The sequence below is a fragment of the Ostrinia furnacalis genome, unplaced genomic scaffold, assembly GCF_004193835.3.
Source record: "Ostrinia furnacalis isolate ACB-3 unplaced genomic scaffold, ASM419383v2 OfSCF3056, whole genome shotgun sequence".
In the NCBI taxonomy this organism is placed as follows: Eukaryota; Metazoa; Arthropoda; class Insecta; order Lepidoptera; family Crambidae; genus Ostrinia; species Ostrinia furnacalis.
In genome coordinates, this window is record NW_021133295.1 from 4017 (window position 1) to 76105 (window position 72089).

At 36.7% G+C, this 72089-nt stretch overlaps 3 protein-coding genes across 3 annotated transcripts; all 3 read right to left on the reverse strand.

The window, feature by feature from the left end:
* Positions 1 to 10154: 10154 nt before the first annotated feature.
* Positions 10155 to 14992, reverse strand: LOC114357157 (neither inactivation nor afterpotential protein G-like). The gene is made up of 10 exons (XM_028310656.1): positions 14786 to 14992; positions 14109 to 14333; positions 13569 to 13781; positions 13132 to 13295; positions 12709 to 12869; positions 12393 to 12514; positions 12086 to 12269; positions 11542 to 11689; positions 11147 to 11302; positions 10155 to 10284 (listed from the first exon to the last, which is right to left on the reverse strand). The coding sequence occupies exons 1-10, from the start codon at positions 14897 to 14899 to the stop codon at positions 10155 to 10157; spliced, it is 1617 nt and encodes a 538-aa protein (XP_028166457.1). The 5' UTR covers positions 14900 to 14992.
* A 1247-nt stretch (positions 14993 to 16239) lies between these two features.
* ninaG (neither inactivation nor afterpotential protein G) lies at positions 16240 to 23743 on the reverse strand. The gene is made up of 11 exons (XM_028310657.1): positions 23496 to 23743; positions 20508 to 20710; positions 19943 to 20167; positions 19414 to 19626; positions 19150 to 19313; positions 18754 to 18914; positions 18435 to 18556; positions 18134 to 18317; positions 17614 to 17761; positions 17161 to 17316; positions 16240 to 16369 (listed from the first exon to the last, which is right to left on the reverse strand). Exons 1-11 carry the CDS (start codon positions 23620 to 23622, stop codon positions 16240 to 16242), a joined length of 1833 nt encoding a protein of 610 aa, XP_028166458.1. The 5' UTR covers positions 23623 to 23743.
* Positions 23744 to 24482: 739 nt separating this feature from the next.
* On the reverse strand, positions 24483 to 25804 carry RpL24-like (ribosomal protein L24-like). Its single transcript, XM_028310669.1, has 3 exons — positions 25657 to 25804; positions 25254 to 25576; positions 24483 to 24820 (listed from the first exon to the last, which is right to left on the reverse strand). Exons 1-3 carry the CDS (start codon positions 25735 to 25737, stop codon positions 24646 to 24648), a joined length of 579 nt encoding a protein of 192 aa, XP_028166470.1. The 5' UTR covers positions 25738 to 25804; the 3' UTR covers positions 24483 to 24645.
* Between the last annotated feature and the right edge of the window lie 46285 nt (positions 25805 to 72089).

Genomic DNA, 72089 nt, shown 5'->3' on the forward strand with positions numbered 1-72089 from the left:
CCCCATACCCAAGGGGGTCCTCAGGGTCGACGGAACTTATTACATGACTGAAACCAAAGAACTGATACTAGTAATAACTATGACAGTGTATAACACCTAAATTATCTACATTAAAAAGTTTTAAAATTTACGGAGTTTTTATTATTTCAACTAGCGACCCGCCCCGAGTTCGCACGGGTGCTAAGGTATAAAACCTTCCTCTTGAGTCAATCCTTATTTATTAAGAAAACCGTATTAAAATCCGTTGCGTAGTTTTAAAGATCTAAGCATACATATGGACAGACAGCGGAAATCGACTTTGTTTTATTTATACTATGTAGTGATTGCGTATTTAAGTGCACTTAAAAAGTGTTTTTATTGATGACTAGCTGACCCGGCGAACTTCGTACCGCCTTAGCGTAGAGATTTTCTTAATATTTTTTTCCGTAAGAACCATCCTTGGACTTCCACAAACATTAAAAAAAAAGAATTATCGAAATCGGTTCAGCCGTTCACACGTGATGCCGTGACAACGCGAAACGGGTTTCATTTTTATATATATAGACTACGTTTTTTTAAGCAGAACAGGTATAGGTATTTGGAATATCGTTTTGAAACTTATTTTTACGCAGAAAAAGTACTAGCCTTGTATTATGAAACTACACCCGAAAATTGTATTAAATATGTGATTGGAATAACTACTAATCTCGTTAACCCCTTGTGTACTTTTGTGTTAGAATTAGAATCGAGTAATTTCGTAATGCAGAGCTTAAAAGCTCGAGATCCAATGAATCAAGATAGAAATTAAACAAGAGCAATCATTTATTTAGAATGGAAAAAAATGGTTACATAAAATGTGTAGACAACAACAAAACATAGGTAAACACTTTTTAATGTTTTAATGTTCGTGCTCTTGACAAACAACTATTTTAATTTACTTTTAATTTAATTTCATGCGGATTCATAAAAATGTATTGAAACGTCAGTAATTTAATACTATCAGATTGGAATATGCAAGGTTGGCTATTTCTATTGTTTGTATGGTGGTGGTGGGTGCGGACGCTCCACTAGTGGATAACATGAGTAGTCAGTTCCATGTCTTGTTTGTCGTGGTCATCGCAGGAGTTAGATGCTTGGCTGTAAGTTTCTTATATAATTTTGTATTAGGTACTATTCCCGACGACTTTTTGGCATGTCAGTGGATATTGTGCATTGGAAACTTGAGATCCTTTATATTCCATGTTTCCAATTACATCAACAACTCCATTTTGATTTTTTGTTAATGTTGGGGTTTTGGAAATATAGATTTTTAAAAGCTTCCGTAAATTTAAGTTTATTTATTGTACCCTACTCAAGTAATTGAAATATCCAAATATCCCTGAAGAAACTACAAATTCCCTTTTCTTGAAAAACTTTCTAAGACTTCTTTTCGGACTACGTTTTCTTACTCGGCGAATATGCACGGATAAAAAGCTTTTGCTTTGGGAACCTATCAAATATAATTAATTGGATATCGAGATGTTATTCCCACGATTGCAGAACAAATACGTCCAGGAAAGAGCTCAGATAAAGTACTACAATCCTAAGTACGTGACCAATGCCTGGGCCCTCACCGGCCGGCCTGGGAGAGGGGAATCCTACAAGACCAACATTTCAGCCACCATTTTGGATCCTTGGGCGAACAATGTTACGGTATGTAGGTATAACATTTATTTATTGTAGTCACTCTATTTTTGTAAATAGGCTAACGTTTATTTACAAAAAACTCAATTTAAAAGTTGAACCCAAGTAGTTGATATCCTCTACTTGTCTCTGGTATTAGAGAGGGTTGAGCTCTTGCAGTGGGTACCTGAATGACCTAAATACCTGACAATTATACAGGGTGTTAATTTCAATCCTCGCCATACCTATTCATTTAGGTGATCTATTATGACTTATAAAACGCATTATCCACCAAAAAAAAATATAAATGAAAGTGGAATTTTTAGCGAATATTTTCCGTGCGACATCAAGTGTACAGTGGCTCGCAATACGTTTACACTGCGGCACCATCGGGCTACGTGGATCGCTCGCTTATCATGTCGGATAGCCTACTGAAAGAAGCCACGTAAAGTAGGTAGTGTAAGTAAATAAGTATTTTTCTTTGCCTACCTAACTGAAGTTCAAGTTTGTTTTAAAAATTTTTCAAAGTCGCTTTTTACTGATTCGTGATCAGAATAAGCTACTTAATCAACTCCCTAAATATGGCGAGGATTGAAATCAACACCATGTATAAGAGTATTATGCCCGTTTTAACCATCAATCCCTAATTTTTAAGTGACCCCTATGGTAACAGATAATAGGATTTTTGTTTTCATAGGGGTCACTTAAAATAAAATAAATAAATAAATATCCTTGGACATTTTACACTGCGCCGCTAGCCCCAAACTAAGCAAAGCTTGTACTATGGGTACTAGACAACGGATATAAACATACTTAAATACTTTTTTTTTTGTAAATACATACATATTATACATAGAAAACACCCAGTCTAATACAAACAAATATGTTCATGCACACAAATGTTTGTACTGTGCGGGAATCGAACCCGCAACCTCCGGAATAGTAGTCCGATTCGAACCACTACACCAAACGGCCGACAAAAAATTAGGGATTGATGGTGAAAACGGGCCTTATTCAATTATTAGGTATATTCATTTTAACTTTTTTGTTTTAGCTTACCTTATTGTTCCTTTAGTGACTCTATGACTTTAATTTTGATGTAATTAACATTCTCTGTATTTTTTAGTTTGAATTATCGTATAAATCCCTGGATCTGCCAATGCCGTTATCAGCCAAAGTTAAGCTATGCGATGTTCCCAAGATAAAATGGATGATAGACTTTCTGAAAGCATTCGCAGACTTTGTATATAATTGCCCCTTTTTACCTGTAAGTATGTATGTAATAATAAATTTGCCTTGTGTAAGTTTGGGATTAAAAAATGTAGCGAAAATACCTTGCTAGTTGCATGATATGATTTGATTTGAATGTGAGTGAATTTGTTTTTTTTTATCGGGAAAATAATCAGTTTCAGTTAATATTATCTTGCTACCTTCATAATGTTGTAAATAATGTTTTGTCAAATGCCATGCAAACGACGACCGGTGAAACAAACCTATTTGTTTGTTCTATACATTTTCTACACTTTTCACTTTTTCAGGGTACGTACGGTGTCAGAAATATAGAGTTTCCGCCCAAAAATTTTCCACTTCCACTTCCTAAAGGCGACACGCAGTTCAACGCGAGCTATTACATGACCGCCACGAAGGAAACATTGATTCTGATCACCGCGATTCTACATAGCACCTGACACAGTAAATAAAGATTTAAAAAATAATGATTGGCAGTTGCTTATGTTATAATTTATTGTGATAACCTAAAATGACCCAATATGATTTGGGACAAATTATGTATCTTTGTAACGTCAAAATTAGCAAGCAAATCTCTACTCCTATTTTACATTGCGAGTGCGTGGTTATGCAAATAATTATTCTTATACTTATACATATTTAATGACAAAATGTATGTCGATATATTTTTTTTAAATTTACTTCGGTTGTTTAATTTCTCAACGATTCAATCATTTTGGGCCATCGATTATAGTCTTACTTAATTAGTAGGTATTAGTATACGATACTTAACGTCGTAACACTGTTGAAAAATTAAAACAGCTACTACAAGGATAAAAGTTAAAAGTGAAAAATTGATATCTTCTATTTAGAAAATACAGTGTGAGTCACGTTAAAGTGTACATATGAAAATAGATGAAACTAGACCTATTTTTATCGACAAAAAAGAAGTCAAAAAATTTTTGAGATTTTTTTTAATTTTTTATAGAATTTTTTTTCTTCAAATTACTTATTGTAAAGAAAACGTAATAACTTTTAAACTAAGCGGTATATCCCGATAAAATAAAAACAGTAATAATGCTAAATAACAGGCGATACTAAAAAAATACATAAAATACACAAAAAATGCCAACAAATAATAAAAAATTATACTTTTTGAAAAAAATCTGCTTAAAAATTCGTGTTTTTTTGGTTATTTTATAAATTTCTCCAAAAAATTCCCCTATAACCGGTGGTTTTTATTACTTTGTATTATTTTCTATCGTATTATCTTTGTAAAACCAAAAATCGCATGACTCTATCCCTATCACAACATTTGCTATGATCGTTTGAACAAAGGCCTGCCACAACATTTTTCTCCGCTACAGGTAGAGACAATTTTAATTTTAACTAAAATGCTTATTTTACTTCGAAATCTTTTGTTTTTATTTGAAATAATACGATAGAGAATAATACAAAGTAATAAAAACTACCGGTTATAGGGGCATTTTTTGGAGAAATTTATCAAATAAACAAAAAGACACGAATTTTTAAGCGGATTTTTTTCAAAAAGTATAATTTTTTTATTATTTTTTGGCCTTTTTTGTGTATTTTATGTATTTTTTTAGTATTGCCTGTTATTTAGCATTATTACTGTTTTTATTTTATCAAGATATACCGCTTAGTTTAAAAGTTATTATGATTTCTTTACAGTAAGTAATTGGAAGAAAAAAAATTCTATAAAAAATTAAAAAAAAATCTCAAAAAATTTTTGACCTCTTTTTTGTCGATAAAAATAGGTCTAGTTTCATCTATTTTCATATGTACACTTTAACGTGACTCACACTGTATTTGCCCTGACTGATCAGAGCATAGCCAAAGATACAATCTTAAAGGTTAAGTACGTACATCTATTTTGTGACAAGCATTTCTTAATACATAATTATATGTTTTTCTACAAGAACAAAAATTTCACAAAATTAACTCTTATCTCCTAAACTAAGCAAAATCGTAGAACATACATGAGACTAATGTTAAAAGGCGATGGAGTGGACTGTATATGTAGAGATAGGCCTGCCGGTGGTGATCTTATGCAAGAAGCAAGGAAACACTCCAATATAAGGCCAAAACAGCCCCCCTAGACAAAACGCACTTTTTGATCGAATCGAAAGTCGAATCCGTCAAAACTCCATACAAAAAAGGGGCTTTTCGACCACTTTTCGACTGGTTTGCGATTATAATTAGCACTTTGTCTAGACCCACTGTATATTGCTCAAGACATTTAAACTAGAACACCAGAGCCAGTAAAAGCAACTTCAAAATCTAAAACAATTTAAAAAAAAGTAAAAAACCATACACAATTATCAAAAGAGGATTGCTGGCCAAACTGCCAGCAACATCCTCCTTAGATACACCTTGATCTAAGGAATCTAAATTTTCGTTTTGGACGTCCCTTTTCTGGCCACCCTGTATATACGATTATAACGTGTCACATGTATTAGCCAGCAGCACTGCGGGCAATGACGGTTGTAATGAGCTCTACATTTATTGCGAATTTATGGTCTAACAGTTTATGCCTATTTATCTGTCTAAACTCCATTGTAACTCCTTTTAGGACCGTTTAAATAAATCGTTTAATGATAGACAATTGCAATTCAATTTTAAACAATTTATTATATCAGATCGATTTCAATATGGTTGTGGCAGAACCTCACAGTTTATGTACTTTAATTCGTAATGACAGACACACGGCTAAAATGAATGGACTTTCCTGGATTGTTCTGATCATCGCTGGAATTGCAATGTGCTTGTCTGTAAGTTACTTTTTTTACTGTTATATTGTTTTTAAAAGCTATTCCAATCATATGTTATGTGTTGTTTTGCAAGGATATTACTTGGATCAAATAATTTTCTTACTTGCTATAAGTAAAGGTTTTCTAAATTTTAGCACAAATACCGTCAAGAGGGTGCCCACATTAAATATTACGATCCACAGTACGTCAGTAACGCTCAGGCATTCACTAGCCGGCAGAGGCGAGGGAAACCTTACACTACCAACATTTCTGCCACTATCCTTCACACTTGGGGGAACAATGTCTCGGTATGTTTGTTCTTTTTCCCATTTTAACTGTAGCTACTTTCTTTACGAGATTCAATCAGAAAAGATGAGATTCGTACACGAAGTCGCTGACATAGCCCAACGGATAAGCAAGCTGAAGTGGCAATGGGCAGGACGCATGCTACGCAGAACTGACGGCAGGTAGGGCATCAAAGTTCTGGTATGGAAGCCACGTACCGGCAGCGTAGGACGTCCATCTATACGGTGAATGGATGTCCTCTTAAAGGTAGCAGAAAGGTGCTGAATGCAGGCCGCTACCAACAGGCCAATTTGGAAATCATTAGGGGAAGCGTTCAGCAGTCCTATGGCTGAAATTATAATATGATGATTGTAGCTAGGTGACAGGGATGCAGGCAGCGCAGGACCGTTCATTATGGAAAGCCTTGGGGGAGGCCTTTGTCGAGCAGTGGACGTCATTTGGCCGAAACGAACAAACTAACAGGGAAAGCTACTCTAAAATTATACCTAATTATTTTTTCAGTTTGAAACATCTTACAGAGTCAAGGGGTTTTCCACGCCAATAGTTATTACTTCAAGACTGTGTGACCTACCGAAGACAAAGTGGATGTATGACTTCCTGAAAACATTTGCGAGGTTTGATTTTACCTGCCCTTACAAACCTGTGAGTACAAACGGAGTGAATGCGCTAATTGAAAAGAAACAAAACTCTAACAGAGTTTAAACTGTTTTATAAATAGAGTGATTATTTAATAAGGTTTGTAACTAGTTATGTATAAAACAAACATGCATTATTATGGAAGATAAAAGCCGATAAATTCCATTGCAACCGTGCGAAGCCGGGGCGGGCCGCTAGTGTTATATAAATTGTTATTTTTCCTGGACGTTAACCCGATATTTTTAGGAAATAGTTTATTCTCACTGCTCAACTTTCAGGGTTTCTACGGGGTCACTAACTTAGAGTTCCCGCCCAAGAACTTTCCGCTCCCGATGCCCAAGGACGATGTACAGATCAACGCGACTTTTTACTTGACAGATACGAAAAAGACACTGATGTTGATGACTATGTTGGTGCACATCGGTTGACAGGATCAAAATTAAATATTTTAAGACAAAATAGAGCGATGTTATTTTATTATACCAACAAACAATAAAAAAGCCATAGAAAATAATATTCGTATCAGGTAAGCAGATAAATCATTGATATGACTCATATGTATTAATTAATAATGATGTAGTCTGGGTACACTTGTAAAAAAATTCGTCTGGTGGGGGAGGGGTATAAAGGGAAGGACATGCGAGCGAAAAGACAAGTAAGGCTGTATGAACTTGTCGCCCGCATGCCCGTCTCCTTGAACCCCTTACCTACCGAGCAATGATAACATTGGTGTTATTACAACCGTACCCTGTTACAATCGTACCCTGTTACAACCGTACCCTGTTACAATCCTACCCTGTTACAATCGTACCCTGTTACAACCGTACCGAGTTACAACCGTACCCAGTCTACCCTACATTGTTTGACGTATTACAAAGCGCTGAAAAGAGCCTACAAAATAATAACGAGATTACACCATCATTAAGTTTGACGATACAAATCTAATACAATTTTATGGGTAGCTGGGTTTTTGTTATTTTACATAACAATATAAATGTTTAAATACACGTGGATGTAGAAATTGTTCAAGTATTATGTACCAAAAAAAGGCACTTACCTACTTCCGATCCGAATCCCAATTAAGTACTCTAGTTATTTTAAATCTGTATTTTGATGGATTCTGAATTACGAGACAAGGCCTGTCTTCGAATCCACTCACTTCCACCCTTCCACTATAATGGTCATGACTGTTCATTCACATGCAGGCCCAAAAATTCCCCGTCGTGGGTAAAAATTCCAATGAGATGAATATTTATCAAAAAAACTTAAATAGGACCTTTTGGATATCTTTCTCTCCACCAACATTTTTTGCGTTAGCGTTGAAACTGAAAGGTGGACCTGGTAAAGGTGCAGAAAGACACTTCCAACCGGCCAATTTACCTGAAAAAGGTTGAAGTGATGGTGATGATGAAACTAAGATTTATTGTTTGAAATCGTCTGACCAATGCTATCGTTTTCAGTTTGATATTTACTACATACCCTATTTGCTGCGGCAATGCACTGTGACGACTGTTCTCGTGGACTTCACAGATTGTCATTGAAAACGACCGTTATAATGTTTCATTGTCTCTCTCCACTGTCGTGACCTAACCGTTTTTATTGTAGGTAATAAAGTTGATCAGACGGGATATGATCATGATGAAAATATACTTCTGTTTTAATAACATTATTATTTGCACAATACCTCCGTTTAATGGTAAAGTGGCAATATGTTTTATGAGCCCAAATTTTGATTAGCTCGAAACCAAATCTAGCAATGACTCAATCCCGGTCTACCACATCAAAATGATAGTCATGTTGATTTTTGTTTTCGGCGTTTCAGTGCTAGGGTCACGGGATAAGGTAAGACGGTTCAAGATATGTTTATTGTTATTTATTTATGTTTTGGCAAAGGATTTTGGCAAAGGAGTGTCGGTAATAAATTTAATTCATTAAAACCTCCTGAAAAGTGGGTTTGCTTGGATTTTTTTTACATAAGCACGGGCAGAACCGCTTTTGTTTTCGTGGAGTGTGCTATTCTGTACCTAGATGAACTCTTCCAGTCCACAATCATCCTGGAAAGAGTGGAGGTATTCGAGCAGGACCCTGCCGCCGTGCAAGCGGTCACCTTCACCTTCCGGGCCAAACGCAGGGACCCTTACAAGACCAACGCCACCGTGAGCATCCTCCAACAGATGGGAAACAACGTCACGGTCAGTGAACATGTTAAGCTTACTGATTATCTGAAAATCGAAATACAGATTCATGTTCAACGATCCTATTCGTTCATTTAGTTTATGCTCTTTTGTTTCACTATTGTGCTTCGTTTGTGGACAGTTATAGGGTTACATTTCCTGACAATGAAATTGACTTAACTATGCCCGTTTTCACCATCAAACCCTAATTTTTAAGTGACCCCTGTGGTAACACATAACAGGAATTTTGCTTACATAGGGGGTCACTAATAAATTATGAACTGATGGTGAAAACGGGCATTAACAAATAAGGGTTCCTTGTCAGGATTACGGAACCCTAAAAATTTTGTACATCATGCACTCTACCTTCGATATAATTAATCGTCATCGAATAGCTATAAGAACTTAGATTTTTTTTTTCAAAAAGATCACAAAATGCTTAATGTCTTTTTCATAGATGATAATTTACTACAAGAATTCCAAAACCACTCTCGAACAAGTTTTCTTCACGACAGACCTCTGTGACGTGTTGAAAATGCCCTGGATGATGAAACTCGTTACAAAGTACAGCGATATACCTGAAAAATGTCCGTTGATGCCAGTAAGTTAATAAGAATAACTTCTAATAGAGTTAAATACACCTCGCGAAGTGTAGGCATGTGTCTAAGTGCTAACTAGCTTCAGATCATTACTTCAAAATCTATTTGTTATAGATGTTCACAGCTGGACGTAGTCGTCCATAATTTTCTAGCGAAAACGGAGCTTTCCCAGAGAGATAGAGGCGTTCGTTGTGACGAGAAGATGGCTATGGCGATGGCGATCAGATAAATCGTGTATGAATTTGTAGCGATGAGTTCACTTAACGCATCCTGTCATTGGTCGCGGCGATCTATGCATGCGCGGTGATAGCCATCGAATTCGCGGACGCGATCTGCATACTTAGATTTGGCTGAAAGTTATTTATTGTCATCAAAACTGTTTAAATGCCGGTTGTATTGGCAGACCCCTATAGATGTGCCAGTCTTAAACTGTTAAATATTAAACTGGATCTTTTTTATTAGGGGGAGTATCACATCACAAATTTTGAACTGAAGCCCAAGGAGATTCCTCTACCGTTTCCCTCTGGCGAACACTACATCGGCATTATATTGAGAAGAAAAAACCGCCAAGTGGTTATACATTGCATAGGATCAATCACCGTCAAGCATTAATTAATATTTGTGACTGTAATGGTATAATTAAATTTATTTTTATTTATTTATCTTTATCACGACCAATAAACGATCCTTGTATATTTTACACCACGTTTTTTAGTCCCAAATTAATCTATAAAAACAAGAATTATTAAACATTTTTTTATTCAGTTAATCTTAAAAATAATACTCTCATTTTTAAACTTTCAATAAGACTTCTTGATGAAGTCTGCAGCTCTTTCGGCCATGGCAATTAAAACTGAGTTTGGGTAAAACGAAACTGGTGAAGGGAAGACACTGGCGTCCATTATCCGAAGTCCTGATACGGACTTTACCCTGAAAATAACAAATACACGGTGTATTTATGAGAACGATATTTTATACATAGCTCGTAGAGACGATGGCCGTTGGGGCAGAAAAGTTCTCGAGTGGCGACCACGGGCTGGAAGACGTAGCGTGGGCAGGCCTCCTACTAGGTGGACCGACGATCTCGTAAAGGTCGCGGGAAGAGCCTGGATGCGGGCAGCGCAGGACCGTGCATTGTGGAAAACCTTGGAGGAGGCCTTTGTCCAGCAGTGGACGTCATTTGGCTGAAACGAAATTTTATAAGGATAATTTGAATTTGAGGAAAGAAACGAGAAGTATCTAAAGGGAAGCCATAGTCTAGCTCTTAGTTTTTAGATGTTCAGTGCAAATTAAGACGTCGCAAAGCCAAATTCTTTATTAGGCCAAAATTATTTATGTAGTCCCTTTTCAGGGAACTTATATACACGTTAAAAAAAGAATAGAGCTTCCGGAAAATATTATTGGCTGGTGGTCAACAACATACCAATGACATACCTATAACTTCTTACATAATTTATCTGCTGCTACAGATTTATGCTTATCTTAGACTCTATCTTCTCTTCTGAGCCATTGTGCTACGAAGTCAGCGTCAAATAGTTCGTGACATCCTAAGGCTGCGTTGCACCATCTTACTTTAACAGTAACTATAACAATAACCAGCACGTGTTTGGCAGATTTTTGACGTTTGTTAAAGTTAAACAAAGATGGTACATACAGTTTATATGAACAACTCAGCCTAAGTGGTCAAAAAGTTCGCAACCCGCTTTTGTTACAATTGGAATAAGATTGTGTTGTCATCTTTTTAGTCACTTTGGGAGTCACGAACTATTTTAACTGTACCAGATTAACAAACCTCAGCTCCTCGTCAACGACAGCGCCGCCTGCGCAAGTACCGGCGGCGTGGTGGCCCGTCACTGCCACTTCTCTGATGACACACTCTAGGTAATCATCAGGCGGACTGCCTGCCGAAGCAGTCTGCTTTGGTTTGATTTCTGGAGACGACTTGAACCTGAGGAGTTGAAAAAAATTGATTAATTTTATATCCAGTACCTAGTTACGAGTAATCTATCTATCACACCGAATGAAATTTGCTCATGCTCAAATGGGTTGCTATGTTGTTAGCTTCCTTTTAAATTCTACAAGATTATCTTCGAAAAATAACAGGAAATAGCGTTATATTGAGGAAAATTTTCCTCGACGAAGTGCAATCCTTAGTATTTTTCCTACATCCATATCATACATGCTTACTTCCTTTTTCTCCTCAAATCTGGTCCCATCTGTTCCTCCTTGGAGTAGTTCCAGAAGGATAGACACCGTTCAGGGCGAGGCCAGTGGATTCTCGCTCCTATCTCTTGAAAAGCTTTTGTGGCTACCAGCTGTTCTGCTCTTCTAATTGCTGAAAAAAGGTTGGCATAAGTACCTACTATTTAAATAGTCTATGCAAAGAAAGAAATTTTGACATTGCCTTTGAAAATATCAAAGTAGATTTACACAAATAGTTAATTTATCATCATCATTATCAACATTTCAGCCACAGGACGTCCCCAATGATTTACAGAATGGTCTATTAGTTGCAGCACCTTCCTGCAACCTTTATAAGGCCATCAGTCCACTTTGTGTCATAAACATTATAGCACAGGCCCGGTCTTTCATCATCTTCGGTCTTTAAGAAAACTAAAGTTTAATTTTCTTTGTTAGAGCCAAAGAGTATGAACATTCGTCCATAAGTTTTAAGAAATATTTGCGTTAAGATCAGTAGAAGTACAGGGTACTTAATAGGGTTAAATATTACCTTTAATCATACACCTGATATCTTCGCTACGGTGCAGGTAGTTGGGGTCTATCACAGGAGGCACGTAGGTGCTGGGATCCTTCACGAAGACAGTCCCCCTGCTCTTAGGCTGGATGCAAGTCGACAGGAACATAAAGCCTTCTTTGCTTGTATCGTTGTAGAAGGGAAAAGTAGAGCGGAATATCTAGAAATTAAATAGAAGACGATAGAAGAAAAGACTAGCCTTGTGAACCTAGTGTCTTTCATTCATATTGACCTATGTGACGAATCATAGTGTTTGTACGATACACAATATACAAATAGGTACCTTCGTTTTGTAGTTGGAGAGGTCTCTCAAAAGTCTCTCACTGGCAGTGCCCATTGAGAATAATAGTAGAGCTGAGGAATTGCGTATTTCGATTCCAGCTACCGGTGGAAATGACAGCAGCCCTGTGAAATTTCGCATAAGGTTGAACATAGAATAAATGTAGATTTTGAGAAAACTATAAAACAAGCAAAACTTATTGATGACAGCTTTCATAGGATCAATGAAGCTACCATCTCTAAAAGGCAAGTAGGATCAAGAACAACAAGAACTGGGGACAACCAGTCTATTGACCTTCATGACTGAATTTCGTTCTTACCAGAGTTTAACCAGTAGTAGTTCCACACGGTGCTGAATGCAAACACCTTGGCCAAGGTAACACTGATGGGTTTCCTGATACTGACGAAGATAGGCATGTTCATGTTGTCATGGAAGTTCCTACCAACATGCTCGTTTTCTGCGATGAGTTGTATTTTTAACCTGAATACACAACAATACTCGTAAGTGTTATCACCACCACCACTATCGCAACTTCCGTGTCTCTATAAGTAGCGCTACTGCTTCTTTGATATTAAGTCCGAATTTTGTCTAACGAATCCCTTTTGCTCATACCAATTGCATGAGCTACAGAGACTACATAAAACTAGGAATGTCACGCGAGTACCTATCCCCGCTAATATTGATATTCTACTACATAAATTTCTTTGGCATCAAAAGATCTAGAACTTTTAAAAAAACACACCTTTGGATCAATTCTCTTGGTCCAACACCAGACAGCATCATAATTTGAGGAGTTTTGATAGCTCCGGCTGACAAAATGATTTCTCTGTTGACGAATATGTTGTCCAGATTTCTGTGGTCTTGCAGAATGTATAGCGATGATGCTTTTTTGTTCTCGAAGCGAACCTGCAAAAAGAAGAAGATACTTAAGTAGATACTTTGTTTTCTTCCATTAGGACTTTAGGATTGAGGATTTCTTGATTGTAAAAAAAGTTTAGTCATTACACTTTTCTTTTATTTGAGTTGAGCGGCTATTCTAGTTTAATAAAGTCCTAGTATCACTGCGACCGGTACCGATCTATTGTGATCGCCGCTATTTTTCTTACAGTTCGACTCCGAGTCCTGCATCCATTAGGAATTGCAGTATCTTTTGGTGGGCGATAATGTTATTACACTTACTGAAACAGCCTGTGTCTTCCGTAGTACATGAAGGTTTCGCCTCCTCAAAACTGGTTTTAAGTACGCGTCCCAGCTCATGTGTCGAGTCCCATCTCTAACCGTTGCTACAGGCTTCCTGAATACTGTGTACTTGTCTTTTAAAGATGTTGAGGCTTGTTTGTATGTGGACAGTAGTTCATCTGAGTCATCGAGCATCTTGAGCTTCATTGGTGCCTGCATTTGGGATGAAATGATAAAAAATTAGCATAAGAAAAGGATATGGACGACCATAAATGAGCATACATGAGAGTAACTCCTATGTAAGCAAGCATAGTTGTTAAGTTACAGAATCCAAGGTAACCTACTAGCATGAATGTGTGTAAAAGAAAGAAATAAAAATAATTTAATGGTTCAAACACAGTCTAACACAGTTTAAAGATGTCAGTTTCTGTTTGTCTTTTAATAAAATCATTCATTTGCCATTTCCTTGGCCTTATTGGCCTGGATTTTGACTAAATGAAGAGCAGAGCTTTACATGATAATTCACAAAAGAAAATGCACCTTATCACCTGGACAGACGCCGTCAACCGAGCAGTGATTTGAGTCAAACTCGCTCTGTACAGTCCCGAACGCTTTGATGAAGTAAGGCTTCAAGTCTTCGGCTGTCCATCCTCGGAAGCCCAGACGAGCCCACCGTTGGTACTCCTCGGGGAAACCAAAGCCGTGAAGGAGGAAGTTTATCTGGCCTGAACCACCCAGGCCTTTCCCTCGGGGTAGGATTTGTGTCTGAAATTAAAATCTAGATTGAAGGACGAAGTCATTATTAGGAGGTATGTTCTACTATTATTTTTACTAACTACCACTTCTAGGTATTTTACGATCGAGCCTTAAAGGGCCCTAAAGAGCCTGATCTGTGTTCTGAGCGATGTTGGTTGTGTCTGTGCAATACCTCGTTATGTTAAGATTTTATTATTTCAGTTATAAATCTATCTATAGCAGCCTTTGGGTTCGCCTTCAAACATAGGCCTCCTCTTCAACCCTCCACCGACTTCTGTCCCTAGCCACACGCATCCAGTTCACTCCAGCCTGTTGCCGGATGTCGTCTGTCCACCGTTTAGGCGGTCTTCCCCTGCCGCTTCAGTTAAAATAGTAACGCTAAACTCTTTTGTAAAGTTTCACGAACAAATTGTAGCTGCTACCATTTATATTCATTCAGTTCACTCATTCCATTGCTATACCTGTCCCCAAAGCCCAAAAGACGAATACTTCTGCGGCGTGGTCCGGACTGACCAGTCGTTTGGTCCCTGCTGCGCTGCCGTCGGCGTCAGGGGTATCTTCGTGAAGTAACCCATGTGGTCTCCGGCTTCCACCAGCAGCACTGATACCCTGGGATCCTCGGAGAGTCGGGCAGCAAGCACGCAGCCTGCTGTTCCGGCACCCACTAATAGGAAAACAATAATCATCACCATCATCATTTCAGCCATAGGACGTCCACTGCTGAACAATGCTGAAAACTGTTGCCCCTAATGCTTTCCACGTTGATCGATTGGTAGCGGCCTGCGTCCAGCGCTTCCCTGCTACCTTTACGACGTCTTCGGTCCACCTTGTAGGTGGACGTCTCACTCTGCGTTTTCCGGTTCGCGGCACTTCGCGGCCTCCATTCCAGAACCTTGCTGCCCCATCGGCCGTCAGGAAAACAATATTTTGTATGTTTTTTAATCAGTTAAACGTTAACAACCTCATTCGGCGTTAGACAGTAGTTAACAGCACATGAAGATTATTATTTTGCAAGATTTCTATTAAGTAAGTACACGCTTTTAATGTCGATAAGTACTAACTATTTAATATGTTAAGAAACCCTATCATTAAAGATAAGTAAAACATACTTACTTCTAATCGGGTTCACTGTATAGGATTTTTTGTAATTAATTAATTAGTTGTCTAGGTAGGTAGCATAATTTGCATTACTTCATAAGTTAGGTACATGGTAAGTCGAATGTAGTATGTAAATCTTAAGTTATTAAGTTTATTGCAATTATTTCGTCTTGAATTACCCATAAACCATGCATTGCAAGAAATACTGACATTAATGCAAATATTTATAAGTTTCACAACGCGGTGCAATTTTTGTATTAGAAAGCAACATTAGTTGTTGCGTGCACGCAATCGTTAGAGATGACCAAGGGTGTATCTACACTGGTGGACATGCGAGTATACCTACTAACATGCTTTATACATTATCTACACACACTGTTTGCCTCGTAAGGAGGTAGGTGATCATATTGTAAGGATGAGAGGGTATAGAGATAGATCGACTCTATCATTAGGTATATCTATAGAACGAGTTTTGTAGCAAAGATCCGCGTAATCTAATGTCAAAAGAGTCAAGACTCTCTCGATTTAGAGGTTCCGAGTTCGAATCTGAGTTGTGACAAGACTTAGTTCAAAGTCAAAGGTACCTAGGTATTTGTTCCTAATTAGGGTAAATGTAGGTTGGTTGAATGTTGAATCAATTGACACGACAGAAATAAAAGAGCGCAGGATCCTTGGAAAAGAAGATATTGACATAGCGTAGTGCTCTTTGAAATAAGACCTTGTTTTTATTCATGGCATTTTTTCTGTAGANTTTCGAGTTCTGATCCTGGAGGCGGAAATAGAATAGAATGAAACAGTACCTAAAATAAATATAACCTCAATAAGACTTCTTGATGAGGTCTGCAGCTCTTTCGGCCATGGCAATTAAAACTGAGTTTGGGTAAAACGAAACTGGTGAAGGGAAGACACTGGCGTCCAATATCCGAAGTCCTGATACGGACTTGACCCTGAAAAGAATAAATATGTACACGTATACAGGGTGTTAGATAAATGGGTATATGAGCCGACACTAGCCCATGTTAACGTGGTCATATAAATGGTATGGTGAAGTCAGAAAATTGATATCTTCATTTTAATTATTTTATTTTTCATACAAATCGGATTTTATAAAATTTATTTTATAGGAAAATTTATGAAATTAAAATGATGATATCAAATTTCTGACTTCACCATACCATTTATATGCCCATGTTAACATGGGCAAGTATCGGCTCATATACCCATTTACCTAACACCCTGTATATGTATACAATGTATTCATATGAACGTTATTTAGCTCTGACGAGAAGGAAGAAAAAGTTGTGCTCTAGCTTTTAATGTTCACTGCAAAGTCAATGTCTTAAATTCATATTCTTGATTACTTAGAATCCTTTTCAGTCACCTTGTACACGTTAGCTTGCCCTATTACAACTTTGGGAATACCAATCTCTTCTTACAAAATTGTTTTTCGGATGTCTTACAGAAGACTCTATATTTTCTTATGAGAATGTCTCAATGTAGCAGCTTATTGTCATTGAGTTAATACCAGTTTTCATAGTTCTAAAGCCCGGTCCCCAAGCTATCCATCCTTATCGCTCGCGCGTAATTATATTGCTGTCGCGATTGTGCGACGGGCGCCCGCGGTGAGTGTGCGAGCGCAACAGCAACATAATTACGCGCGATAAGGATGGGTAGCTTGGGGTCATTGGACAAAATTCTACGTGCTCGGCGACCGGACTATAGTACCAGATTAACAAACCTCAGCTCCTCGTCAACGACAGCGCCGCCTGCGCAGGTACCGGCGGCGTGGTGGCCCGTCACGGCCACCTCTCTGATGACACACTCTAGGTACTCATCAGGCGGACTGCCTGCCGAAGCAATCTGCTTGGGTTTGATTTCTGGGGATGACTTGAACCTGAGGAGTTGAAAAAAATTTATCAATTTTATATACAGTACCTACGAGTAATCTATCTTTTACATCGAATGAAATTTGGTCATGCTCAAATGGGTTGCTTGCTATGTTGTTAGCTTCCTTTTAAATTCTACAAGATTAATACATATTATACATAGAAAACACCTAGACCCGTCACAGAAACTAAAATTCATCATTTCAATTTCTGCCTGGCCGGGAATCGTACGGATTGAGGAAAATGTTCCTCAACGAAGTGCAATCCTTACGTATCTTTCCTACATCCATATCATACGTGCTTACTTTCTTTTTCTCCTTAAATCTGGTCCCATCTGTTCCTCCTTGGAGTAGTTCCAGAAGGATAGACACCGTTCAGGGCGAGGCCAGTGAATTCTCGCTCCTATCTCTTGAAAAGCCTTCGTAGCCACCAGCTGTTCTGCTCTTCTGATTGCTGAAAAAAGGTTGGCATTAAACTCTACTTATATTAAGTGTGACGATATGCTAGTATCTACCATTTAAATAGTCTATGCAAATAAAGAAAATTTGACATTTCCTTTGAAAATATCGAAGTAGATTTACACAAATAGTTAATTATCATCATCATCAACATTTCAGCTAGAAGACGTCCCCGACGATTTACAGAATGGCCGATTAGTTGCAGCGCATTCCTGCAACCTTTATAAGGTCATCAGTCCCGGTCTTTTATCATGTTCGGTCTTTAAGAAAACTAGTTTAATTTTCTTTGCTAGAACCAAAGATTATGGAACATTCGTCGTTTCGTTAAGATCAATAGACGTACAGAGTACCTAAGGTTAAAGATTACCTTTAATCATACACCTGATATCTTCGATACGGTGCAGGTAGTTGGGGTCTACCACGGGAGGCACGTAGGTGCTGGGATCTTTCACGAAGACAGTCCCCCTGCTCTTAGGCTGGATGCAAGTCGACAGGAACATAAAACCTTCTTTGCTTGTGTCGTTGTAGAAGGGAAAAGTAGAGCGGAACACCTGGATATGAAATAGAAGACGATAGAAGAAATGACGAACCTGTTTATGTCTTTCATTCGTCGAGACCTATGTGACGAATCATCGTGTTTGTACGATACACCATATACAAATAGGTACCTTCGTTTTGTAGTTGGAGAGGTCTCTCAAAAGTCTCTCACTGGCTGTGCCCATTGAGAATAAAAGCAGAGCTGAAGAATTGCGTAACTCGATTCCAGCTACCGGTGGAAATGACAGCAGCCCTGTGAAATTTTTAAGGTTGAATAAGGTCGAACAAAGAATAAATGTAGGGAAATACTATAGATTTTGAGAAAACTATAAAATAAGCAAAACTTATTGATGAAAGCTCTCCTATGATCAAGCTACCATCTCTAAAATGTAAGTAGAATCAAGAAAGTAAGTAGGGACAACCAGTCTATTGACTGAATTTCGTCCTTACCAGAGTTCATCCAGTAGTAGTTCCACACTGTGCTGAATGCGAACACCTTGGCCAAGGTAACACTAATGGGTTTCCTGATGCTGACAAAGATAGGCATGTTCATGTTGTCATGGAAGTTCCTACCGACATGCTCGTTTTCCGCGATGAGTTGTATTTTTAACCTGAAACCAATTTTACTGTTATCACGATTACTACTATCGCAACTTCTCTGTAGCGCTACTGCTACTTTGATATGTTCGAATTTCGCCTGGTGAATCCCTTTTGCATAATTTATAGGGATTACATGAAGTTAGGAAAGTCACTCGAGTATCCCTGCTAATATTGATACTCTTGTACCTACAGTACCTACATATTTCTTTGGCATCAAAAGATCTAGAACTTTTTAAATAAACACACCTTTGGATCAATTCTCTTGGTCCAACACCAGACAGCATCATAATTTGAGGAGTTTTGATAGCTCCGGCTGATAAAATGATTTCCCTGTTGACGAATATGTTGTCCAAATTTCTGTGGTCTTGCAGAATGTATAGTGATGACGCTTTTTTGTTCTCGAAGCGAACCTGTAAATGAAAATACTCAGTTTTCCTCTAGCTGGAACGTGTCGTCTAGAAAAAGCTAAACGGTATTGATGATTTTAGAAACATCTAGTTTGTCACTTACTGAAACAGCCTGAGTCTTCCGTAGCAAATGGAGATTCCTCCTCCTTAAAACTGGTTTCAGGTATGCGTCCCAACTCATGTGTCGAATCCCATCTCTCACAGTTGCAACAGGCTTCCTGAATACTGTGTACTTGTCTTTTAGAGATGTTGAGGCTTGCTTGTACGTGGTCAGTAGTTCATCTGAGTCATCGAGCATCTTGAGTTTCATTGGTGCCTGCATTAGGGAAGAAATGATAAAAAAATAATTAAAAAAAAGGATATGGACGACCATATGAGCATACATGAGAGTAACTCCTGTGTAAGCAAGCATAATTATTGTTAAATTACAGAATCCGAGGTAACCTACTCGCATGAATGTGTGTAAAATAAAGAAACCAATAATTTATTGGTTCAAACACAGTTTAAAGATGTCAGTTTCTGTTTGTCTTTTAATAAAATCATTCATTTGCCACTTCTTTGGCCTTATTGGCCTCGCTTTTGACTAAATGAAGAGCAGAGCTCTACATGATAATTCACAAAAGAAAATGCACCTTATCACCTGGACAGACGCCGTCAACAGAGCAGTGATTTGAATCAAACTCGCTCTGTACAGTCCCGAACGCTTTGATGAAGTAAGGCTTCAAGTCTTCGGCCGTCCATCCTCGGAAGCCCAGACGAGCCCACCGTTGGTACTCCTCGGGGAAACCAAAGCCGTGAAGAAGGAAGTTTATCTGGCCTGAACCACCCAGGCCTTTCCCTCGGGGTAGGATTTGTGTCTGAAATTAAAATCTAGATTGAAGGACGAAGTCATTATTAGGAGGTATGTTCTACTATTATTTTTACTAACTACCACTTCCTAGTATTTTACGATTGAACCCTGAAGAGCCCTAAGAGCCTGATCTGTGTTCTGAACGACGCTGGTAGAGTCTGTGCAATACCTCGCTATGTAAAGATTTTATTAAACCTAGCAATTTTTGTAAGAACTTTATAACCTGTATTCTGGCAAATAAACGCTTCTTATCTTATCTAGTTATAAATAGTAAAGCTAAACTCTTTTTTAAAGTCTAACGTACAGATTATGGCCGATAGATTCAGTTATTCCATTGCTATTCCTACCTGTCCCCAAAGCCCAAAAGACGAATACTTCTGCGGCGTGGTCCGGACTGACCAGTCGTTTGGTCCCTGCTGCGCTGCCGTCGGCGTCAGGGGTATCTTGGTGAAGTAGCCCATGTGGTCTCCGGCTTCCACCAGCAGCACTGATACCCTGGGATCCTCGGAGAGTCGAGCAGCAAGCACGCAGCCTGCTGTCCCGGCACCCACTAATAGGAAAACAATATTTTGTATGTTTTTTTTATCAGTTAAACGTTAACAACCTCATTCAGCAGTCACAGCTCTTGCAGGAGTCAGTTAGACAGTTTAGTTAACAGCGCATGAAGACTAATATTTTCCTATAGGGAATAGTTACGCTTTTAATGTCGACAGACAGTAACTTTATGTTAAGAAACCCTATCATTAAAGTTAAGTAAAACATACTTCTAATCGGGTTACTGTGTAGGAATTTAAAAATTGTAATTAATTAATTACTTGTCTAGGTAGGTAGCTTAATTTGCATTCCTTCATAACTTACAAATCTTGTAGGTAAGTAAAATGTATGTAAATCTTTAGTTATTAAGTTTATTGCAATTATTTCGTCTTGAATTACCCATAAACCATGCATTGCAAGAAATACTGACATTAATGCAAATATTTATAAGTTTCACAACGCGGTGCAATTTTTGTATTAGAAAGCAACATTAGTTGCTGCGTGCACGCAATCGTTAGAGATGAATAAGGGTGTGTCTACACTGGTGGACCATGCGAGTATTCTAACATGCTTAATATACATTATCTACACACACTTTTTGCCTCGTATGGAGGTAGGTGATCATATTGTACCTAAGGATGAGAGTGTATTAGAGATAGATTGACTCATCATCCGTCTATCTATAGATCGAGTTTTCTAGCAAAGATAGATCTGCGTAATCTAATGTCAACAGAGTCAGACTCTCTCGATTTGGAGGTTCCGAGTTCGAATCTTAGTTGTGACAAGACTTAGTTCAAAGTCAAAAGTACCTAGGTATTTGTTCCTAATTAGGGTAAATGTAGGTTGGTTGAATGTTGAATCAATTGACACGACAGAAATAAATGAGCGCAGGATCCTTGGAAAAGAAGATATTGACATAGCGTAGTGCTCTTTGAAATAAGACCTTGTTTTTATTCATGGCATTTTCTCTGTAGATAGTAACTACCTACTTCGTCGCCTTACTTTAAAGTTTAGTTACGCGAAAGAAGTAGCAGAACCAGTGTGCTTCAATTGAACACACACCTTAACATGTAAGAGATCTACATATAACATTGGAGACTTTTTTGACCCCGAGCTATGATGTTATAAGGTTGGAGTTGAAAGTTAAAAGCAATTAAGGAAATGCCAGCGGCAACCGTGCCAGATAAACACTCGGCGGTGTCTTACATCGGCACATAATAAACTCTATCAGGTAAGTTAAGAAAGCGTGATAGATGGTTACTTAGGTGCAGCTGTTAAATTAATACAGCAATGACATTTTGGGAGTGGCGTTAATCACACCATCGTGTAGTTCTTAGAGTAGGCGCACATCGTTGATTTTTAGTTGGCCGATAGTTGTGCCCGATTTTAAATTGTATGAAGAATCGGCCAAATAGAATCGGCGTAGTGTGCGCACTCCCATATCGATGGCTCCTACGTATACTGGCGTAAGTGAAAAAAGTAAATTTTACAGGAGAGCCATTTTAGTGGCCAGGACCATATTTTTGGGTCACATCTTCTGACCTACTAAAACGAATTTAATGAAATTTCATATTTAGCCTTAACATGTAATGCTTTTGCTACTGCTGTTATCAATTTTTATATTTTTCTTATATATTTTGAGATTTTACGCATTGCCCTTTTACGTCGGCATATTTCTATAATTTCATGTATATTGTTCAACGTAAAGAGACTTAAATGACAACGTAAATATAATATTTTAAGCGATTACTCTCTTTATTTATGCATGTAATTATTTTAATTGTTATCATGTGCTATATCAATAATAAATCAGTTAGAAAAAGTCGTTTAATGTACCGTTTTACGTTTTAACGCAAATACGCCCATATACTGTGCTCGAGATTTAGTTAGGTCTTTTAACATAATGTGTCATATTTTTAAAAAATATAAATAACTTGAAAAAATCGAATTGCCTAAGGCGGGAATTGAACCCACGATGCCTTAGGCAGTTCGATTTTTTCAAGTTATTTATAATTTTCAAATTAGTTTGAGATGCGACTCTTAACGCTAAAAATTAAATAACTATATAATGTGTCATAATTTATAAATAAAAAAATTTGCTAAATATTTTCATGGCTTTATTTAAGATTTGGATTATAAAAAATATATGTTTATGTAACCAACTACTCGTATAGATTGACGAATCGTATGATTGGGCTTTATACGTGGCGTAGTTTTGCACATACGCCTATTTGCCTAAAATTTTATTTTGTATCTAATGGAAAAAAAATTTTTTTTTCTTACTGATGTTATAGATTAGAGCAAAGTGAAATCATTGCTTAAATAATTGGAAAAAGGCGTAATCGGCAGTTTCGCCCTTATACGTAGGAGCCATCGATATATGCCCATACTGATCAACTGCCCGACTAAACTATCGGCCGACGAAAAATCAGCGGTGTGCGCCTACTCTTAATGGACGTAGGTATACGAGTATTTATTGAGAAAAACATCTCAGCGTTTTTAGAAACAGTCAAGGCGGCTAGAAAGCGCAAAATAGTTTTTATTTAGCTAAACATTAGCTGCCTACTTATTCATATAATTCTATGTTAGTATCATCGGAGTACAAAATAAAGTTAGACGCTCTGAAGTTTACGGATCTTTGCGAACTACGTTACGGTATATTTTCAAATGTTAATGACCTTTAATCTTGTTAGTTAATATTTGTTTAGTTTAGTTCATAGTCATTATTGTAATTTCATCATCACGTGAAATTGCAATAAAAATTTCATCAGGCGTATACGATAAAAAGCAACATTACTTACCGATTATGTAATCGTAGCGTTTCTCAGGCTTCTGTATTATGCTGCTATACTCGTGAGCATACCGCTGATACATAAGATAGGAAATAAAAGCCACAATAACACCAAGAAGATAAGAGTAAACACCCATAGTCACAAGAAGAAAAACTGAGTAAAAGTGCACAAAAAGAAATATAAACTAGATGTCTCGTTGGTAGAAGGATAAAAAGTGATTTTTGTATTGTTACTAAACTGTACCACCGCTAATTGAATTAAATAGAAGCGCGCAACCTTTGCAACTTGGTTCACAATGTAGTAAAAGCGTAGGTACTAAAACAAGTCCCTACTTTTACTTCCTACCGTCATTATTGTAACTACTGTAGGTTTTCTTGAACCAATTTGAGGGATCTTACCGAATATTGTTACTTTTGTGCTCGCACTTTCCCAACTCTTCCACATTATCCACACAAAAGATTTTTAAGGATGAAGGATATTGATGAAACTTAAGAGCCGTCGCGGCCGTGTTTAAACATAGGTACCGCAATACCTACTGTGATTACCGAAATAAAAATTATGAACTTACTCATATCTGCGACTGAACAAAAATGTTTACTACACATGCCCGACAGCTTAAGAGGATTACCGTAGGTTACCGGTACGCCGTAAATCAATACTTTTATAATGACTCTATCCATAATAATACTAAGTATGCACTAGTGGAAGCCTTGAGATAATTAGAACGTTGTTGTAATGATATCACTCTATTACTTGATGGCAAGCAAAGGTAGAATGGTAAGCCAGTTAGACACGAAATAAAATTATCAAAAAACCTCAGCACTTATGGATTTGTTTTTGACAAGATAGCAGAATCCTCAAGTTGTATAATCTTAGGTTCTAAAAAGTGTATGTGTCTCTAAGGATACTTCTTTGGAAATAATTTCAATACGGATTACTTGCTTATCATAATAAATCAAACAACTTTATTTTGGCTTAAAATAATTTATTTTAGTGAATTACTGAATGACTACAGTAGGTAACAAAAATGATGACTCCCATTTTTGAAAAGTGTTCTTCATAAAAGCGTAATAACTTGAAACTTGTTGATTTTCACATAGAACCAGGTATTATGGCTACTATTTGGTGTTCATTGTCTATGTTATTCAAACACTGATGCTTATAACTCAATATCTCCACCATCTTCGATCATTTCTCCAGTAGCGGGCACCATGACAGGTGCCTCGATAATTTTCTTGCGGCCCTTAGCATCAACGACTTCAATTGTTTCTGGCTCCACTTCCATCTCAGTGTCTTCTAGGGCCTGTCTTTGTTTGAGACCTGCTGCTGGTGATCTGAAATTAAAGACACATTGTAATTAACGTTAAACTGTAATTTATTTTCACTTGTATTGATTGTGTGATATTATATTGCACAATAATTTTATGAATAACTAGCGGCTGCCCAAGACTTCATACGTGTGGATCCCGTTTTACCCCCTTAGGGATGGAGTTTTGTAAAATCCGTTCTTAATGAGCACCTACGTTCTAAAAGGACCCCCATGCAAAATTTGAGACTTCTAGCACTTGTAATTGATTGTGTCAGTCAATCAGTGACCTTTCGCTAAAGCTTCTGTAAACAGAAGATACAGAAGAAGTATACCCAATTATATCTAGAAAGTGATAAATTTATAGTGCATCTAGTTATTTGGTGTTCTTTGAATATGCCTAAATGACGCTTCTCATGATTTAGCAATTATTTGCATCATAATAAATAAGATATCCATACCTGATAAGTGAAATATCCCTCTGGACTTCTCTGACGTCTCTCTGCCACTCCACTTCACGTCCCTTCCTCAATCTCTGCATAATGTAGTTGTTCGACCTCCTCTGCCTAATCTCCTCCACCTTCTTCATTGCCTCGATGGTCTTCGTCCATAATTCCCTGTTATATTTCACTGGAGCATGGCGACGCTTCTCGAATTCAAAGGACGGGTCAATAGCCAACTCTTTGCCCGCTGTCTTACGGTAGGCTTTAGTCCATTTGGTTTTACGCGGGTTCTTCTTCTTTTTGAACGCCGCATGGCATTTTGAACGGCAGAATCTGAAAATCTACAGGCACTTTGGTTAGTGCTACGCAAGGTTATGAAATAGCAAAAAGATGAGCGAAACAATGTTTATTTAGAACTTACCTTGCAATCGTTTCTCACGAATTGAATGCCATGTCCAGGATATATCCTGGACGAGCAGAAATAACAAGTTTCAATACGCATTTTCTACACGTGCGTGTTTTTGTTTTACACAGCACGTCAAAAAGGAAAGGCTCGTTTCGTTTGTGTCAAACTGACACTAATGACAGTAGCGGCGTTTGGTGCTAGCATGCGAAAAATCATTAAACAGGTACTAACTAAAAATAAAGCCAATTACATTATTAAAATGATTAATGTTTTGATTTATTTAATTATTGTGTAATTAATGTTTCGTTATGAAAAATATAAAAAATTCAATGTCAGTAGTCACTAGTGACATCTAGCGGTTGTTATTTCATCACTTTGGATAGTGCAGCTACTCAACGATAGATGTCGCTGCAAGTTGCATTTATGAAGGTTAAGCAAAAAGCTCATTGGAGAACTTTTAAAATTGAGTGTGATAGAATATTTTTTTTGATATTGATTTCATCTATATCAATATGAAGCTAATTATTAAAGTGTAAACGAAAGTATGTTTCTTTCTTTCTTTCTAAGTAGGTAGTAGGCATCTCCATTCAAGATTAAATATTTTATCTAATATTTAAATTTTGCTGTGAGATGTAAATGATTAAGTGATTCTGTGAGTTTACGCAATTATTTAAAGTTATATTTATTCTTTTTAAGGTTTTCCAAGAAGAACACGAGAAAATTTTGGTGGAGGCTTCGAAAATCAACAAGAAATGAAGATACATCATTCATGTAAGTCTCACTTTAAATTATTTAAGTACTTAGGTACCATATTACAAATAATTTGACCTCTCAAAACAATAATGCTCTATTTGCGATGCCGGTCATCACTTTATTTACAACAAATTACGATGCTAATGGCGCCCGCCGGTGGTCGCTCCAAAATGATCGCAATCGTGCGCAGATTTAACAAACTTATTACCACACATTGGGGCTCATTATCGGCTGCAGACGCCACGAGCTCTGCATCGATATGGGCGATTGTTGGTGTATTAGGATCAATGGGGCATTCTATGCGCTTTTGAGGTGGGCGCAATCGTCCTTAGTTCACATTGAGATAGGTAGGTGCTATTGACGTTGACGTATGCAGTAGGTAGGTACCAAAGTTGGGAAGAAAGGAAACTGTAAAAAAATAAATTGATTAATAATCAATCGAAGAGCATTGACCGGCAAGCGAAAGGACGTGGATTCGATTCGCGCCTTAGGCAATTTTTTTTAAGGTTATTTTTACTTAAATAGGTAAGCGGTTATACGAATTAAAAAACGCTAAAGGAGTAGAAAAATGGCCCCCCGGACATAGCTGAAAAATGAACTTGTTGGAAGGACCGTTATTATTCTTCTAAACCGTTTTTTAGGGATACAGTGAATCGGAATGAATCTTGGACGAATTAACCAACCAGAATGCATGCATCATTGAGTACTTGTGAGAAACTTTATGGTAGGTGTTCTATGATCCATGGTCATGGAAGTACAGCTAAGTATCAAGCTCTGATTAACGGCGGGGCTTCAAAAATCACAGCCCGCGGCCATTAGCCTTCATTACACCTAAGCGATAGCACCACGAAGATTTAGATAGCTGGATGATCTATTTAATTATCCTGTTATTTAGGATAGGATTTATATTATTATTTAAGAAAGTAAAGTTTAAACCATCACAATTTTGTGTTGAGTACCTACGCTTCGTCTCCTAAAATTGTCAAACATGTCTCTCATAATGGTCTCAAATTATAATAGGTACGTACTCAAGACAGTTATATCAAAATATATTATGAAGTAAACACATAAAATAGCTTTTTTGCCTGTTTTTTCTGGTTGCAGTGAAGATCGTAGTTAGTAGACGATTGTGAAAGTTACCCTATTGAATCGCCAAAACGCATTTCGTCAGCGTTATTAGAATTATCTAAGTTACCTACACACGCTGCTGTCAATATGTGTTGTCTCATCTGGGAACCGCCCCAGGACTTTTTAATCCAAAGAATCAATTCTTTAACCACTTAAGCACTTGGGCCTTTAATGGGTGTTTCTTGTGCATTTCATTCAAAACATTCTAGATCTTTGTTCGCACGCACCTGTTATCGGCGCAGGCGCATAATGAGGCTGGCTCGGTCACAGTGAATCAGTAATGCCCGCTTCCTACTGGTAACCGTAGCACGGTAAGGAGCCTCGGTAATTACCGTGTGGTCATGGTTATGGCTATTGATACGGAACATAGGTAACTACGCAGTGTTAAACTAAGCAATAAGGAGATTGTAGGTCAAAGGTTTTGTTGATGTATCTGTTACTGTAAAAGCTCGAACTACGGTTAATCTTAAGATTTAAGTGTAAGTCTTAGGATTTACCGACATGAGTTGGTAAATGTAAGTATTTCTGAAAATACGACGATTTTTTCGAGCTTTTACCATTTGAATTCAGTATTACTAGGTTTTACCTCTGTCAGCTGGTAGATGTTGGTTTTAGAAATAAAACAATGAGTAATTCTTAATTACTTACTTTCATCAACTATTAGACAAAACAGGTACATAGTATTATAAAGGTATCATATGATAATAATAAGTACAAACTAATACCAACTTATTTAAATTATTTGCAATCATTTCTTTTTCTTGTGTTTTGGTGTTCACATTTTTACTGTTTCCTTTTTTATTCCTTCTGACTCATTACCAACGATGTTTTTTTCGTAAAAGTTTACAGAACTTTTAATTAGTAAGATTTTAATTTTAATTCGTCCATGGCATGGACGAAATGTGAAATGGAAAAAATCGTAGTAGTGAAAAAAAAGTAGCGCATACCTGTAAATATCATATCTAGCCTATCTAGGACACTGAAATTTTGTATTGCATGCATCCTACTAATATTATAAACGCGAAAGTTTGTGTGGATGTTTTTTACTCTTTCAAGCGAAAACTACTGAACTGATTTTGATGAAACTTTACAGTATTATTGTTCATAACCCAGAATAACATAGGTATACGCTATAATTTATGGCGATATGTGACAAATTAAATTTCACGCGGGTGAATCCGCGGGCAAAAGCTAGTATTTTATATGACATGATCTTACGTTGCTAAAGAAAAAACAAGGCAGTGACATCATTGTTTGTTTAATTGTATTAAAATGAAAAGTGATGCCGTGGTCTTTCTTTTTAGTTCTTAAATTGTTCGTACATTTAAATAATACAAAAAGGCTGCGCTCATGTAATGCGTATACAGTGTGAGTCACGTTAAAGTGTACATATGAAAATAGATGAAACTAGACCTATTGGCGANTTTTTATCGACAAAAAATAGGTCAAAAAATTTTTGAGATTTTTTTTAAATTTTTTATAGAATTTTTTTTCTTCCAATTACTTATTGTAAAGAAAACGTAATAACTTTGAAACTAAGAGGTATATCCTGATAAAATAAAAACAGTAATAATGCTAAATAACAGGCGATACTAAAAACATACATAAAATACACAAAAAAAGCCAACAAATAATAAAAAATGATACTTTTTGAAAAAAATCTGCTTTTAAATTCGTGTTTTTTTGGTTATTTGATAAATTTCTCCAAAAAATGCCCCTATAATCGGTGGTTTTTATTACTTTGTATTATTCTCTATCGTATTACCTTTGTAAAACCAAAAATCGCATGTCTCTATCCCTATCACAACGTTTGCAATGATCGTTTGAACTAAGCCTCTCCGGGCGCGCCATTCAACGCTTCGTTAACAACGAAACTGAAAATGGCTCTAGATTTGTAATTTTGATAAAAACAAGTTAGATTTTAAATAAAAACAAAAGATTTCGAAGTAAAATAAGCATTTTAGTTAAAATTAAAATTGTCTTTACCTGTAGCGGAGAATAGTGTTGTGGCAGGCCTTTGTTCAAACGATCATAGCAAATGTTGTGATAGGGATAGAGACATGCGATTTTTGGTTATACAAAGATAATACGATAGAGAATAATACAAAGTAATAAAAACTACCTGTTATAGGGGCATTTTTTGGAGAAATTTATCAAATAACCAAAAAAAAACGAATTTAAAAGGAGATTTTTTTCAAAAAGTATCATTTTTTATTATTTGTTGGCCTTTTTTGTGTATTTTATATATATTTTTTAGAATCGCCTGTTATTTAGCATTATTACTGTTTTTATTTTATCAGGATATACCTCTTAGTTTAAAAGTTATTACGTTTTCTTTAGAATAAGTAATTGGAAGAAAAAAAATTCTATAAAAAATTAAAAAAAAATCTCAAAAAATTTTTGACCTCTTTTTTGTCGATAAAAATAGGTCTAGTTTCATCTGTTTTCATATGTACACTTTAACGTGACTCACACTGTATAAGACCGATTGTTACCTGTCAAAAATGCTTGTTTTGTTTTTCAACATTTACCGTGCCATTAATGTAAATCCTAAGATTTACCAACGAAATGGTGGTAAGAGTTCGAATCGCAAACCTTTTGGGACATTTACCATTAGGAATTGGTAGATCTTAGGTTTTACTGGAATATCTTAGGATTTACTGCAATTCGAGCTTTTACAGTAACATATCCATATTTAAGTAAGTTTATTCAATCTTCCTATAAAGAAACCATTTCTGTAAGATATTGGACTGTAAAAGAACACGAATTTTTTTATTCGGCTAATGTATGCTGTATTCTTGATCTTGAGGTCAGTATAATGAGCTGATGGGTTCTCGTTCTCTTACATTACATTTGCAGAGATGCGATAACTCCACCTTTCTATGGTCTACTCTTCAATGCAAGGGTAATCCCTCTTACTTGCAAAAAAGCTTGATCCTCTTCGTTTTATGATATTATCAAAACAAGGTAACGTTGGTTTTGTCCTTTTTTCGAAGTACTTTAACGATGAAGAATGCCAACAGCTCCTATTCACACGTCAAATGAAATAAACATGTTTCCTCATTCATGGAAAAACAAAAGAATTCGTTTGATGTCGAATTCAGAGCATTCGCGCATACAAAATTCGAGCGCATTGAGAAATCGGCCGCAAATATTTCAAATGAACTTGCAAGGTTACATTTAAATATTAAAGGCCTTTCAAACATTCAAAGAACTCTTAAACACTCAGTCACTTACCTTCACATAAAAATATCAAACTTCATGGGGTAAATAGAGGGCTATCGTTTTTATACTTAACAGTTGGCACCCCTGGCGATTGACAGGACCTTACTCTACAGTGGCGCCATCTTGATGAGTGCAAATGCGATAGTCCTCCTACCACTTTAGTGCTCACCAGTTGGTGCCACTGTCTTCGCTACTAGCAAGTGACAGGACCTTACTCTACAGTGGCGCTAACTGGTGAGCGCTAAAACGATAGCCCTCAATGGGATCATAAACAAAAGTGCATCAGAACCAGAGAGTAGATCTTTATCTCGAAATACGATCTTCGGCTAACTAGTCTTCACTGACCATTGTCAAGTACTGCAAATGATATTTTTATTTTATTCGTCGTTCCATCTTCACTCCTAATGCTTCATCAAAAAATCTACCACCTCACCCGTTTGTAAACGGTTCTTTGGCAAAGGTTTACTGAACTATGTACATTTACTTCAATGCTACTTCAGTTTCCTTATCCTCCAAGCCTCATAAAGGTCTTTACTGTCTACACGTTGGTATGATCAATGCAGGAAAGAATAACAATAAAACAAACGTCAAGCACTTGGAAAGCAAAGTCAGTCTATTGGGCATATTTTCACTCAATTTTATTGGAGACAGTTTTACAATCAGCGTCTAGACGCCCGCTACGTGATAGCAATCGCATTATATTGTGTGTGGTCAGTGACATTACTGCATTTAAAAATGTATTTACAAGACCAGTGATTTCCCATACGAATTCAAATGTCCTCGTGGGGTTTACGGCTCTGAGATGTGACCAACTAAACTAATGGCCAAAGAGGTGTGATCTAAATTGAAAGTAATTTTGAGGCCACCTTAGAGTAAGGGAATCGGGATCTGCGTTAAGCTCATGGATTCATAGCCCAGTCTGGACAATTCTTATTAAGCATTTTCTAAATGGAATTTTGTTTTTGTGTGCTGGGAGACCTAACTAATCTTTTAAGTAAGATATTAAGATTTGGAACAGTCGATACAAAAATTATCGAGCTTCAAATATCTTTAACTTTTTTAAATACTTACAATTAAGTACAGCAGTTTTGAGTTTCACCTCATTGCCAAACAATACTAACGGTTCTGCTGACATGCTGACGTTAAAAAGGATTTGCATGATCTCTATCTTCCTTGAAAATCGTAATCTGTCGCAGCCTGTCAGCCCTCAGGCGGGTCAAATGACATGACAAGACAATAACCCATTCCTGCAGACGTAGCAACTACAGTGTTTAAACTTTTGACCACTATTTTCGAGCTTTGCTGGTCATTGGTGTCACTTTACATATTGTCTTATTATTACCTACATCTTCGTCATTGAATGTGTTCATCAACTTCCCTTGTAGTTGCTGTAACTAACTCTTGAAATTTGTTAAAAATTGCAAGACTACTTTTTGATTCAAATCAGTAAACTAAAAGACTGAAATTAATTAGGCTGCTATGATTACATTTAGCTTTATGTGCTCTACAAAGATTCTTCGATACTTAAGTTGATTCAAGTCTGCAATATCCGAAACCAAACTGATAAAGCAGCAACAGAAAATGGGAGCGCAACCTACCTTTACCTCTCATTAGATCTCTTTGCTTATCATTACATACATTAGAAGTGTCAATGTGGCATGTCGAAATGTCACTGGACAGTGTCGCGACTCTTAGCAGTTACTTCTCCATGATGTGGGGCTGTAGGTACAATAATAAATTGCAACGTGTGCGTAGCGCCTAAAATGACAATAAAGCCGTCGGTCGTTGTCAAATGAGACGAGACTTCATTGTTCGGCACTCGTTTGTCATTCATAAGAACAACGGTTCTGAAAACTGCATCATGTACTGGGATTCCTTTGAATTCGTTTTTGGCCTGGCTTAGTAGGTCGCGTCGGAAGTGCAGAATCGGTTATGCGGGTTCCAATCTCGCTGGGGACGTGTGTGATGTACGGGAATGTATGGGCAGCGAATACTAGCATTTTTGTCCAGTTATGGTATGGTGGCCAACCGGCCATTGACGAAATCATTGGGGGAGGCCTATGTTCAGCAGTGGACGTCCTATGGCTGAAATGATGATGATGATGATGGTATGGTGATTTTGTTGACTGGTCAGGGGCTAGCTAAAACTCAGTGTACAGATAGCTAGAGGTGTATGTGTGTATAGGAACGAAAAAAGTATGTATACGTAGTTTCTAAGACTCTACATTATTGTATTATATTTTTTTCCATACAGAGATCAAACTTAAGAGCCGCCTTATGCGTTTGACGTGGGAGTATAGGACCAAAACTGTTTATTAATATCTTTCGCAGCACGGAACCATAATTCGAATATCCCATAGAAAACAGTAAAAAACACTATTATGGGGTGTGAAACTGGCCACTCTAAACCTAAATTACAAAAAGAAAATAATGATGCTTTCTTGAAAATACACCAAATAAGTACAAGCGTTAAGAAATGTACAACTATAACGAACGAAGCCCTTAAAATTAAAATGTACGCGCGAGTCTGGCATGTCACCTCGTGTGTCACTCCGACGTGACACCACCACCCGGTCTACCCTGCAAAACCATTTTGATTTACCCACTCTTTTCACCTCTTTCACTCATACTTGTCTCCCGGGTACAGGTAAGAGATGAAATTGACAAAATACCATTTCAGAGTAATTCTTGTCAAATTAGTGTTTTAGCGAATTTTCGTCGATCTCTGTTACTCTTTCTAAAGTTCCAGAGTGAGTAAAAGAGACAGATAGAGTGGTTCAAATCGAAATAGTTTTAAGAATGCACCACAATTCGCGCTAAGGTGAAAAAATCGCACGTTAACGCATTTGCATGCGCGCTGTGGGAATCCCAACGAGGTGCGCTGTGAAAAAATGCATCTTGAATAATTTACAATCACTCGCAAGAAGGTTTTAAGACCGTAAAATTGTAATTGTTTTGAAATAAAACATGCCTCTATAAATTTTAGCACTTCATTGTAGATAGAGCTATGAAGAAACTCGAACTGAATTCAGTTTTCTTCATCCATCTTCTTGGTTGGAGGTTAGGTGATCGTTTCAATTCTCAGGTAGGACAAATAAATTGTGTTAATAATGTTATAAATAGGTTAGAACATTGTTGAATTGCTCTTGGGTAAAAAATTCAAAACGGTATTTTGGACAGCACTTTTAAAGGAAGTAGGACGTTAACTATGTATCTATGTATTTCACGAATGATGACGAATGGAATTATTATCACTGGGACATGTTCAAAATTTTCTCAACATAAGAATCTTGCATGGACTTATCTCTTCTCATATTGAAAGAAATAGCCAAATTAAGTCCGGTTGTTCTCGAGTTTTGCACTTAGCGATTAATTATTTACATAGTATTGACCAGTCAAAGAATCAATCAGAACCTTGGTCGTTCTAACCGTGTCACAAATGTTACACAAGTGGGTTTTATCCTCTTTCATAATACGATAATTTTCAAAACACGCCTCCGTTTTTCACAACACTCATTGTGCAGAAACCAATCAAAGCACGTCTGATCGCTCGGTTGGTGACGAATGATTGAGGTTCACACGAGAACCAGTTAATTAAACAATAATATTTACCGGGAAATAGAGGGTGAACTTTACGAAAGCATGGTCTAGGATTTGCCACACTGCTTGCGGTCTGCGGTCAGGCACAAATTCATTTCAATTTTGTAGGTCAAAGTAAACGTTAAGTGGAAGTCATTAGGGGAGGCCTATGTTCGGCAGTGGACGTCCTGTGGCTGAGGTGATGATGATGATGATGCAAATAGTTACTGAGTTTCTTGCGCAGCTTCTTCTTTGCACTGGCCTATTTATTGTCCCGAAGCAGTGGCGGGATTAATACTGGGACGTGTAAAAGTGCTCTTTGAAAGCTTACTTGCAAAAATATAATTAGTTTTATGAGTTTTTGCGGGCAAAGAACGAAAAGTGACAGGTGCGGGCTGCGTTAATTTGACCTAACTGCAGACCACAGAACGCATGTAGTGTGACAAATTCTTTTACATTTAATTTTTAGTGCAAAATTGCACTAATTAAATAGATGCTACAGCTTTTTATTTTTAAACGGTTTGAGTTACTCGTACATTGTAGGTATATTTAGCACCATATAAAAATTAAAATATCCCAACTTGTTTGTTTTTCAAAGCAAACCCCAACCTAGAATCGGTTCTTGAACACAGGTCATTAAGGTGCTTTCACATTGGTCATTCAGAGCGCTGACAGGACAGTGCGAGCCACTAATACGTAATTTGCGATTGGCCACGCTCTATAGCGAATGGCCACCTGGCTCGGTGGCCATTCGCTATAGATCGCGCTTTCTTACTAAACGATGGGGTTAAAAACTAGTATTAAAATTTTCTTTGTCACTTACAATGAAGGTTAGAAATGAAAATACAATGGAAACGTCATTGCATTAAGTTCTCTATCAAACTATAAAATATGCATGAGCATTTCTACCTTATGTCTTGCAATGTAAGAGCTGCTCTAATTAACTTAAGCCCGTTTTCACTATTAATCACAAATTTTTAAGTGAACATCAATTTTTTTTTCATAGGGGTCACTTAAAAATTAGGGATTGATGGTGAAAATGGGCATTAACAGATTTGTTCTACGAGTATTTTAGTGTGGGTGAATAGCCAAAAATTAAAAAAAGATTTATGGTAGAAGACAAAAAAAGTACCGTTTCTTCAATTAGGTAGGCTTAGGTAGAGCAATCCAAAATAAGTACCTAACTGCTTAAGTTATGTATCGTTATCAAACGTTTTTAAACGGTTAAAAGTTAAAGCTTATCTAATGTAAAACACAAGAAAACTTTCTTTTACCTTCGTTTAATAGAGATCCATTCAAGATTTCATCGCTTCTAACTAATTTATTGTTGAAATCGATATAAAAATCGTAACCTGCCAGTATTAATGTAATCGAGACCTATTTGAATAAAGAATCACATTCTTGACACGACGGGAAAGAAATATCCGTTTTAAATCGGTTGAGTTAAATAGTTGAAAGGCGGTCTTTGACAGTTTTTTTCTTTTGTCGGTGCATTACCGAGTAGCGTCATGTTACGGCCAATTCGAAATTGGAATTCTTTTGATTTTTTGAATCAATAAAACACTATTGAATGTTTTTTTTACCCTTTACGTCTTGCGTAAGTGTAGCCAGTCAGTATGAATGAAAGTATCAAAATTTAAGATAGGTAAGTAAATTTCAAAAAAAATAAAATTTGAAAGAATGCATTATGACAATGCAGCAATACATCTTAAAATTAAACACAAACAATGCTTACCGACACTTTACATTCCAATTTTCGCTTGCAATTTTGGTGTATAAATCTTTTGTGAGTCTTAAAGAAGCAAATTTGTATTTAAGGCAGCCTTTAACTCCATGTTACAAAGTTCAGTTTTGTCTGTTCGGATTTAATGTAACTTTGTAGGGCATAATAGTCTGTCAGTCGGTGCGTGTTTTTCGCCTCTGGGTGACGCCTGATTTTTGACTCCTTTTGTTTTAGGAGTTGGCCTAATGCAGACGATAAGCGTTTTTCCGAATGTAAATAATTTAACCCTTTGGCAAGTTGCTATTCGCACTTAGCTGATGATTGTTTTAAGGTACAGTTTCACTGCTAATGACTAGTAATGACTGGCACGAGAGCATGCCATTATTTATTGAGCAAGTGCTACATAGTAGCATGTGTGTCTAAACATTGCAAATAAAAACCATCCTCATTTTGAATTATTTAAACAAGTACCTACTGCATTTGTTTTTTTTTCTTGTAGGTAGATAACATTACAAAAGCCTGCGACTTGTACCAAGCTCTTAAATAATTTATAGCAAAAACAATACCCATGATTATCCAGGCCGTAAATAATAAAGTTCGGCTCAACATTTCTCAAATTATTTCCGTAATGGCTAAACGAGTTAATTTGTAAAAAGTCTTCATACATACAGTGGAATCGAGAACACACAGAATTTTTTGAAGTCGGTTTAAAAAAAGAAAAATGCACGCATTGCTAAATCCTTTGGCTAATGTCAAAGAATGCTGGCCGTTTAGGTGTATTATAGCAAACAATATATAGCAAAAAAATTAAGTCTTTTTTAAACAAAAAAAAAAGGTTTAAAAATGTGACTAAAAATAAGTATGTGTGTCTCAACAAATACCAATTATGTCGGTTCATACATTAACTGGACTGAACATTTTAATTATTTGTTGATGAGATTTAATTTCAACTGTTCCATCAACTAATCAAGTACAGCCTATTTATAAATACTTAATGAGAAAGTAAGCTCGCCCACTGGTTTTAGGCTAGAAGTTCACAGCGAGGGTCTAAAATCTTCCACTCATCATAACAGCTGGCGCAGACGCCAGTCCAATAACATAGTATTGGAACAGGACCATAAAAGTATTGAAGATTCGCCGCGATGCCGTTTCATAATCTAGGTGCCTGCTGGCATTGCTGCATGGTAGCTAACTGGCAGCAAACGGGACTATTCCCACCTCTCGTTCCCACCACTGCAACTCCTGTGTAGCCAGGATCTACAGCTTGACCGCCATAAAAACCCGACCAATGAAGGTCAAGTTTGTCCCGGGGGAAAATTAAACTAACTGGCATCAGGGAAACAAGATGATCCATTAACGTAGGCCTACTTATATTTACACAAATTATTTTAGAACATTGGTATCTTTTAACCCCTCAAGTACCAGCGAATCGAGAAAAACTTACGGTAAGTTGCACCACCTAATTTTAACGATAACTGGTGTTTTTTGTATGGAGTTTGACCGATTTTTGACGTTTGTTAAAGTTAAAGTAAGATGGTGCAACCTAACCTTAGAGTTCCACAAGTTAAGTGACTGTTTACTGTCGTAACAATTTAGCAACTTGAAAACCAAATTAGGTACTCGATATGTTAACCAAAATGTAAGTAGCTAGAGTATCTGGGGGCACGGCAGTGCCCCCACCAAGTCGAGCAAAAAAGCGGCACGGCCGTACCATCCTTTTCTCGAAGCATTTCAGGCCATTTTCGACCGCCTGTAACTTCGTTGTGGATAAAACTAGAAGGCTGAATTTTCATTAGCTATGCANTTTTTATGTTCCTGGTCAGGCTATATGTCGGTTCATACGTTAACTGGACTGAAAATATTAATTATTTATTGATGACATTTAATTTCAACTGTTCCATCAACTAATCAAGTACAGCCTATTTAAGTATAAATACTTAATGAGAAAGTAAGCTTGCCTACTGGTTCTAGGCTAGAAGTCCACAGCCGGGTCTAAAATCTTCCACTCATCATAACAGCTGGCGCAGACGCCAGTCCAATAACATAGTATTGGAACAGGACCATAAAAGTATTGAAGATTCGCCGCGATGCTGTTTCATAATCTAGGTGCCTGCTGGCATTGCTGCATGGTAGCTAACTGGCAGCAGGGAAACAAGATGATCCATTTACGTAGGTACTTAAATTTACACAATTTTTTTTAGAACATGGGTATCTTTTAACCCTTCAAGTACCTACAGTCAAGTATGTCAGAATCGAGACACACTTTGTCACAAACTGAGTTGCTAACTAACTTTAACGATAACCAGTGTTTTTTGTATGGAGTTTGACCGATTTTTAACGTTTGTTAAAGTTAAAGTAAGATGATGCAACCCAACCTTAGGGTTCCACAAGTTAAGTGACTGTTTACTGTCGTAACAATTTAGCAAATTGAAAACCAAATTAGGTACTCGATATGATAACCAAAATGTAAGTAGCTAGAGTATTTGAGTATACTCGTAGTGGTTTTCGAATTAGTTAATTGACAACATTAACTTTTCTAGTCCTGAAAACCAAGTTATTTTTCAATTTTCAGTAAAATTCGTAGCATGAGTGTGCAAGCTGATGTCATCTTCAATAAATACGAGTATATCAAAATATAAATATTACAATTTGAATTCGAAATGCATATTTAATTTAATTGCAATGCAGGCTTTAAATTTACACCAACCTATTATAGCAAAATAAAATTGGAAACCTAGAATTTCAAACTCATTAAATCTCTATCAGATCTTGTTAACAAGATTGCCAAAATTTATTATCGTGCACTACAGTTAGCTTGTCATAAGTAAATTATTATAATAACACCTTCAGTTTAATAATAATTGATTAAAACCAACAGTTATAATCTAGCCGCTACTTACCTCCGCGCGACTCCCGCGGTTTCATAATATCGTCCAGTTTCTTGCATATTAATCACACAATAAATAATGATATTAGTATTCTAATACACTTATATTACTTTTACTACACTCCCGTTATACCAGAAACATGGGATACGAGTATATTATTATATCTGGTCTGCAGGTTGTTAGAAGAAGTTAATTTTTTCGTAGGTACCTACTAAGTAATTTGTATGACATTACCTGTTACTTTGTACGCGTGGACTTCTTTTGAGTAGCCGTATACGACTACATTTAAATCGTTTGTCCTGAAAGCTGAAATTCGGAATATGGGTCCATATAATGTAAAAGTATCGGTCAGAAAAGGATTTCAGGGAAAAAATCTCTTTAAGGGGGAAAATGGCAAAAGGAAAATTGTATAAAAGTTACTTTTCTAATAACACACCACAAACCTACGCAAACCTACTTGCAATAGGCTTTGGAGTTCAATAGCGAGCGCTCTGGTTGGGCGAAAAAAGAATGAGACATGTATAGGCTCCATAAGAGCATTCGACGATTTGTAAGTACTTATTAATTTAATAAAGATGATTTTGATATTTTTTGATTTTAATATCTACAATTTGTTGCAAAGTGCGACGCTAGGTACTAGACTTTCAGCGGTTGAGCTATGGTTTCCCCAAACTTCACCCACAAAACTTTTCATAAAATCTTTGAAACACGTTTCAGCCATCGTACTCAAAAATAAAGAAGGTTTGTTGATACTAAACAGAAATTCACTTGTCATCTTGAAAAATGCAAAAAGCAATCATTTCATCAAAACTGTCACTCAGAATCAAGCAAACGTTTGTCAAAACCGGCGGTATCAAAGAAAACCGCGCGGCGAAGCGTCAAACCCATTTTCAGTTTCAAAATAAATGAAAGAAAAAAACTCAGGAGAGATAATCGTCGTCGCGGCCGGTAGCTCAGTGCGAGTACCGAACGCACGCTGCGCGCCCGCTCCCGCGCCGACCGCCATTTTCAAATTTCAAAAGACGATCTGACAGTTTCTTTTCTTTTTCCACGGAATCGCGGGTGTTGTGCTAGTACCGTTGTGTGAGTGGCCAGTGAAGTTTGGTGTGACCTTTTTGCAAAGAATTTCATAGTGGTCGTTAGGTGTAAAGGCGTTTAGAGACATGAGCGGTTTTTCAGGTAAGTGTAATTTCAGCTGCTTTCCTCTAACTTTAATTTCCCACAATGTCTTATATTTTATATCGTAAATCAAAACAAATTGACAACGTTTGTCGGTAGTCCGAGATATTTGATTGTCGTGCTTGTACTTTTATAGGTATGTCTACGTGATTGGATTTATAACGTTACAGTTGAATAGATTATGTTCTTGGCACCTCATTTAAAGTAATTCATTATGAAGTTTACGGTTTTGGTTGTGTGAGTATGTAGGAAATTAACGAATTTTATATTTTTCGCGTTGACTAATTAAGGTTTTTTTTAAAGGTTACTCGTTTACAACATGCAGCAAAAGCGAATATGGATTGCATTTTGTATTTCATAGATTCTTATTCTAGGAGACTTCTATGCTTAAATTCACGTGTCATAACCTAGAATCGAATACACCCAAGGATAAGGTGAGGACCGGTACAGCTACTGAGACATTCAATATTGGACACTTTCCTCGCTCGTTAACGTCATACCTGATTTAAACCCGCACTGAGTTTAACTATAGTTAATATCCAATAGGAATGCCGATTAATTAGAAATGCGGGGAAAATTGATTTACTAGCGGACCACTGGGTGTTATTTCGTAGGGTATGTGAAAGTTCCATTGAAGATGTTTTTGTGTCAGATTCTAAAAAGTCGGCCACGCGTCATGTCACTTGTTGCCACGTTTTCATAAACACATAAGTGGTACTTTCTTGGTAAAAAGCTTGCCGGTTTCCATTAAGCTAGCGAATTTTCCTCAAATGGGTGGTTCATGCTTACGAAACGGTTGTAGATTTGAAAATGTTTTCACAAGTTTTTGTATAAAGTACTTACGAATGTTCAGTATTCATGATTTGTACATATTTATAACATTTGCAAGTAGGTAATGATATTATTGTGCTTTTAGTTGCGCTGCAATTATTTTACATAATTTCTGTAATTAGACCTAGTCTTAGTTAATAAGATTAGACTGACGCCAACTCTGTCTGATTTAAAGAATTATCATAATTATCCAATTAATCAAATACATAATTATTTATTACCGATTGCATGAATCATAATGCCGCCGTGCTCCAGTGCTTAGAGTTGAATTCCCTCATTTCAAAGGTCCTGGATTTCAATTCTAGTGCAACACGTTTCGTTCAATAAACTATATGTAAGTATTTTTCATCCCAGTGCCATCCATAATTTTGTGTGTCACTTGAAGTAATTTTTTTCCTAATCAGTCACACCGAATCGTGTAATACCTACTGGGACTTGTTGGGAAAAAAACCCTTCAAGTCAAGTGATTTTTGCTACCCGTGGGATATGAACCCGCTAGTGCCTGGGCTTTATAGTCCGGTATTGAAATCACCAGGCGCATGGCAAATATTAAATACTAGCTTTCCGCCCGCGGCTTCGCCCGCGTGGAATTTTGTCTGTCACAGAAAAACTTAATCGCGCGCGTCCCTGTTTTAAAAACCGGGATAAAAACTATCCTATGTCCTTTCCCGGGACTCAAACTATCTCTATGCCAAATTTCATCAAAATCGCTTCAGTGGTTTAGGCGTGAAAGCAAGACAGACAGACAGAGTTAAGTACTTTCGCATTTAATTAGTAGGATCTAATTTATTCCCACATCCTGCATTCAAAGCTACAGCTTTACTATGATTAAGTTGCATTACTATAATTTTCAAACGGTGCCAGCGATCAAGTCGTTCAGGCAACAATGTTAATTATATCGTATGACGTAAAGTTCCTAATTAAAAAGCAGCAGATTGATTCCTTAACTTTCATAATACCTTATTACATTTGAGCTAACGATACCTTTCTAAATGGAGTTTATCATGTAACCTGCTAGTTTATGAGTAGAATTTTCCATATTCAGCCTACATCACATCATACTATATTACTTATAAGTACAAAGTACTATATTTTGTTGCATAATTGAACTTATATCAAGTGTCTCTATAATACACGATGCCACAGTTTAGCTTCATATGCTACTGTCTGAACAGTCTCTCGAACTTATTACAAAAAAGTTTTCCTGAAAACGACTGTTACTTTGGGTTTTATGTAAGACAAGGCAGGAATTTGACCGCAATCGCAAGATGCAGTCTAGTTCTCCAATGAATCTCCTCATTTCAGAGACACACGATTTTGTCCAGCAGTGGACGTCCTTTAGCTGAAATGATGATGATGATATCAGACATTAAAACGAGTGACGTTTTATTCAATAAAATTCGGTAATGACTGTAATTTAAGTTTTTATTTAGTCATAATCTAAGGCTAAGTTGCACTTGCACCACCTTACTTGAACAGTAACTAACGATAACCGGTGTTTTTTGAATGGAGCATGACAGATTTTTGACGTTTATCAAAGATAAAATAAGATAGCGAAACCTAGCCTAAAAATAATTCTATTATTTACTCAGTGGGAACAGTCACAGTAATTTCAAACAAACGGTTTGTAAAATGGCGTCTCATTACTTACCAAATAACTTGTACAAACTCAGAACAATGCGCGAAGTTTGTCAAAAAGTTTTATTACCCACCTTATTGTAAGGTAGCCGAGTACACACCTAAGCTTTTCTCTGATCAATAAACATACAAACAGATTTATGTGTGTGTACAATCATTAACGCGAGTGTCTTTGGCAAATATGAAGTTGGGACTTTCTTTAAGTACATCCACAGGGTAACGAGAACAGCCATGTTTCTAAGCCAGGTATGTCAGTTGGTCAAGGTATAACATGCCGTTATGGTGGCCATTGGCCGTATCTGTCCTAGTCAGTACTCAGTGCAAAACATCGAAGCGGAAACTTACAAAAATTAAAGTTTTCATAGGATTTTTTGACGCACTCTTTACCGGCGATATTAAATACAAACTCCCACTAAGCAAACTATTGTATAAGTAATTTTAATGATTTATTTAAAATTTTAGGCACATGTTTAGCTATTAGCTAGCATAGCTATTGCGATGCACTCTGAGACTTAACGTCAATTCACTAATTTGTTCAAGTGCCAAAAGCAGTGGCGATGGCGAATATCCACATCATCATCATCATCATCATCTCAGCCATAGGACGTCCACTGCTGAACATAGGCCTCCCCCAATGTTTTCCACGTTACCCAGTTGGTAGCGGCCTGCGTCTAGCGCCTCCCTGCTACCTTTATGATGTCGTCGGTCCACCTTGTGGGTGGACGTTCCACGCTGCGTTTTCCGGTACGCGTTTTGTCTTTACCTTGTTATTAAAATTTGAGTAGTTTTATTATTGAAACTGCATTTTATTTGTGTTAAATCAGTAAATAGCTATCGCAATGCACCTATCATCATTATGTCAGCGATAGGACGTTCACTACTGAACATAGGCTTCCCCCAACGATCCATAGTTGGCCTGTTGGTAGCGGGATTGAATGTGAATTTAATTTCTTAGCTTGGTAACATACCTACTGGATAATTTGATAACTTCATCTTGTACCAGTCTTATATCAGTCTCAAAAGCAGTGGCAATCAAACCATTATTAAACTTTAACACAAGCTTATTTAGCTTAACACGAGGGTCTAATGGGACTATTAGTAATTTGGGCAATACAAATTGCTAATAATCTTTAAAAAAAAAGACTACCTCGTTTGTCACGAAGAAAGCATGTTGCTTGTAAGTATCTGTAAGCCCTTTTTCGGAAGCCTAGATTTCAATATTTATTTTTTTGTTAGTCAATGTTGCGTAGAAAGTGAGTATACTGTTCTTATTTGGCTGTAGTACAGTCAGCGACACAGATACGGAGGCGTAAACTCCGCAAATTATTTAACTTGAGCGATTTGTGGGCTATTGTCAGTGTTTCTCTCAAACTCGGCCCGCCTGGGAAAATAATACCCACTTACTTTCTCGAAATATGACTGAATCTTAAGGGGAGGCAATAGGTCTTGCTGTTTGGAATGTGGGCACCTAAATTATTCTAGAATTTTCCAGTAACTTTGATTTGATGGGCGATCGGGTCTGGCGGTTTGCATACCAGACTACAATGCCAGTTACAATTGCATGTTTTGAGCATTTCCCTGGAGTCATGGAAGACATGGAAGTTCATGTTTTTTTTTTCTTCATTGCACCAAATACTTGAACATCAGGCATTATCTCCCAATGAACTATCAGACGAAGCAGGAATATGACTGGTGGTAATATATTGATATTAATATTCTAACATAGCACCATTCTGTAACACAAANAGTAGTTGGTACAAGTGCGACCACGTTTAACAAATGTAGACGATGTAAAAACACCAATCTAGAATAAGTATTAATATTAACCCTTTAGCTTCCAGCATTTACTAACCTTACACTCAATTACCTCAGACCTATTCACCTCATTATGCCTAATATCGCGTCACCACCCTATTACTGTGAGTCGTGACGAAATCACGCAAATGAGCGATATTTCTCTCAATCGTAAAGTTTCACGTAATATTGTGATATATTGTTTATGGGAAAAGTGGTCACTTGCCAGTTTAGATTTATTATGCATAACTTTCGAGATGCCTAGGTTATGTTAACGCATTTCACAACGTAAATCCTAACTTAATAGTTGTTTCATGTTTGTGTGAATTCTAAATTGCATATTTAGACGCCTCTGGAAAATTATTTCTTAAGGCAGCTTCTCGTGATGGTAACTATGTTTCAGCGCAAAAACCTAGGGTGGTTGCTAGTTCAAATCCGTTTTGAGACGCGCTACTTCGAAGGAAAGAAAAGAAAAAATATTTATTTGGTACCAAATATACTTTGGTTGTTTTTCGTTGAGCCGTGGACTGCCCTTAGCTGAAGTGACTATTAGTATGTTGATTCTACCAATGCATTTCCCCATAAGTAAAATTGTTACCTCGATATTTTTTCACTGATATTGAACATCTTCCATCAAACTTGTATTATAAATCTGAAAATATTATGTAATATTTACGTTTAGACAAACTGAATTCGGGTAAACTGATCGTCACTTGGAAAAGGAAAACTTGGTAGTTGTCGAAAGATTGTAAGCTACCTCTTGTCTCCAGGGTAGGTGAAATAGGCAATGAAACTGAAACTTTGTTTAAAGACCCAATCTTTTCTCAAGTAAGAGGGATTTTTTTACAAAATTCAAGTAATTAAGCTTGCTTGAAGTAGGTACTGTAGAGTTACAAAGGATTGTGTCAGACTGAAACATATCCACGTGAATCCGACCACAAGCTAGCATGATATTTATTGACAAATTATAAATCCGCCATAAAGAACCCAAGAATTTGGATGACATAAATGACATCCACTCGGAATGTATTGGTAAACTATCGGCGCACGCGCCGATATTTATCACGAAATCACTTCTTCACTACAGCTCNTTTGACAGCTCAAGAAAGTTGTTTTATTCATACATTTTATCCATATTTTAATACATAATTCATACATTCAATAATTAATTTATGTCATAAGCAACATAAAATTGGTGCCGAAACCCGGGAAAAAGTATAAAAACTCTTTGTTGATTTCCAACACTCTGTGTGTTCGTGTTGACACTTGACACACAGGTTGACCCCTGTGCGTCCACGAGCACTGTGAGACCTTATAGTAATGCTTGTGAATACGGTCGTTAAGTCTCTATAACTAAAGTTATAAGAACTCTATGATTACTTGCATATCCATAAGGATATGTTGTATTGAATTGTATCTACCTAATATAGCACATTTTATTTGTTTAAGACATAGTTTATTAGAAATTTAATTCAAATTAAAAAAATACTATTTACGTAATGAATAACGGGACTATTCCCACCTCTCGTTCCCACCACTGCAACTCCTGTGTAGCCAGGATCTACAGCTTGACCGCCACAAAAACCCAACCAATGAAGGTCAAGTTTGTCCCAGGGGAAAGTTAAACTGTCATTGGACCCTTCATTGTCATTGGATCATTGTTACGTAATGAATAAGTAAGCGATTACTTTATGCTACTGCGTCTAAAATTATTTTTCAATTTTATGTACATTTTAATCACTCTTATTATAAAATACCACCCACATTTCGCCTTCCATTATCCCACACCTTAATACAAGTAACGTATCCATAACTGTAACATATTTTAATTTTCATTCACTAAATTAACCACAGGACGTCCTACGATTATCTTATGCTCTCTACAAACATAATATCTAATTTAAAATATCCAATCATCTTTCAGACACATAAATAATCATTTAATAAGCTTCTCCCACACTTCGTTACATTATTATGGACTCCATCGTCAATGGAACCAAAAATTTGTTGAAACCATTGCTAAGGAATTTCCAACTCAATTACTTGGTAATTAAGGGCGTATAATGACTGTGGGTTTTACAGGACCCCCACATTGTAAGCCCTAGGGATTAATAGTTGTTTAGCGGTCTAAATGGTTTCCTTATGGTGACAGAATGTTCCAGAGTTTACGGTATTATTATGATAGTAAACTTGAGAATTTTAACGATATTATAGTCATAAATGAGGAAGTAACTGTCTTTTGTTTTTACTTCATACTTGATGATTTTTGGTATGGAGATAGGTACTAGATTCTCCGTGCAAAGAAAAACAGTCGCTAAAAATCTTGTGCAGGAATAAGTATAAATGAGTTTGGACGTATNGAACGCATCGTTTCTCAAGTTAGGGACCTGAAAATTTTAATGTTCGCTTGAGGTAAAAAATGAGGTGGACCGACGATCTGGTACAGGTCGCGGGAAGAGCCTGGATTCGGGCAGCGCAGGACCGTTCATTGTGGAAAAACTTGGGGGAGGCCTTTGTCCAGCACTGGATGTCATTTGGCTGAAACGATCGTTCGTTTCCGCCAAACGTCTTACCTCGTGGTAAGAAATAAGTTACCTCAGTGTTTCTCTTTTTTTTTTAATGTAGCGTACGTCTAGGCTCGTTTTTAACGGGCCTAATGATACCTCTCGTTTCCATTATTACAATTGCTGTATAGCCAGGATTTACTACTTTACAGTTTGCCCGTAAATAAGTAAACTCAATCAATAAAGATTGACTAGATACTTTAACAGGAATACTTTCTGCACATTCCTTTAAAATACCTAGGTTAATTAAGTTACACAGTGGTGTCTACCAGTTCAACACAATAAATGATAATAACATTTATCAGTAGGCCTAAGAGGCGCGCCGGGATAACTTTTATCGACGTCAAAATGTATGGGAAAATCGATAAAATGGCGTGATAACCGCTTATCGCGGCGCGCATCTTAGGCCTACAGATCACGGATTAATATCCCTCGAGTCTAACGAGTGAGTAATCGAAATAGAAATAAATCGGACATTCTACGCACTGTCTAGATCGATCTCGTAGTGGTAAGAGTGAGAGTAAAAAGAGATGGGACGAAATTAAACTTTACTCAGCTGATGATTTTAAAACACGATGCAATAGCGAGTAACTCTTTCAGATTAGAGCTTTTGCATACAAACTACTTACTTCAAACTTACTTCAAACTCCTCCTATATTCTTCTGATTACATTAATGGTGGGTTCCAAGACAGTTAGCTCCTGATTCCCAAATGAGGCGCACAATCGTTCCTAGTTCCTCCTGATAGAAAAAACGACCGAATGTAATAAACACCCACTGTTAGCTATATTCATTCAATCCTTTTTGACCGATTGATAATTTCCCTTTCATTCACCGTCGACGTGAATTAAAATTTTAATGAGAGAGCAATTGAAAGTATTCTCTATTAATTTTGCACTAAGTTCTACGCGCGGCATAACATTATGGCTTCGTGTTTTAATTAAGGCGAACGCTGATTAATATGCAATGAGCCCAGCGCCGGGAACTGGAGGCATTTTATGAGAAGAAAGTGAACTGATTGAGTGACCAGCACCTTGTTAAGTAAAAAAGTGTCATATTTAATACGGAACACGTTTGAAATCAGGTACACCATATACAGTAAAATTTTATGGAATTACAACAGAATCATCCGTTTTTTTTCATTGAGTTTAGAGAGGATTTTCTAGTTGCCAGTACGTGGTTATTCCAATATCTTTTTTCCAATATCGGACCTCGTAACAGGCTTAATGCGAGTGAAGACCACACATCAGTAAACGCAGTGAATCATCCCTGTTCAATAGGCCGATGAACTTCTGAAAATAACAGTCAGCTATAGGTATGAAAAAAGTGGAAAATCGTATTCTTTGCCCTCCTTGGCTTATGACCAGCAGTAGACTTCTCTTGAACTTGAATTTGAATTTTGAATTTGAACTGACTGATAAAAACGCTTAGGTATTATTTAATAGTGAGATGTAGTATAGTTGGAATTATTTGATAGTGAATGCAGTGAGACGTTTCACCAAGTGCAAATGCACCCGTACCTATCTTTTTTCTACCGTTTGAAATTATCAGCCGAATGCTTAAAATCCATGACGTCACGTTTGAGGAATATCTATTGGCACTCTTCCACGTCTCGAGTAAGATTTATATCGAAAGACGGTTTTTTTGTCGCCGATCGCGATCAATGAGTCAATGAGCCGCTTTTTATAGACGACTCAGCAGACCATGCGACGTGTGCAGTTTTGTCGGTTGGCCTATTTCGTCTATTATTATCAACGTCAATTCCGTCTGCAGACAAACAACGCTGTTTCTCAGACATTCGATGGATGTTGGTAAGCTTTCATGATAGTTTATTTGTTCATCTAACAGGCGATCATCCAAGATGACGCAATTAAACTATTCGATGACATCGAAATAGTCTTCAAAAAACCCGATTGTGTATCGCAGCTTTTCAGTCAAGCTTGTTGACGGTTCGGTTTACATCGAGAACATTTTCTCATAGTCTCTCTTCAAATTTTATTCTAGTAGCTTAGCCGGCAAAGGATGGCGGTTAAATTGTATGGGTCCATATCGTCGTAAAAGTCGGAGCTTTATCCAACATGTTTATAACAAGCAAAGTCACCACATCATCAAGCAAGATGCTTTACAAAATTGAAAGAAGTTAATTCTTCAAGGAAAATGTATCAGCAATCGCGAGATGGAGGCATGCGATTGATATCGTATCATTTGTGCCGCCTGTACCAACACGGGACGGACGGGTGTTTAACGAGACGCGCTCATGCAATATGCATGGGAGGATGCGCGTAATCACGATGCAACGAGGGGCGCAGGGCTGCCAGATGCTAGATCTTCGAAGGAGTTTAAAGTCATAAAAGTCTGCAAATAGGCTTTTAAATAGTGCTTTTGCACGTTCCAGTGTTACTCTAATAATGGTGCGTCCACACTGGGCGAATATGCTCGCGCGGCAAACTCGACATCTTGCTCACTCAAGAGCAGGGTGAGCAGGATGTCGAGTTTGCCGCGCGAGCATATTCGCCCAGTGTGGACGCACCATTACCCTGCCAGTGCTTCGGGATAATAAATAGGCCAGTGCTGAGAAGCTGCAAGAAACTCTTGGATGTGAAATTGACAGCAGTACTTGCCACTTAGCTGAAAGTTTTGAATTCACCGCGTGGGTTTAGATAAATTATAATTGTAGCATTTATGTAATTCTGATATTTACGAGTAGTTGTAAGTTGTAAGATTATAGTTCTTCAAATGGTTTTTATGTCAAGGAGTTTTATGGCTCTAAACAGACGGACTGCATTTTTCAGCATCATGCCACGAAGAACTTGGGTGTACCACGTCAGAGCGTGTCGTGCGTGTGGTCATTGACTTAAAAGTCTCCGGCTCTGTTAACTCTCCGTTTTTCGCATGTTAGTTGAATTTTGTTCCCAAAATAGGTTACAGTTGTACTCAAGCCCTTGATTTATGTCTCGCAAATGTTACAAATTCCTCTGCTCCTATATTTGTTACATGCACAATGTAACTACTTATCCAAATACGCTCAGTCACTGTGTCTTTGGAAATAAGACCCTCACATATAAATCTATCAACCATTACCAATCTAGTTTCATTCAATTTTATACCTTCATGATCGGAAATAGAGTTTTCTAATATTCGTATCACTTTCGCTGAGCTAAAATTTCTTGCAAGCAAAACCAATCGTGTTGCATTTGGCGAACAGAACGTCAAAACATTTTACGCTTTATGCAACTGTGTTACAGGTGACTTCGACGATTTGGTGTTGATTTCACCAGCATATTAAACGTGGTTGAAAGATATGTCGTCTACGTATATGACAGCAATATTTATGGCCGCAAATCGGAATAATTGATGGTGATTTAAACAGGAGTTATCGTTTTGTCACTAGATAAAGCAGCGGCTCTTCTTTATGCGTTGGTAAATTAATGTTTCGGTGTGTGTCTTAATTATATTCTAAGAAGTTGTGTATCTCTTGGTTTAGATAAAGGTGAACATGAACATCCTCTCTCAAATCGCGTAAGAGATATCGTTAGTTATGATGTGGATGTACTAAGTGACAAGACTTTAATTATGGTGTTGATAATATAATTCTAAGATCCGTTTGACCACATAAGTTGAACTATCGAGAAATATAATATGTTGAATTTTTTGTAGCTTCCTATAAAGTTTGCATTTTGCTATGAATTAGCATGAATAAAATCAGATAATTTAAGACAGTTTTGAATTGCGGATGGTTTCGTGTTGAATAGCGGATCATGTTGAGTACAATAAGATCCAGATCGGTTGTCAATATCCAGGCTAAAGAATGATCCACAAAACTGTCATATTCAATAGAACAATCAGGCGCATCGGAAACTCTGATATTGTTTTGTGAGATACAGCAACGTCCAAGGCACAACATTGTAAGCTGGTCCATAAAATAAGATGTTTTAGATGTTTCATTAAGGTTTAAGTGGGATTGGATGCTCGTATGTTTAGTAAATGATACAACAACCATAATTCCGTAAGAATTTATTTTCACATCCATTAAAATAGCTTTGGTTACGTGAAAATATGTGAAAATGAATCTACATTTGTTTGGAAAAATGTGTTCTTGTGGATATTATTATACTAAAAGGTTAGCCTCTCAGGGAAGTTGGTTTTCTCTTAATCCGAAAGTCCAGGGTTCGGTTCTAGGATTGGACTAAAAAATATGTTGAGCCATCAATCCGATTAAGCCTTGTCAGATGCATACGGTGACTATGGTTCTATCAGTTGTTAAAATAGTCACAAGAGAATAAAAACACTTTTGGAAACGTATTTGTGAGCTTCAGTAGAAAAGAAAGACCGACCGGAAGACATTGTGTAAGCACGTCCCCCACTAGGTGGACCAACGATCTGGTGAAGGTCGCGGGAAGAACCTGGATGCGGATTCTTGGGGGAGGGGAGGTCCTTTGTCCAGCAGTGAACGTTATTTGACAGAGGGCTGATTTTTCAATCGTCAGATAATTTTTAACTGAAGAATAAGTTGACACATTGACAGTTTCAGTATGGGAAATATGTCAAAATGACAAGTTTATCTTCAGATAAAAGATATCTGACGATTGAAAAAGCAGCCCAGAAACGAATAAACGATTAGCACGTCAAAAGATGGCGAATTTTCAAATAATTATATTTAATAAAACATATTTTTACCACTCTAGCCTATTTTTATGACGCTGTGCTGTGTCATCTTGAAAAGAAACGTGCTGTTTCTAAGTGCCTCCATGTGTAGATACTATCTGATAGTACAATTTGCCTTTATCAGGAGGTCTTGGATTCGGTTCTCTTGAGGTTAGTCAAAAATAATTTAGCAGTTGGTGCATCAAGTCCACCATTACTATGTAGCCAGCCCTGCCAGCGTTACACAATTAGTGCGCACCAGGCAGTATTTATCACCACTCTTTGAGAGTTTGTTTTACTGGCCGCCAGCTCTCTAGTATTAATTTATAATGATCATGAATACACAGTATCATGGGCCAAAGCTTGATTATTTCGCAAGCTAATACTCGTATTTACAGTTCGCCATTCAACCTTTGTAGCGAGTGATTACTTTTTGTCGTTATTATTTCTTAAAATTTTGTTTGTTAAATAATAATTGTGTCACATATTACAGAATTATACTCACAGATTACGAATTACAATATTTTTATATTTAGGCTACCTACGTGAAAGACTAATTTTTTTACTTACTTATTCTTTTGTAGTTAATATGAATGTATGTCGTCGACTCTACATAGAAAAACCATTGGAAAAAAGCCTCGTCAATATAATTTAATGAAGATTTTTTTTAGATTGTGGCAATTATTTTCTGACTTTTTTAAGTGGCAGCCCTGTCCAGTATCGCGAGCATTAAACGCGTCCAGCACATTATCGGCGCATAATTACGGTTTTCGCCCAATTGCTACGTGAGTTTGTTTTAAGGCCCCACTCCACTACAAGACAAGCTAACGGGGCTATTACCACCTCTCGTTCCCACCGCTGCAACTCCTGTGTAGCCAGGATCTACAGCTTGACCGCCAATAAAACCCAACCAGTGAAGGTGAGAAGGTTAATATTACAAGACAAGCTGATGTTCATAACGTTGTATCAGCCTTTCAGCTAATGGTACTCAACTGGTAGAGTCTAAAAAATGCCAAAAAAACAAAGCAGCCATTGTCCTATCTCCATGAATTCCGTGGATGTTCTCCGTATACGAGTAAAAGGAAAAGTCTTTCAGATCTTTTGAAATTTATTAGGTTACCTATATCAATTGATAACAACTTCACTCAAGACTAGGTACAGATGCAATCTTTGATGAGGTGAATTTCTGGGTTAGTAGTCGTTTCGCACGAATGTGTGAAATGTCCCCTTTCAATAATAAACTACTACTAACCTGAATTTCTAAAACATGTTCTTTTAAATTATTAAAACGTACGTTTGACTATGTTTTCGGAATATTCTAAAAATATAGCATTCCCAGATTACTGGAACAAAGTCTTTATGCGCCTGGAGCCATCCCTGTGCCGACATGTCGCGACATAAAGATGATAGCACATCAAGCTTGACATGGTGCGATCTTATTCATTTGCAATAAGTGTGATTTTTTGAAACTAAAATGCTTAATCTGATGTGACGTCTTTACTTGTTACTCCTGACATAATATGGAACGCTACGAAATTTGTCCCTGTCACACATATTAAGTTGTTAGGGCTCTCTTAGAGAGGGATAGTGTTGAACTCGAAAACGTTTTGCAGGGTAGGGCCGGTAGTACTAATTTTGTTTGGATATGCGCAATTTTATGAGCTGCTAACACACGTCTGTATGTTTTAAGTATAGCAAATTTTATTAACGGAAACTTGTACACAAACTTCGTAAGATAATTTTGTTTATTCAGTTTTTTGTGCAGTTTTGCTTGCAAATTGGTCGGTGTTTTTATTAGTAGCTGTTTCATCTCCTTACTGCTAAACGAAGATCTTCTTTGATCCTTTAATATCGTCAAATTAAAAATTTAGAATAGCGACGTGATTTAACACACTTTTGAAGTTTCATTCATACTAGATTTACTCCTAATAATCCTAGATTTCGGGTTCATAGGGTCCTAAAATTTAAATACTAATGCAAATTTGTAAAATTGTCTAGCTTCCCCACCTTGAACTAGTTAATCTTAAACCACTAAGGCTATATAAACCGTACCGTACTCACAAGCACGTTTCACTCAAAACTCTTTAATACATCCGCAAAAACTTTTAGTTTCACGTAGCCAGTTGTAATCAGTACAAAAATAATCAGGATTAAAACGTAAAAATTCCAATTCACATTAGAAACATTGTTGTATTATGAAGACCAGTTACACCTGACCCCTGTCTTTGGCACCTCTTTAAACATTGTCATTGGGTGTCAAACGTGTAATAGTTCAGGATACGCTGGTTGATTATAATTATTTAAGAACGGATTGTCTGGCGCTAATCCAAACGAATGTATGGAACCGCAGAGTTAGAAATATATAAGACGTTTTAATCTTCAGATAAGCTCGATCTTGTCATCGATGGCATAGCCCAACGAAGTGAGTCTATACAGTCATCAAAATTTTGTACATTTCGGTAAACAGCATCAATTTGTGCTATGCAACATTTTGGTGGCGGACATTTGTTTTATTTTAATACAGTTTTAAGCCAGTAAATTAGTGAATTTAGGGGAGAAGATCTCTATGTCATATTTCACATGATTTACACGAGAATAAGTAAGGATTTACCCTGTAACAGTCTCGTGGCTAAAGTGAGAGTGTGCAAGCTATATTTGGTACGTCCTATGTACTGAATAAATTATTTCATTTCATTTAATTTCAGTGGCTGAAAATCAGCGCTGTCCTTATCCGTGCGAGTTAAGCCATTTCATTTTGTTACTTAAATATTATTATTTAACTTGAATCATAAAATGTTCATTGTTAATTTCAAGTCAAACAACTGTCGGTCATGATTAATTTGATATTAGCAATAAGCCGGTAACTATTCACAGTAACATCAACCTGGCTGTTTTAATAGAGCTGCTCTAATGTAGCGAGTTCTAGGAAATACCTACAATTTGAACACACAAATAGCCACATAATGGACGCCGTTCTATTTTACATCGGTTACAAATAAGATACATTTTATTACGTCTCGCGTTTTAGGTATTTTCGTACAGGTAAAGGTTTGATGCCCGTTTTCACCATCAATCCTTAGTTTTTAAGTGACCCCTATGGTAACAATTAATAGGCATTTTGTTTTCATAGGGGTCACTTAAAAATTAGGGATTGATGGTGAAAACGGGCATAAGTCTTTTAAACAAAGATGTAAAGAGCATCCCAACTAATAATATTATAAATGCGAAAGTAACTCTGTCTGTCTGTCTGTCTGTCTGTCTGTCTGTTACGCTTTCCCGCTTAAACCTCGCAACCGATTTTGATGAAATTTGGCATAGAGATAGTTTGAGTCCCGGGAAAGAACATAGGATAGTTTTTATCCCGGTTTTTGAAACAGGGACGCGCGCGATAAAGTTTTTCTGTGACAGACAAAATTCCACGCGGGCGAAGCCGCGGGCGGAAAGCTAGTCTAACAATAACTGACAAATTAATTATTAGACTAGAAATAACGAAAATGCATTATCAAAACTATTTCTCTCCTACATTCTTATTCATCTAAAACATTCGACTAATAAAAAGAAACATGATCTACGTAAAATGTCAGAATAATCCAAACATTAATTCAATTTATACTTCGGACACTATTCTTCATTAAAACTAACACCCAGTATCGTGTCAAATTAGAAAAACATTATTCATAAATCATACTTGAACTTGTATCTTGGATTTTTATTGCGGTGTTTAAATTTAATGAGACGTAATAAATTCAGATTAACGTTTGCTGTAAGTATGTTTTACGACTTGCCAAAACTGTCCCTGCGAAATTAATATAAAACAATGATATACGGCTTTATTTTGGGGATTGTCTGAAAATTGGTTGCGGTATTTAAGCTAACGAGTTAAGAATATCACGGCCTAAATGTGCATAATGAGATGGTTTAGTAATTTGAACATTATGGTTATTTGTTCTGTTTTGTCTGTTAAGAGTTGGCTTGGCTACAGTCAAAAGCTCTACGTTTGGTTTCTAGATATAGAGCATACAAAGTAGTGAAAATACCAGTTTTAGGCAGTTTATAGATGATTAAAACAATACTGACTTGAATAAGATTAACCTAAAAGGGCTGATTTTTCAATCGTCGGATAACTTTTAACTGTAGTATAAGTTTGGCATATTGACAGTTTCAGTATGGGAAATATGTCAAAATGACATGTTTATTCTTTAGTTAAAAGTTAACTGATGTTTGAAAAATCAGCCCTAAGTATTGTTATTTAATTTTTAGCGTTAAGAGAGTTGCATTTCAGTTCGATTTTTTCAAGTTATTTATAATTTTCAAATTAATTTCAGTATTGTCTGACAAAGAGTTTTTTTTATATGTATGTATGATTTAGCTACCAACCGAGCGATGTGGATTGTGGATATCATTTGGTTAGGCTGTATTCATGATGATGATGATTTAGGATGTCTTTATTTAGATACAGTATCGTGCAAACGAATAGCCTGTTTACTCTGATGTTATAGAGATTTTTCCATGTTGTAAATTATAATACAGTTTTTAGGAATGACTTATTATTTACACTCAACGATTCTCTGTGCGATGAATAACATTTTGTTGATTCAAGAAAGTCGACAAACGTGGTTGTGTTCGGCAGGTTTTTGTTTATTCCATCATAATAAAATTTAGATCTGCCTTGCATACTTAGTCAAGACTTTGATTTTGTAAATGGACACCTGAACTAAATAGCTCCGCCCTTTAAATCCATAAAAGGGCATTTATCTCTAATAGTTGGTAATTTGAATGTTTATTATGGCGATAACAAACACTAATCTTGCATAATGCACCAATTATGGCAATTTATGGGGTTGTAAATATGTAACGAACATAATATTTATTGTTATGTCACCGAAATGTAGGTAATAGGCACTAAGCAGGGTATACTAAAGTACATAATGTACACAACTAGACAGTGCCTCCTAGCAAAAGGTCTTTTCAAGAAAAAAGGGTGTTTAAAATCAATTTAAATTATTTAGGTAATTACTAAATTACAAGTTATAAATAAACCAAGTATGCAAAAATTCAAAATTATACCTAGGTAGGTAACCTTGGATACAACAAATTGTGTTTGTAAGCTTAGGAGCTTTTATTATGTTATTTTGACAAATATCTTTCTTTCATCAACATCATCATCTCAGCAGTAGGATGTCCACTGCTGAACATAGGCCTCCCCCAATGCTTTCCATGTTACCCGGTAGGTAGCGGCTTGCGTCCAGCGCTTTCCCGCGACCTTTACGATGTCGTCGGTCCACCTTGTAAATATCTTCCTTTAAATTTGCAAAAATTGTTGCGTACATTGATTTATTTTTTGGAATAATAATGAAAAACGTTTTTTTAATAACACCACATTGTTAAGTTGCAAGACACACCCAGTATGTGCCAGTAACTTTTTATGAAAGTAGTAAATAAAATTTGAGTTAATAAGCTTGCTCTACCAACGTTTTGAGAACTTGCCTATCAAGAGAAAAAGTTTCTTTAGGCAATCTATATTATTATAAATGCGAAAGTAACTCTGTCTGTCTTGCTTTCACGCCTAAATCACTGAACCGATTTTGATGTTTGGCATATAGATAGTTTGAGCACGGTAATACTATCTATACAGTATTCNGGACGTATCGTTTCTCAAGTTAGGGACCTGACAATTTTAATGTTCGCTTGAGGTAAGAAATGAGGTGGACCGACGATCTGGTACAGGTCGCACTGTGGAAAAACTTGGGGGAGGCCTTTGTCCAGCAGTGGATGTCATTTGGCTGAAACGATCGTTCGTTTCCGCCAAACGTCTTACCTCGTGGTAAGAAATAAGTTATCTTAGTGTTTCTCTTTTTTAATGTAGCGTATGTCTAGGCTCGTTTTTAACGGGCCCAAAACGATACCTCTCGTTTCCATTATTGCAATTGCTGTATAGCCAGGATCTACTACTTTACAGTTTGTCCGTAAATAAACGCAATCAATAAAGATTGGATAGTTCGAGACATGCTCAATAGAACACGGACGTATTAAAAAATGCATGTACATTCTGATTAACAGGGATACTTTCTGCACATTTCTTATATATGTCATAGTCAAAGGTCGATATGCAGTCTCTTCGCGGAATGACTGGTTTATCCTAGGTTTGACCAAGGCCTTCAGGCAAACCCCGAAGTGATTTCTAATTTCGGCCTTTGACTAAGTCAAACCTAGAAGTGCCTAACTGTTCAGTCAAACGTCGAAACTAAAATAATCTGTATCGGGCTTTGCCTAGTCAATCCTAAAAACGACTGGCATACTCGGTCAGAAGTAGACAGCAAATAGAAAACCGGCCAAGTGCGAGTCGGATTCGCTCACAAAGGGTTCCGTGCGACTCTGTGCTTGTATGGGAGCCCCCCTTTTAATATTTCTTTTGTTTTAATTTTATGATTTACCTATTTTTAAAGTAGATTTTATGCAACTAAATATTATGTGAATATTTCAAGGGTTCACCTGTTTACGTTTTAATATCGAGCAGAAAACAGACAGTATTTTATTGAATTATTTATTTTTAAAGTGAATAAAAAACTTAATCTTTTGAAAATTATTCATGAGATACGAGCCTGGTGACAGACAACATACACACACCGGCAAGATTTAGCGGAACGCAAAAAAAAGTATGAAAATAAGGAAAATTACTACTGATCTATGAAATATTTATTATACAAAATAAAGAGATAATTAAAATAAAATAAAATAACATATATTTTTTAAATATTTAGTCGTTTTTATTTAATAAAAAATCATCGAAACGAAATTTCAATTTTTCAGTTTTGAACAAAAATTAGAAATTGTGGCCAGATTAAAAATTAGGGTAGCTTATCACTATCCAAATGAATGAATTAATGATGGGTATTTCCCCCTCTTGCTCTGATGATGGTTTCCATTCATCTGAGCATGCTGCAGTTAATGATATGAAGGGTATTTTGGGGCAATGTCTGCCATTCCTCTAGTAACGCGTTTCTCAACACCACCGGTGGTATTCTGAGTTTAACACATCTTTTAAGAAAGTCCAAGACATGCTCTATAGGATTCTTGTCTAGGGATCTTGCCAGCCACTGCATCATGGGTATATCCAAATGGTTTAGATGTGCCTGTACTGAGCGAGCACTGTGAAAACGAACATTATCGTGAATTAAACTAAAGGAGTCCACAATAAATGGAGTAAATGGCACATCATGTTCTTCTAAAATGTTCCTAGTGTACCATTCAGAAGTCGTATTTCCTCCATCACCCACCACTAACTCCGTGCGAGCTCCCAAAAAAATCCTTCCCCACACCAGAATTAAGCTACCTCCATAAACCACGATATTTTCAAAATTAAGACTAAATGTTACGTTCTCTTTGTGTCTCCATATTCGCTATCTTCCATCGATCTGGTTTAAGAGAACTCTGCACTCATAAGTGAAGAGATCATGCCTCCAGTCGTTCAAGACCCAATCACGATATTCACGTGAAAAGTTCAATATGTTTTTTCGGTGCTGTGTCACAAGTTGGAGCTTTCTCGGGTATGCACGACCCTATACCAACTTCAGTAAATCTCCTGTGAACTGTGGGCTCAGTCACTCTTACTCCTCGAGTGTCTTTAAGGTTATTTCTGGCTTGAACAGCAGGTAACCGCGACTTTCTGAAAACTCGAAGTTGTAAAAAACGGTCATCCCGTCGCGAAGTACGCCTTTTTCTGACTTGAACCCTCCTCCTAACGACAGAAATGATCAATCTGTACCGTTGGTTACTGCCATGGGTGGTCGATACTGATCAACGACGTCTTACGGCAGCCGATTTGTATGCATGGCCGTTACTTCTCATTTCATCTGCCTTAATGATTTCTGACGGTGCTAAGCTGGGCATAATAAACCCTTATAAGTAACTGAATGCTTACACAACAAAATTCTCAGAAAAAAACATCTTTCACGTAAAAGAAATCCATATTAGCAAAAGCTTCATTCAATTCAAAACACTCAACGAAACTGTTGATGGGGTAATTTAAACAAAATAATTAAAAAAATATACTGTTGGCAATTATTTTTTTCATATTTAGAATTAAATTAAAAAATAATGTCATAATTAGGCATTTTTTTCCTAAAATAATGATGATATTGATGCTTTTTTTTCCGTTCCTCTAAATCTGCCGGTGTGTGTATTTTAGCGAAGTCATAGTAATAGGGTCCCGTTTTAACTGTTCAAACCTTTAAAGTAACAGAACCCTAAAAATGTGTAATTTTAAGATCGGTCTAGAAACACTGACAAACAACCGCAGTAAATAGGTAATTTTAGTTACTCGTACCTTCACCTAAAGAACCGACCGTAACGCCTATGCAATAAATTCGAGATCAGAATGAAGTATAGTTTAGTTTAAAATCTTAATTGAGGTTTGACTAGTCAAACCCCGATTTCATTAAATTGAGTTTCGACGTTTGCCTGACCAAATTAGTTACTCCTAGGTTTGACTAACATTCTTTAGTCAAAGGCCGAAATGTTTGGGCTTTGACTAAGGCTTCTTGTCAGACCTGAGGATTGACTAGTCAAACCTAGGAGTGCCGGAACATCGAGGTTTGACTATAACATATAGATACCTATGTTAATTAAGTTACACAGTGTTATCTAACAGTACAACCCAATAAATGATAATAAAATTGTTCAGATCACGGTTTAATTATACCTCGAGTCTAACGAGTGAGTAATCGAAATAGAAATAAATCGGACATTCTACGCACTGTCTAGATCGATTTCGTAGTGGTAAGAGTGAGAGTAAAAAGAGATGGGACGAAATTAAACTTTACTCAGCTGATGATTTTAAAACGCGATGCAACAGCGAGTAACTCCTTCAGATTAGAGCTTTTGCATACAAGCTTAAGTACATTACTTCAAACTCCTACTATATTCTTCTGATTACATTCATGGTGGGTTCCAAGACAGTTAGCTTTGTTCCAGGTCGATCAATATTGATAAAGATCGATTCAGTCAGAGGTCCTGATTCCCAAATGAGGCGCACAATCGTTCCTAGTTCCTCATGATAAAAAAAACTACCGAATCTAATAAATACCCACTGTTAGCTAAAATTAATTCAATCCTTTTTGACCGATTGATAATTTTCCTTTCATTCACTGTCGACGTGAATTAAAATTTTAATGAGAGAGCAATCGAAAGTATTCTCTATTAATTTTGCACTAAGTTCTACGCCCGACATAACATTATGGCGATCACTTCGTGTTTTAATTAAGGCGAGCGCTAATTAATATGCAATGAGCCCGGCGCCGGGAACTGGAGGCATTTTATGAGAAGAAAGTGAACTGATTGAGTGACCAGCACCTTGTTAAGTAAAAAAGTGTCATATTTAGTACATAACACGTTTGAAATTAGGTTCACCATATAGGGTAAAATTTTATGGAATTACATCAGAAACATCAGTTTATTTTTTCATTGAATCTGGAGAAGATTTTCTAGTTCCCAGTACGTGATTATTATTCTTTTTTCCAATATTTGATTTAACAGGCTTAATGCTAGTGAAGATCCATGTTTAATAGGCCGATGAACTTCTGAAAATAACTGTCACTTACTATTGGTATGAAAAAAGTGGAAATTCGTATTCTTTGCCCTCCTTGGCTTATGACCAGCAGTAGACTTCTCTTGAACTGACTGATGAAAACGATTAGGTATTATTTAATAGTGAGATGTAGTATAGTTGGCATTATTTGATAGTGGATGCAGTGAGACGTTTCACCAAGTGCAAATGCACCCGTATCTTTTTTCTACCGTTTGAAATTATCAGCGAATGCTTAAAATTCATGACATCACGTTTGAGGAATATCTATTGGCACTCTTCCACGTCTCGAGTAAGATTTATATCGAAAGACGGTTTTTTTGTCGCCGATCGCGATCAATGAGTCAATGAGCCGCTTTTTATAGACGACTCAGCAGACCATGCGACGTGTGCAGTTTTGTCGGTTGGCCTATTTCGTCTATTATTATCAACGTCAATTCCGTCTGCAGACAAACAACGCTGTTTCTCAGACATTCGATGGATGCTGGTAGCTTTTATCACAGTTTATTTGCTCATCTAACAGGCGATCATCCAAGATGATGCAATTAAACTATTCAATGACATCGAAATATTTCACTCAAGCTTGTTGTCGGTTTGGTTTCGAGAACATTTTCTCGTAGTCTCTCTTCAAATTTTGTTCTAGTAGCTTAGAGATGGCGGTTAAATTGTATGAATCCATAACGTCGTATAAGTCTGAGCTTTATCCAACATGTTTATAACAAGCAAAGTCACCACATCATCAAGCAAGATGCATCTTTACAAAATTGAAAAAAGTTAATTCTTTAAGGAAAATGTATCAGCAATCGCGAGATGGAGGCATGCGATTGATATCGTATCATTTGTGCCGCCTGTACCAACAGGGGACGGACGGGTGTTTAACGAGACGCGCTCATGCAATATGCATGGGAGGATGCGCGTAATCACGATGCAACGAGGGGCGCAGGGCTGCCAGATGCTAGATCTTTGAAGGAGTTTAAAGTCATAAAAGTCTGCAAATAGGTCAAAGTCAAAGTCAAAGTCAAAATTTCTTTATTTGTTTAGACTAATAAATAGTTCTTACAAATCGTCATTTTGCTCTTAAGGAGCCTCAACATGTCTCATAATCTTTTTACCCTACCAGCGCTTCGAGACCACCATTTGGCAAGTGCTGAGAAGAAGAGCCGCAACAAAAGGCTTTTAAATAGTGCTTTTGCACGTACCAGTATTACTCTAACCCTGCCAGTGCTTCGCGACAGTAAATGGCCCAGTGCTGAGAAGCAGCGCAAGAAACTCTTGGGTGTGAAATTGATAACTTGGTTGAAGTAATTGCCACTTTATAGACCACCGGTTAATAAATTCGTAGGACGTCCACCCACAACCACGGGAAGGCGCTGGATGCCGGCCGCCACCAACCGGCCTTTGTGGAAATAATTGTTCAGTAGTGGACGTCCTATGGCTGAAATGATGATGATGATTTAATTCACCAGCGCGGCGTGGTTTTCGATAAATTATAATTTTAGCCTTAAGTAGCTCTAACATTATATTATTTTATTCAAATAGTTTTTGTGTCAAGGAGTTATAATCGAAGGCTCTAAACAGACGGACTGCATTTTTCAGCATTATGAGCATCATGCCATGAAGAACTTGGGTGTACCACGCCAAAGCGTGTCGTGTGGTCATTGACATAAAAGTCTGCGGCTCTGTTAACTCTCCGTTTTTCGCATGTTAGTTGAATTTTGTTCCCAAAATAGGTCACACTTGTACTCAAGCCCTTGATTTATGTCTCGCAAATGTTACAAATTCATCTGCTTCTATATTTGCTGCATGGACAATGTAACTACTTGTCCAAATACGCTCAGTCACAGTGTCTTTGGAAATAAGACCCTTACGCATAGATCTATCAACCATTACCAATCTAGTTTCGTTCAATTTTATACCTTCATGATCGGAAATAGAGTTTTCTAATATTCGCGTATCACTTTCGCCGAGCTAAAATTTCTTGCAACCAAAACCAATCGTGTTGCATTTGGCGAACAGAACGTTAAAACATTTTACGCTTTATGCAACTGTGTTACAGGTGACTTCGACGGTTTGGTGTTGATTTCGCCAACATATTAAACGTGGTTGAAAGATATGTCGTCTACGTATATGACAGCAATATTTATGGCCGCAAATCGGAATAATTGATGGTGATTTAAACTGGAGTTATCGTTTTGTCACTAGATAAAGCAGCGGCTCTTCTTTATGCGTTGGTAAATTAATGTTTCGGTGTGTGTCTTAATTATACTCTAAGAAGCTGTGTATCTCTTGGTTTAGATAAAGAACATGAACATCCTCTTTCAAATCGCGTAAGAGATATCGTTAGTTATGATGTGGATGTACTAAGTGATAAGACTTTAATTATGGTGTTGATAATATAATTCTAAGATCCGTTTGACCACATAAGTTGAACTATCGAGAAATATAATATGTTGAATTTTTTGTAGCTTCCTATAAAGTTTGCATTTTGCTATGAATTAGCATGAATAAAATCAGATAATTTAAGACAGTTTTGAATTGCGGATGGTTTCGTGTTGAATAGCGGATCATGTTGAGTACAATAAGATCCAGATCCGTTGTCAATATCCAGGCTAAAGAATGATCCACAAAACTGTCATATTCAATAGAACAATCAGTCGCATCGGAAACTCTGATACGAGTATTGTTCTGTGAGATACAGCAACGTTCAAGGCACAACATTGTAGGCTGGTCCATAAAGTAAGATGTTTTAGATGTTTCATTAAGGTTTAAGTGGGATTGGATGCTCGTATTTTTAGTAAATGATACAACAACCATAATTCCGTAAGAATTTATTTTCACATCCATTAAAATAGCTTTGGTTACGTGAAAATATGTGAAAATGAACCTAAATTTATTTGGAAAAATATCTCCTTGTATTTTTGTGTTTTAAAGGTTGGCCTCTCAGGGAATTTGGTTTCTCTTAATCTGAAAGTCCAGGGTTCAGTTCTAGGATTGGACTTACAACTAAGCCGTCGATCCGATTGAGCCTTGTCAGGTGTATAAGGTGACATGCATGAAGTTTTACACCATGGTTCTGTCAGTTTTCAAAATCCTCACAAAAGAATGAGACACAATTTTCGGCCGGAAGACGTAGTGTGGGCAGGCCTCTCACTAGGTGGACCAACGATCTGCTCAAAGTCGCGGGAAGAACCTGGATGCGGGCAGGGCCGGACCGGTCGTTATGGAAATTCTTGGGGGAGGCCCTTTGTCCAGCAGTGAACGTTATTTGACTGAAACGAACAAACGATTAGCACATTATAAGATGGCGAATTTTCAAATAATTATATTTTATAAAACATATTTTTACCACTCTAGCCTATTTTTATGACGCTGTATCATCTTGAAAGAAACGTGCTGTTTCTAAGTGCCTCCACGTGTAGATACTATCTGATAGTACAATTTGCCTTGATCTGGAGGTCTTGGATTCGGTTCTTTTGAGGTTAGTCAAAAATAATTTAGCAGTGGGTGCATCAAGTCCACCATTACAATGTAGCCAGCCCTGCCAGCGTTACACAATTAGTGCGCACCAGGCAGTATTTATCACCACTCTTTGAGAGTTTGTTTTACTGGCCGCCAGCTCTCTAGTATTAATTTATAATGATCATGAATACACAGTATCATGGGCCAAAGCTTGATTATTTCGCAAGCTAATACTCGTATTTACAGTTCGCCATTCAACCTTTGTAGCGAGTGATTACTTTTTGTCGTTATTATTTCTTAAAATTTTGTTTGTTAAATAATAATTTTGTCACATATTACAGAATTACACTCACAGATTACGAATTACAATATTTTTATACTTATATGGCTACCTACGTGAAAGCCTAATTTATTTACTTACTTATTCTTTTGTAGTTAATATAATGTATGTCGTCGACTCTACAAAGAAAAACCTTGGGAAAAAATCTCGTAAACACAATTTATTGAACAAGTTTTTTTTAAAGATCGTGGCAATTATTTTCTGACTTTTTTATAGTGGCAACCCTGTCCAGTATCGCGAGCATTAAACGCGTCCAGCACATTATCGGCGCATAATTACGGTTTGCGCCCAATTGCTACGTGAGTTTGTTTTAAGGCCCCACTCCACTACAAGACAAGCTAACGGGACTATTCCTACCTCTCGTTCCCACCGCTGGAACTCCTGTGTAGCCAGGATCTGCAGCTTGACCGCCAATAAAACCCAACCAGTGAAGGTGAGAAGGTTAATATTACAAGACAAGCTGATGTTCATAACGTTATATCAGCCTTTCAGCTAATGGTAGTCAACTGGTAGAGTCTAAAAAATGCCAAAAAACAAAGCAGCCATTGTCCTATCTCCATGAATTCCGTGGGTGTTCTCCGTATACGAGTAAAAGGAAAAGTCTTTCAGATCTTTTGAAATTTATTAGGTTACCTATATCAATTGATAACAACTTCACTCAAGACTAGGTACAGATGCAATCTTTGATGAGGTGAATTTCTGGGTTAGTAGTCGTTTCGCACGAATGTGTGAAATGTCCCCTTTCAATAATAAACTACTACTAACCTGAATTTCTAAAACATGTTCTTTTAAATTATTAAAACGTACGTTTGACTATGTTTTCGGAATATTCTAAAAATATAGCATTCCCAGATTACTGGAACAAAGTCTTTATGTGCCTGAAGCCATCCTTGTGCCGACATGTCGCGACATAATGATGATAGCACATCAAGCTTGACATGGTGCGATCTTATTCAGTTGCAATAAGTGTGATTTTGAAACAAAAATGTTGAATCTGATCTGACGTCTTTACTTGTTACTCCTGATATAATATGGAAAGCGACAAATTTTGTCCCTGTCACACATGTTAAGTTGTTAGGGTGAGTAAGAGAGAGGGATAGAGTTGAACTCGAAAACGGTTAGCAGGGTAGGGCCTGCAGTAATTTTGTTTGGATATGCGCAATTTTATGAGCTGCTAACACACGTCTGTATGTTTTAACTTAAGTATAGCAAATTTTATTAACGGAAACTTGTACACAAACTTCGTAAGACGATTTTGTTTATTCATTTTTTTGTGCAGTTTTGCTTGTACTGACAAATTGGTCAGTGTTTTAAAATAAGTAGGTTACTTGTCTCCTGACTATTAATCGAAGATCTCCACCAGATGCTTTGAAATCCTCAAGTTCAAGGCTTAGAATAGTGGCGTAGATTTAATAAACTTGTGGCATTTCATTCATACCGTCACGTCAGTTCTTTTATTCTAGATTTCAGGCTCATAAAGTCCTAAAATCTAAATACTGATGGAAAATTAACAACTAACTAGTTTTCTCAAATTCAAAGCGATAGCGAATGTGAAATTGTCTAGATTCCCCACCTTGATCTCCTTAGGCTGAGTTGCACCATCTCACTTTAACTTTAACAAATGTCAAAAGCACCGGTTATCATTATAAGTAGTTACTGTTGTAAAGTTGGTGCAACTCAGCCTTAGTCTAATCTTAAACCATTGAGGCTAAACCGTACCGTACCCACAAGCACGTTTCACTCAAAACTCTTTAATACCACGCAAAAACTTTTAGTTTCTCGTAGCCAGTTGTTATCAGTACAAAAATAATCAGGATTAAAACGTAAAAATTCCAATTCACATTAGAAACATTGTTGTATTATGAAGACCAGTTGCACCTGACCCCTGTTTTTGGCACCTCTTTAAACATTGTCATTGGGTGTGAACCGCGTGATAGTTCAGGATACGCTGGTTGATTTATAATTATTTAAGAACGGATTGTCTGGCGCTAATCCAAACGAATGTATGGAACCGCAGAGTTAGAAATATATAAGACGTTTTAATCTTCAGATAAGCTCGATCTTGTCATCGATGGCATAGCCCAAAGAAGTGAGTCTATGCAGTCATCAAAATTTTGTACATTTCGGTAAACAGCATCAATTTGTGCTATGCAACATTTTGGTGGCGGACATTTGTTTTATTTTAATACAGTTTTAAGCCAGTAAAGAAGTGAATTTAGGGGTGAAGATCTCTATATATCATATTTCACATGATTTACACGAGAATAAGTAAAGATTTACCTTGTAACAATCTCGTGTCTGAAGTGAGAGTGTGCAAGCTATATTTGGGACGCGTATAAGTGCCCTGGAAAGGGCCTATGTACTGAATAAATTATTTCATTTCATTTCAGTGGCTGAAAAGCAGCGCTGTCCTTGTCAGCGCGAGCTAAGCCATTTTAAATTCAAATTCAAATTTTATTATGTTACTTAAACATATTATTATTTAACTTAAATCATAAATGTTCATTGTTAATTTTGAGTCAAACAATGATCGGTCATGATTAATTTGATAATAGCAATCAGCCGGTACTATCCACAGTAACTTCGAAAGACTGGCTGTTTTAATAGAGCTGCTCTAATGTAGCGAGTTCTAGGAAATACCTATAATTTGAACACACAAATAGCCACATAATGGACGCCGTTCTACATATTTTACATCGGTTACAAATAAGATACATTTTATTACGTCTCGCGTTTTAGGTATTTTCGTACAGGTAAAGTTTTAATAAGTCTTTCAAACAAAGATGTAAAGAGCATCTAACGATAGCTTACAAATCAATTATTGGACTAGAAATAACGAAAAAACATTATCGAACTACTTCTTTACCTACATTCCTATTCATCTAAAACGTAGCGACTAATAAAAAGAAACATGATCTACGTAAAATGTCAAAATAATCCAAACATTAATTCAATTTATACTTCGGACACTATTCTTCATTAAAACTAACACCCAGTATCGTGTCAAATTAGAAAAACATTATTCATAAATCATATTTGAACTTGTATCTTGGATTTTTATTGCGGTGTTTAAATTTAATGAGACGTAATAAATTCAGATTAACGTTTGATGTAAGTATGTTTTACGACTTGCCAAAACTGTCCCTGCGAAATTAATATAATACAATGATATACGGCTTTATTTTGGGGATATCTGAAAATTGGTTGCGGTTTTTAAGCTAACGAGTTAAGAAAATCACGGCCTAAATGTGGATAATGAGATGGTTTAGTAATTTGAACATTATACTTATTTGTTCCGTTTTGTCTGTTAGAGTTGGTTCTACGTTTGGTTTCTAGATATAGAGCACACAAAGTAGTGAAAATACCAGTTTTAAGCATGATTAAAACAATAAGGACTTGAATAAGATTAAAATAAATAAATAAATATCCTTGGACATTTTACACTGCGCTTCTAGTCCCAAACTAAGCAAAGCTTGTACTATGGGTACTAGACAACGGATATAAACATACTTAAATACTTTTTTTTGTAAATACATACTTATTATAAATAGATTAACTTAATTCAGTATTGTCTGACAAAACAGATTTTTATAATGTTCCTATGTATGATTTAGGTACCAACCGGGCGGTGTGGAAATCATTTGAGTAGGCTATTCACAGTGGATGTCCTGTGGCTGAAATGATGATGATGATTTAGGATGTCTTTATTTCGATACAGTATCGTGCAATCGAATAGCCTGTTTACTCTGATGTTATAGAGATGTATCCATGTTGTAAATTATATAGAGTTTTTAGTAATGACTTATTATTTACACTCAACGATTCTCTGTGCGATGGATAACATTTTGTTGATTCAAGAAAGTCGACAAACGTGGTTGTGTCCGGCAGGTTTTTGTTTATTCCATCATAATAAAATTTAGATCTGCCTTCCATACTTAGTCAAGACTTTGATTTTGTAAATGGACACCTGAACTAAATAGCTCCGCCCTTTAAATCCATAAAAGGGCATTTATCTCTAATAGTTGGTAATTTGAATGTTTATTATGGCGATAACAAACACTAATCTTGCATAATGCACCAATTATGGCAATTTATGGGGTTGTAAATATGTAACGAACATAATATTTATTGTTATGTCACCGAAATGTAGGTAATAGGCACTAAGGAGGGTATACTAAAGTACATAATGTACACAACTAGACAGTGCCTCCTAGCAAAAGGTCTTTCGAAGAAAAAAGGGTGTTTAAAATCAATTTAAATTATTTAGGTAATTACTAAATTACAAGTTATAAATAAACCAAGTATGCAAAAATTCAAAATTATACCTAGGTAGGTAACCTTGGATACAACAAATTGTGTTTGTGAGCTTAGGAGCTTTTATTTTGTTATTTTGACAAATATCTTTCTTTCATCATCATCATCATCTCAGCCGTAGGACGTCCACTGCTGAACATAGGCCTCCCCCAATGCTTTCCATGTTACCCGGTAGGTAGCGGCTTGCGTCCAGCGCTTTCCCGCTACCTTTACGATGTCGTCGGTCCACCTTGTAAATATCTTCCTTTAAATTTGCAAAAATTGTTGCGTACATTGATTTATTTTTTGGAATAATAATGAAAAACGTTTTTTTAATGACACCACATTGTTAAGTTGCAAGACACACCCAGTATGTGCCAGTAACTTTTTATGAAAGTAGTAAATAAAATTTGAGTTAATAAGCTTGCTCTACCAACGTTTTGAGAACTTGCCTATCAAGAGAAAAAGTTTCTTTAGGCAATCTATCCCAACTAATATTATAAATGCGAAAGTAACTCTGTCTGTCTTGCTTTCACGCCTAAATCACTGAACCGATTTTGATGTTTGGCATATAGATAGTTTGAGTCCCGGGAAAGGACAATGGGACATAGGATAGTTTATTCCGGTTTTTGAAACAGGGACGCGCGCGATAATGTTTTTCTGTGACTGACAAAATTCCACGCGGGCGAAGCCGCGGGCGGAAAGCTAGTACTAAATAATTCAAAGGTATCTGACCAATAACATAAGTTTTCAAATAGATACAATTTGTACGAATCAGTAGTCAGAATGTGATCTAGTTCAGTCTTAATAATGCGCTTTATCGTAGTCATTTCTCATTCTGAGCTTCTATATGGCAAAATTCCAATCGATTACAAAACACATGCGAAACTCAAACCCGACTCGATTGTTTTGCAATCGATGTCGATTCCGGGAATGTATCGATATAGCGACTGTCCGCATTGTTTCGATTCTTTGCAACTTTGCGAATTTCAAACGGTTTTGTTTTTAAAAATCGGTTTCTTCAGTAGTAGCTGGTATAATGTACGTTACTTAGAGATTTGTAGAGCTTCAACTATTGTCACAGTGCTAAAACATCATGCTTTATACATTGCGACATTTAGTAGTAGCGATAAGGCCGCCTAAATTGACCGTCTCTTTTGTGAATTTCTTTGTATGGTGCTTTTTCGCCTCAGCTACTAAGTAGAGCTTATTGCCTTATTTAAGCCCTCTAGATGATCATTCTAGACTGTTTCTAAAGGTTAAATAATTTACATACGTAGAATGCAATTTGAATTTATTTTAATTTGAATTACTGATTAATATTTCAATTTAATTGCATTTATCGACATGCAGGGGAACCATTAAACATGGCCGCGTAATATGTTGCATTTACGCGAAATATTTATAGCGAAACAAACCGCCGTTCGCGCAGAACATGTTAATAAACTAAATATCGGTCATTAGGGCTTATTACGTTACAAACTTATTAAATATCATTCATATTTGCATGGATTTACTATAAACTTGCGTCTTTATGCGCCGGCGCAGAGGTGTAGCAATTACATATTTGACCTAAACTGGTATTTAATAATTGATTCCATTTGCATATAAGCTAGGTGTTTCGGGGCCCGTATTTTGTTGATATTGAAGGCACGTTAATTGGTAGCCCACAGGTTGGATGGGTTTATGAATATTTAGAGGTTAGATCCGAGATAAGATTATTGTCCCGTATGGACTCTACATTTTTGGTACTTGCACAAACTTTGATAGAGACGTTAAAACTATTCAAGCTTTTACAATTATGTAGTCATGAGATTTTACTGGATTTAAAGTTATTGAATTAGATGGTTTTTCATTATTTTAATTTTAAAGTCTTCTATATATAAATTATCCAGATAAGAACCCTGGTTCTTAACGTGTTAGATCTTTTATTGAAAAAAATGTGGTTATCAATAGTTTTAAGATCATAGGTAATAAGTAGTTTACTCGTTTAACCAAAAAATATAGGCTCTATCACAAAGAAAATCAAGCTCCTGTTTGTAACATAATTTAAATGAAAATGATATTGTAATAATTAAGAGTTCTAATTTATATTGTTGACATCTGCACTCAGCAGCTACCCCACTACATGGGTGGCACAATACATTCAATTTTCAGTTCTATTTCTAACAGCTTAAGGTGTATAAATTACAGAAGTTTGTCTAGTAAGTCAATTATAACTTGCAAATAGAATGTTAATATAAGGATTCGCCACTTGATATTAACGACCGTTTTGATTTATGTTTATTTCCTTAATCGAGGTCATGATGTCATATCTACACATCAACGTATTGTACTATAGTTACTATGTTAATTCAGTATTGTATGTATAAACTAGCGGCCGCCCTGACTTCGCACGCGTGGATCCCGTTTTACTCCCTTAGGGGTGGAGTTTCGTAAAATCCATTCTTAGCCGATGCCTACGTGATAACATCTACCTGCATGCCAAATTTTAGCCCGATCCGTCCAGTGGTTAGGGCTGTGCGTTGATAGATCACTATGTCAGTCAGTCTCAGTCAGTCAGTCAGTCAGTCAATCAGTCAGTCAGTCAGTCAGTCACCTTTGAGTTATATATTTAGATTATTGTAGATATTAAAGATTTAACACTTTAGAGACGAAACCAGCTTAGTAGAGTCAAAATATCATATATTTTAAGTTTATTTAATTTTTATTATTAATTTATTATTGCTGTAACTAACAGTTATTGCCTTTGTGAATATTTCAAACGTTTATTGCAGTATCAAAATCGAATAAAGAGTTAGTATAGTTGTTACGCTTAAGTTTTATAT

Coding starts and splice junctions, on each gene's coding strand:
- LOC114357157 (XM_028310656.1), bottom strand. CDS start 14,899: ATGGGTTACTTCACGAAGATACCCCTGACGCCGACGGCAGCGCAGCAG. Junction 14,334..14,785: donor CTTTTGGGCTTTGGGGACAG/GTATAGCAATGG, acceptor TTTTAATTTCAG/ACACAAATCCTACCCCGAGG. Junction 13,782..14,108: donor GCGTCTGTCCAGGTGATAAG/GTGCATTTTCTT, acceptor TCCCAAATGCAG/GCACCAATGAAGCTCAAGAT.
- ninaG (XM_028310657.1), bottom strand. CDS start 23,622: ATGGGTGTTTACTCTTATCTTCTTGGTGTTATTGTGGCTTTTATTTCC. Junction 20,711..23,495: donor ACGCTACGATTACATAATCG/GTAAGTAATGTT, acceptor TTTTCCTATTAG/TGGGTGCCGGGACAGCAGGC. Junction 19,314..19,413: donor GGAAGACTCAGGCTGTTTCA/GTAAGTGACAAA, acceptor TTTCATTTACAG/GTTCGCTTCGAGAACAAAAA.
- RpL24-like (XM_028310669.1), bottom strand. CDS start 25,737: ATGCGTATTGAAACTTGTTATTTCTGCTCGTCCAGGATATATCCTGGA. Junction 25,577..25,656: donor TCGTGAGAAACGATTGCAAG/GTAAGTTCTAAA, acceptor AAGTGCCTGTAG/ATTTTCAGATTCTGCCGTTC. Junction 24,821..25,253: donor AGGGATATTTCACTTATCAG/GTATGGATATCT, acceptor CTTTAATTTCAG/ATCACCAGCAGCAGGTCTCA.